This window comes from Calypte anna, chromosome 5 (assembly GCF_003957555.1).
Source record: "Calypte anna isolate BGI_N300 chromosome 5, bCalAnn1_v1.p, whole genome shotgun sequence".
NCBI lineage: Eukaryota > Metazoa > Chordata > Aves > Apodiformes > Trochilidae > Calypte > Calypte anna.
Window position 1 is genome coordinate 2192059 of NC_044250.1, and position 71938 is coordinate 2263996.

The window sequence follows — 71938 nt, forward strand, 5'->3', positions numbered from 1 at the left end:
CTGCCTCCTGCGTGGTGGTTGCTGTCTCTCTCTTGAATTGAACTTGTCCATGGGGAGCTTGGAAGCCTTGTAGTCCTTGCAGGAAGATGGGGCTGACATACCCAGTTGGTAGAGATTTTGTTTTATCCTTCTCTAGTTTAACCATCAGTCATCAAGGGTAAGGTGGGCTGTCTCTGTGCTATTTCAGGATGCAGGAAATTGTGAAAAAGAAGCAGATACATGGGAAAAAAACAGAGCCAGAGCAAGCAATTTCCTCCTACTGCATGTTGGGAGTGCAAGGAATGAGGAGGCTGACCAGCAAGGAGCTTCTATTTTGTATAAAGGAGGAGGAGGAGTTGCTAAAATAATAAAACAGTCCCAACAGAGAACTGCACAGTAAGTAACTCACTGTTGCATTAACTGGGTCATCTGGATAAAAGATGAAAAATGCTTTTGGTTTCTTTCACATAAGTGGAATGAATTAAAAAAAATGTTTGGAGCAAAGTTTCAGAGAATAAAGTGTTCTGAAAGGAGAAACTAATTCTGAAGAGGCAACGAAGATGATACAGATGTAAACATGAGCAACAGGGACCTAAATACAGACTCTTCCCTCAGGCAACACTGATAGGCAGATTCTCAGACAGGAGAGCTGAAAATTCTGTAATTCTTGCCTCCTGCAGAGATTACAGAGCAGCTTCTACTCACACATCAATCACTCTTCTCATGTAAGTCTTCTATATTGATGGTTATTTTGCACATACCTTCTGCTGCTCTTGGTTTTACCTCAGGCCCCCAGATGTTTGTTTAGCTGGAGATGAGGATGGCCATGCTTTAACAGTGGCTGTTAGCAGAATTTCAACATTGCAGCTACAATGCAGAAAAATCTATTCAGAAATTAAGGAGGAGGAAAAACCATCTGAATATAGATGGACTTCATGTTTTGGAGTCTTGCTTCAGAATCCTCTTTCCTTTACATGAAGATCTGTACATGGGATGCAATGTTTGTTATCTTGTGTTAGGAATCTTATATTTACTTAGGTGCTCCTGGGATTCAGATCCCAGCCCTGTTCTCAGTCTAGCTGTGTTACTCATGGCACATTACTGCTGATCAGGAATAATAACTTTACCCTTCCTGGCTGCACAGGGTTGGTTTGATGCTCAATACAATTTCAAACTGCCACTTAAACCACTTCTGTGACTAAGGATGAGAGAAAAGCACATTAATTCTCATATTCTCTTTTCTGACAGTCATTTTATGTTGTAGTCTACTGCAAATTAAGGCTTATTCTCTGTTTCATGTACTATAGGATGGATTGGTGCTTTTCTGGGAAATACTGGGGCTGTAGCTGGGCCACACATAGAGGCAGACTGTGCCAGACACTGCTAGAAAGCTTCCCTGCATGCAGGATAAATTATCTAAACTATTATAGAAGGCAAAATACAAAAGGTTCTGCTCTCAGACACAATGTACAGCTTGCTTTTGTATTTGAAACTCTGTCCTACAGTATAGAAAGCTGGAAGTGGTTTTCCTTTTTTTTCCTGCTTAGAAAAAAGACTTCCAAACCATTCTTCTCCCTGAAAGCAAGAAGAATATAATTATTGTTAGGAAAATTCCCTTCCCTAACTATATAGCAACTGGTCTTTATTGGATACACATGTTTTAACTTTGTTATTAAATATGTTTGGTCACATCAGACACTGCAATGTAATGAGGCAGTGGAATTTTACTGGAGACTTTGGCATAGTTCATGTGTAAGCACCACAAACCAAAGGGCAGCCTGGCCCTGGAAAGAAGGATTTGGCTGCTTGGAAGCTTTGAGCTTTCTGTGAAGGATAAAAATCTGAACAACCAAGATAACACCAGCATCTTGTGGTACCTGAATAGTGGAAGGGTAGAAGGACCTTGTGTCAAATCCCACTGGGAGTGCCTCTGTTTACCTGGAACACCTCATACACACCTGCTTGGATTTCTCCACCCCTTGGATTTCTCCATCATTCCTGGGTTTCTCTCCATGGTGTCCTGGCTGGGGAAGCTGTGGACCTGAGTGACCCTGAAGAACTCTGCTGAATGGATTTCCTTTGCTCTGCAGCAGAATTCTCAGAGGGTTTTGCTCTTTCCTAATGTTTAACTCTTGAAGTCGAGCAGTCACCTGCAAAAGGTTTTCTGGTCCAAAAAGAATTTCAGGGTCACCTTTTCTCCTCCAGATGGATCCATCACATTTGCAAAGCCCCACCAAGCTCACTGAGCCTCTCCTCGATCATTATTTTCTCTTCCACTGAATAATCACTCTTTTCTTTTTCTTTTGGAGCCTTGGGGCTCATTTTTTCCTTCAGGTAACATTTATTTTTTTTTACCATTTTGAGTTTTCCTCAGGTAACTTTTTTTTCTTTTAGTTTTATTCGCTCGCCACGGGGACGTTTCGAACAGCCCATCAGCCTTTAAAACATCCGCAGGCTGTTGCTGGGAGGTGTGGGACAACACCTTCCCCCTCCAAGGTCCCGGTCCCGGTGTTGGGCCCAGACCCGGGGCGGTCCCGGGAGCCGAACCGCAGTCCTCCGACCCGCTAGGGGGCGCTTGCGCGCCTACGTGACGTCTTCCCGGCGGGGCGTGGCGGATGCAGCGGGGGCCGCGCTGAGGTAAAGGCGGCGGCGGCTGCGAGCAGGAACGCTGCGAGGGGTCCGGCCGCCCCCCACCGCCACCCCTCAGGTGAGTGAGGCAGCGGAGGTTCGTCCCAACGGGTTTTATTTTCTTTCCCCCTCGGCAGACTGCTGCCGGGCTTTGGAGAAGGGCTCTGCACCTGTCTCGGCCCGTCCCCTTCTTCCAGGGGAGGGTTGTGGGGGGGAGTCCCCTGGGCAGGCCAGGCCGTGAGGCGGGGAAGGAGGCAGCCGGGCTGGGTTCTGTCAGGGGAAGGGGTGTCCCTGCCTTCTGACTCGGGGTGAAGCGGACTGGGAGGTGTTTCTCGCTGTGGGGCTTGGAATTCACCATGGGGAGCGCCGTCGGGAGCGGGGGGCAAGCAGGGGGTCAGTGTCGTTCACCTCCAGGCAGAGGTCGGCTCTGCCCTGCAGGACCAGACAAGGAGGAGCTGCAGCTCTTCTTGGATGGGAAGAGCTAATTCTGTGCAGTGCACATGCACCTGTGCTTCTCTGGCGGCTGGGCTGATCTTTTATTTCTCTAGTAGTGCATTGTTACAGAATAATGATTCGTTATTTTTCAAGAGGGAAAAAAAGTCAGTGTTATTGAGAAATTGGGTTTGTAACAGACACAAGTGATAATTCTGTGTATGTACTGTTATGTTAACTTTACAGAGTGCTTGTGGTTGGATTAACCCGGCTTCAGTGTTTGTGCTTTTTTTTTATTTGTATCTCACATGTTTGTGCAGTTTTAAAGTTTTTAAGTCTTAGATGGCACACACCATTTGAAAACAAGCTTAGCTTATTAATTAGAAGAATCAGCATCTTGGCAAGCCATCAAAGAGTTGCAGACAAAAATGCAGATAACAATAAGGAAATAATTATATTAAAATGCTTATATTTCAGTGTGTGTTTTTAAAGTACAAAATTTTTCTAAGAAGTCGATTTAAAATATGAAAACACCTGAGTTTGTACACACTTCTGCTATTGTCTGGTTTTCTGTTGTTGTGGAAGAGATGAGAAAGGGAACTACCCTTACCTTGTTTGGTAGTAGGAGGAGCAGAGTTCTGACTGTTTTCTTCCATTGTCTGTATTTCCACAAGGCAAATGGGAAAGGTCCTACCTTACTGGTTCTGTAGGGAGAGTTCGAATGGAAACTATTCTTTATATCAGAAAGACTTTGGAATAGGTGGGGGAGGAAAGCTAGACAAACAGGAGTAGTTTTGTGGGAGTCGGTGGACTATTTCTTTGGCTGGGTGATCATCCAAATTGGTATTTGTAACAGTGTGGTTCAGTATTTCATCAAGTAGATTGGTCACCTTCAAGCTGTGAGACTTCTGTGACCTCTCCTCACTCCAAGCTGCTGCTGAAATTTGTCCTGTGTGCTGGCATGTGCTCCTGAGTGCCCCTTGTGCTGGGCCCTGTGATAATCTGACTCAGGGGAGTTAAGTAGGCTGGAAAATACTGTGATGAATAATACATGGTTAGATTTATTTTTTTTTTTTAGCTGGATTTGGCTGCAGCTAGTGCTGGGACAACAGAATGGATGAGTATGAAGGCAAAGCTGCCAAAGGCTCTTTTCTTTTTGATGACATCCCATAACAATAAGAGCCAAAACTTCAGTTGTACTTTGAGCATCAGGAGAAACTTGTTGCATACAATTAAGTGGTGCTCTGCTGTGTCTTGTGGAATTTGTGACAGGTTTGACTTTCCTGCCTGTTCTTCAGTGAAGAAGAGGTTAATGGAAATGAGTGCATAGTGGATGGCAAAGAATGGTTATCAAAACAATAGAATAGAGTTGTAGAATAAATAATTTAGGTTGGAAAAGACCTTTAGGATCGTAGAGTCCAACTGAGTAAGCAAGATGAAAAGCAGGATGAGGTACTTGCAGAGGTAAAGATTGTGAAACCTTCAGGGTGAGGGTAAGGGGTTTGAACTTAAAGAGGAAAGTCAAATTATCTGTCACTGTGAAGACTTCAGAGAGGGTGTCATGGGTCATGTGAACTTCCTGCTTGTCTTATATTTAATGCCTGATAGTGCTGTGGCCAGGGCATGGGCTGCCAAAGGAAGGAAAATGGTGTTATAAACTGAGCTGAATTGGGTTTAGATGTACTGGAAGGAGAAAGAAGGAATAGAGTTGAATGATCCAGCATTCAAGTTGCAGCTTCAGTAGCTTCAGGGCTTTAACTTGCTGTCTGCACCCCCAGGAGAAGAGCAAAAAACGTTATTGTTTGATTTCCTGCTGGGTAAGAGAAGTCTGTTCAGTTTTGTTTCTCAGCTTGATTTGGAAAACTCATCAATATTTAGTGCCCCTGATATAAATAAAAATACATCAGAAAGCAGCAGTTAAGGTATTCAGACAGGAGTGCTGGCAGTGAAATGAGCAAAAGCTTCAGAGCTGGAAATGAGCTAAGGTATTCAGAAAGTAAATACAAATGAACACATTCCATCTAGTGAGTCATTTTGTCCTTTTTGTACCTGGGTAATCTGTGTAGGTATCTGGAAATGAGCTTTTTGCTGAGAACAGACTTGATGTTGCAGCTCTGGAGGAGTTATCTGAGGGATTTTTACTTAGAAGCTCTCAAATTCTTATACCCAGGTTTGTCCCTGTGGTTTGTTTGTTGATTTTAGTGTTTGAAAAGAATCTTAGCATAAGCCAGTTTGGCCTTGCAGATAATGTAGGCCACAGATTGTATTCTGAGATTTGTGGTTTTAGCTTTGAAATGATAAACAGCTTTCAAAACAGCCTCTGCTATCATTCTGCATCTTTTTATGCTAAGTTACATGCTAAAGTTTATTGTAAACTGGTTTCTAAACTCAGGACTGATCTGTATCTGTGTATTTCAAAAGTCTGCAATAGAGATTTGAAAGGACAGATTATTTGCCTCTGGATGTTGCTAATGGAGAGTGAAAATTGCTGAACAGGTACAGCAGCTCTCACTTGATGCTGCTATGTGGGATGGCATCCAGAAGTTGAGCAAGATGTGTTGATCTGCTCTTAGGATTGTATCTCCAAGACGCAGTTTGGAGTTTACTGCATGGGCTATTACACAGGCTTTTCCCATTTTGTTTTTTTTTTGCTCAGCCACGTTTGTCACTATCATTCAGTAGAGGTTTTAACCTTGTACCTACACAATATTTAGGATTTTGCTTGTTAAAACTTTGCTGTGGCCTGTACTTGTGTTTATTAGGAAGCTTCAGCTTTCTGTGTTCAGAAACTACTGATGTTTGGTACCATTTAATAGTTTGTGGTGCTTGACTGTGAGCAAGAGGAGCAAGGAACAATTCAATGTTGCTTCAGTTGCAGGCATTTTATATGCTGATCAGTGACCTCAAAGGTTGCAGTGCTGCTTATATTTTTCAGATATGCAGCAGTTGCACAGCAGTTAAAGGAGTTGGATGTTCTTTCATGTTTTTAGTCTTTATATATATGATTTTTTAAAAATCTGCTCTGATGTAATCCCTGTTACATTGCAGTGGCAAGCAGTGTTGAAGGTCAGGTTAAATGTTAGCAAATTATATGTGGTTTGTATCTTATAAATGGGAGAAGCAACTATGCTGGATAATACTTTGTGGCATTTACTCTTGGAAGACTTCTTTGGATTATTTTTTGTAGTATTGAAGCTTTGCTGACTAGCAGTTTTTAGAAAATGCATAATATGTGTATTTTATACACAGTTTACTTATTTTGCAATAGCTAGAAATGTACTGTCAGAATAGAACAAATGAATTTCAAGCATTTTGCAGTGAAATATATATAGAGAAGTATGAGATTGTTACAGTTATCTGAAAGTCACTGATACTTACTGTGGTATTAATTATGTTTTTGTAGCCATCGTGAAACTATGTGGAAATGGGGTAGTGGGGAGGATTCTCCTTCCAAAACAGTAGTAAGTACTGAATTACTATAAAATTATATTTTCTTAAGAATTTCTGATACAGAAAATCTTTATTTGATGATATACTAATCGTATGTACTTGCTCTTTTGTAAATAAGTTGCTTAACTAGTTCTACCATGACTCAGTTTTAGGACTGTAAAAGTCAGGTTGGCCTCTTGCTTCTTGCCTGGTTGGTATTTAATCTCTTGTGGGGAACACAGCTCCTCTGTTCCTCTTCACCATGCTCATCTTGCTTTAAAAAAACATCTGTAAGAATTACCTAAGCTTTATCCCCAGTGTATTTTTTTACCTATATTATGTCCAATATCAATATTTTGTTTCCACTAGGTTTAGTAACACTGCTGGTTGTTACGATTCAAACCCAATAAATGACAAAAACCAGTTTTAGATACTCAGATGGTTTTGCTAGATTTCAAAGTAATATTCCTAAACCTGTTTCTAAGGTTTGTAGTTTCATATGTCCATCAAAGTTGCTAAAACCACATATAGTATATATAAGGCTTAGCATTGCACTCTAATAAAGATTTGCTGAATGTTTTTTAAAAAAACCCAGACAAACACCAGCTGAAGACTTCTTGCAGAAGCAGTATTGTCTGCACCATTTTGTTTGTTCTAAGTATACTTAATGTCTGAAGGCTGCAGGCTCCCAAGATGCAGGAAGCATGTCAGTGACAGATTTGACTGAACAGCTGAGAAGTACTGAACAGCTGGTAGCACAGCTAAAGGAGCTTGTCAGAGAGAAGGATGCTGAGCTTCAGAACAAAGATCTTCAGTTAAAGGTACTGTGTGTGCATTCTTGTCAAAAAAAATGGTTAAAACAGGACCAAAGGTTGGATTTATTTTAATCATAAGCAGGTTTCTTGTATAGAGGCTTATGGTAATTTACAGCAATTCTAGGAACACAGTAAAGATTGACCACAGTTAGCTGTTATGCTTGCTGGATCTTGCTGTTTTTTTCCACTGTGTCTTCTGTTCCAAAATTGTAACTGGGCTTGGGGATTACACAGATGACACATGTTCTTTGCATGAACAGATGCACTTAATAATTGCAAGGGACAGACTGACTTCCTGAGACCTAGGGGTGCCTGGTCATTTTAGGCTAAATATGGGAAAAAATGCTCTCCAAATCATTACTGAACTTTTAGTGAGAAGCCAGTTTACCTCAACCCAAATTTCTGTAGATACTTTTTATTTTTCCTTCCACTATAAATGGCTTTTTGTTGTCTCATGATCTTACTATTAATGCTACTACATATTATCCTCTGCATTAGGACGGAATGTGCTAGTAAGGATTTAACAATCTGAAGTGTTTTGTGGGTTTATTTTTCTTTACTTTGTTACTTAAACAGATACACAGTTGGTCTCTTCCCACAAGAGACTATTTTTTGCACATGAAAAAAAATGTCTTCTCTGAACATCAACAACCAAGTGTTAAAGTGTTGAAATTTCTAAAATTGATTGTAAATAAGTTGTCTCTCTAAACAAAATGAAACACATTTTTATAGTATTATGAAAGCATGTCTTTACTTTTAAAAAAACAACCACAATTCTTCTTGTTAAAGAAAAAATCAAGCCCTGAATCTATATGGCTTTTAAAAAATAGGAAAATTTCTCACATTGTGATGCTCTGAGTTCTTTTATGGTAATAATAACCAGGTGCAGAAAGTGTAAATCTTGAAAGGGTTGTTGTTTCATATATGCAGACCTGTTGCTTGTGACTTTCTAAACTCTCTTCAGGGAAAAGATTTTTTGGTAATCATTTTATATTTCTTTTTTAATGGGAGAATGGAAGGACACAGTTGTTCATGTAGCTAATTTAGTCCTTCCTGACTTTGATGCTTGTAGGAGGAGAAGGAATCTGCTGATGCCAAACTTTCCAAGTTGAAGCTGCAAAACAAAGCCAAGGTTGCATCCTTAACCTCACAACTAGAAGAACTTAAGAAACAGTTATCAGTGTCAGGGGGCTTAGAGGCAAAAGCAGAGCAAAAAAAGGTAAGTGTCCTCACATGTCAGAGCAGACATCATGCTGTAAGGCTGCAGACAGCTTTGTGTGCTGGACTCAAAAGTGGAACTGAAGTTCAAATTTACCAGATTATATGGGTTACAATTGCCAGAGGAAACTAGTGCCCTTATTGCCCATTCCAGTCCAATTTGCAGCAGTAAATATAATTAATAATTTAAATATGAGGATTTTCTGCAAGCTCCATACAAATTCTGTGCCTGATTTGTCTAGCTTCTACATGGAAAATGTAATACATAAGAGAACTGAAGGACAAACAATAAGTGAAGTCCACTTTGTCTCACCAGTATCATCTGAATAGGTAGAGGTAAGGAAGTCAGGTATTACCTATTTACAAAATGCAAACCTCCCTCTTCTTGCAGGCATCAAAAGAGGGAGACCAGGAACATGCTGCAGCAAATCGTGGGAAAATACTAGTGCTGAGAAGGAGAATTGAAGAACTAGAATCCCAGATCACACAAAAAAATGAAGAGTTACAAAAGAAGGTGGTGTTTCAGATAATGCTAAGTGTGTGGTTTTGCATATCTGTGGTGTAGGATTATGTTTAAATATAATTATTTGAATTTATATTTAATTATGTTTATTAAACAGGTATGCTGAGAGTTTTCTGTTCAGTAGACAGAAGTTTATGTACAACAACTTGAGCAAACATGCTGTGAGAATTCTGTCACTGTCTTCAGTGAGCAGAGAATCCTCAAGCATGCTTCTGTAGTTGTTTGAAAATAAGTGGTATAGAAGACACAAATATGAACTTCGTGTGCTAATGTTGTATTTTAATCTTGTATTTTCAAAACTGCTGTTTTGTTTCAGTTTTTCTTGTTGCAAAAATATAGAAGGAAGAAATCTAAGCAAGGGATGGTTTCTTGTTATGGTTTGTAGTTGTTCTGTGCAGCAATGTGATTTTTGGACCTGACTGATGACTGTAGAAAGTGGCAGGAATGTGACTGCTTCAGACTTTCAGTAATTCAGGATTTCTGCTGAAACTGAACGAGGTTATAAATCTGGGAATTTTTCCACTATCCTAAAACAGACAATAAGGAGATAATGAAACCCTTCTTCTGTAGGTGGTGGAAGCACAGCTTACAAGCAGTGCTGTCTTCTTACTTTCAGAATGTTGAACTGGAGGCTCAGCGCAGTCGTGGAGCTGAAATGGATGCCATGCTGGCAGAGAAAGAGAAGAAGCTGGCTGACAGAGATGCCTACATCATTGATTTACAGATGGCATATGGATCAAGTGGTGTTGCCAATGAAATGCTTTTGCCCAATGAAGAATTGAAGGTATTTTAGCAGCTCAGATATAAAATCTCCATAGAGATTTCAAGGAATCATCGAATTCTGATGTGTTGTACGGTGGATCCTTCTCTGAAGCACAAATCCTCTGCACTTATTCATGTGAATAAAAATTCTTTATTTATTATTTTCATTGATGTTAGTAGGTCAATATTTATTTACTTCTTTTGTCAGTATCACTAATATGTGTTAGGATCAACTTCAGAATCTGCTGACAGTGTTTATTAAAATCAAACCCAATCCTGAATTTTGAGTTTGTTGCTTTTACTGAGGGAGAGCCTAGGAGGTGGCTTCTTGATGGTTGCTGTAACTCTTCCTTCTGGGTCCATTCCTTTAATTGTCTTTTGGTTTGCATTCTCAAGAATCAGCTGGCTGTTAAGGAGTCATCACTACAGAGCATGGAGATTCTAGTTCAGAACCTCACCAAGAAGGTTGGGGACAGTGAAGAAAAATGTAGCTTGTTCAAGGAACAAATTGAGAGTCTTAAAAATATTCAGAGCAAAGAAAGAGAGCGTTTCCAAGGAAAAGAAGCTACCTATATGGAAAATGTAAGTAAACACACTGTAAAAACATTTACATTCTCTGGTGGAAGTAGTGTTATCTTGGCTGGAGTGTTTCTGTCTCAAAAGTTAAAAAATGCCATCTTTAATTTTGGGGAAATTGTGAGTAAAGATGAATGGTACCATGCTTCTCATTTAAAGTTTGTTGCTTCTCATTTGAAGTTTGTTGCTGTGATATTGAGACAAATGCTCTGTAAGGTGGAGGTTTATCTGTATGCATCACTGACATCAGTTATCACTGGCAGATGATTAGTAACTGAGAAGTGGAAGCAAAATTGAGACTTCAGGTAGAATACATTATCTTCCTGTAGCTTCAAGCATACAACTTAGTGTACTGTTCCTTTGTGGACTGTTTTCATATTTATTTTTTATGTGATTTTAGGTACGTGTGTTTCAAAATATTATCCAGGAGAAGGAAAAGGAACTGGTAGCACAGAGAGAAAAGCATGAGCAGGAGCTCTTTAAATTAGCTGCTAAATCTGATGCAAGTGCTGACCTAGAGCAGGTATGTTGCTTTGGAAATTCAATAGCTTGCTTTGATTTAGTTTAGACATGGGAATTTGGCATCATGGAACTACAGCAACATAGTTCAGATGTCTGGTTGGAAAAATAAATGTAAGTCTTTTTCTTTCACTTCTGAAAATTTTCTCTCCTTCACTGATTGTTTGATTTATTTCTTTTTTTCTTTTTGGTGCTAGCTACTAAAGGCCTTGAAACAGAAGCTCCATGAAAAGGAAGAAGTCATGCTGGGAAGGACACAGGTGATAGATATCTTGCAGAAAGAACTGGATGACAAGGATCAGCAACTGAAAGTAAGAGATATCTCACCATATCAAAGAGAAGCTGAGAAAGCTGTTTGATTATGTTCAGAAGATGATTTTGCATAACAGATTTAGGCAGTTCTTTGGGAGGCTTTGACATGTGCAATAATGCAGTCATGGTTGTGCAAACAAAGATTAATTCCAGTTATGAAATTAACTTGGAGAAGTTAAATCCATAAATTATAAAACTATGAACTCTCACCCATAGTTTGTCTTGATTCATTTTGGGATCTTGCCATGTAGGGAAGACTTTGCTGTCAAAAGATTTTCACTCTTGGATATTGCAGTGAGTCCCAAAACTGAGGTCTTTTTTCTTCCAAGGAACTGTTTTCCTAATTGCCTTTTCTTTTCCTGTAGTTCTACTGCTTGCAAAAGCAACACCTAAGCAAACTTCTTTGTTTTTGAGCATCCAACATGAACTCTGATACAGCCTTTGAGTGGTCCTGCTTCAGTTTGACACTGTAGGAGAAGGATCTTGCAGCCTCTCAGATGGGCTTTTGGGACTCTTGGCTGAAACAGACACATTGTTGACTGTCTGGGTTGTGCTAGTTCCAGCATTTCACCTGTACTATTTCCAACAAATTTTCCACTTACCAAGAGGGCTGCCAGAATCAAAATCTTTTAGAAATAGTTTCAGCCATGTACCCAGATAGATGTTCTGCTCAGGTAGTCAGGATATACAGTAGTTTGAGCCTGTTTCATTTGTCCTCCCCATGTGTTATGCCTTCACTAAGAGAAAACCTATTTAGCAGCAAAATACTGAAATCTAGAGAAATTTACCAACTTTAATGGATGAAGGTGACAACATCTGGGTGACATTGTACCAAGCATTCTTAATCTGTTGAAGATCTGCTTCCATTTTTTTTTTAGTGAGACATACAACCAAATGTTCTTTTTTTTTTTTTAATCCCATTTTCACCTATGGGAGAGGTTGCATGCAGTTTGCACTCAGCTAATGATCCATTTTGCTCAGGTCACCACTTCTGTCTTGGAAAGTCAGAGCTGAGTAGTTTTTGTACCAAGCCACGTTACCAAGAGTAGCATTGATTTCTGCTGGTAATATATGTAGGCACACAGATATAATATTTGACAGTAGAAGTAAGGAGGCTTTGTGTTAAAATATAAAGGTGTGTTTTTTTTGTTTGGTTTGGTTTTTGTTTTGTTTTTACAGGAGATTAATGAAAACCTGAAACGTGTTGTGTCTGAAAAAGAAAACCTCCAGTCTAAACTGGATGCTGAGAAACATGTAATGAGAGCCCAGTTAAAAGACATGATGGAGAAACATGAGCTTGAAATGACAAAAGTGAAGGAGAAATATAATGCTGAACTGCATGAAATTCAAGAGAAACATGAAACTGAGCTGCAAGAGAAAGATCAGGCCCTAGTTCAGCTTAAGAAACAAGTGGAAGAATTAAGTGGTAGAGGGCAAAGTAATGCAAAAGAAGTTGGAGATCTGGAGTCTATAACCAAAGAGAAGATGGAAGATTTAGAAGGTATCCTAGTGAAAATGCTGATCTGTGTCAAGGGTTCCTTTACTCCAGACTTCTACCTTTTATATGCCAATTTCATACCTCTTCCAAGTTAGAACTACATTAAATTTGGTAGAAGTTGTTACCACTCTAATTAAAAAGTATCTATACTCAAATATTTTAATAATAAGGGTTATAGGAATGCCAAGATAACTGCATGAACTCAATACATTTCTTATTTTTGTGGGTTTTTTTCAATGCAGTTGCCTTGTGTGAGTGTAGAATTTCAAACTGCATAAGTATTAAACACAGGTCTTGTATTAATCTTTTTTTTTTTTTGAGTTTAAAATATTTTTGTGTCATGTTTCTTAGTACAAGTGAAATTGAAAACAGAAGAGGCCAGCAAATCTGAAGCAAAGTTTCTGAAAATGAAGGCTTGGTCTAAATCAAGAATCAAACAACTAGAGGATGAGCTAAAAAATGTATGTGTAATGTTATATTCAATATCCCATACCTGTATTAAACTACTGTGCTTGGAGATTTTACTCAAGAAAAACAATATTTGGGATAAATGGAATATTAAAATAATTTACTCAGAGTATCTTTATGTTTAAATAATATATACAAATTGTATGGACATAAAATGTTGATAAAGGATGAAGTTGAAAAAAGAATACTACAAAATGGTGTTACCAGCATTCAGGAGTAAATTTGTAAAAATGATTAGTAAAAAAATCAGAAAAAAGAAAAGGTGGCTTGAGTTTGTTGTGTTTCTGGTGCTTTGGTGCATTTGAAAAACCCATAACCATTTTTTCTTTTAGTTTTCATCAAAGAATAATGATGTCTCTGCCTTAAACAATCGTGTCTCAGAATTAGAAACTGAAAATGAAGAACTACAGTCAAAACTGCAATCATTACATGAAATCAGAACTCAAAATGGTAAAACAAAAATATTTGTCTTTTGCAATTGCTCCAAAGTAAAGAGACAAATTAACTTTCTCAGTTTTCAAATTGCATATATATATATTTTTAAAGTATTCTGATGTAACTTCATGTAACTTGAAATAACAGCTCACAGGTCTTAAGTCAGAGTTACAGCTCAGCTTTTCCTTCCTTAAATCTACCTGTGCATAATTCTTGTTGCATTTAGGCTTAGACAGAGTATGTGTAAATTTTTCCTGGGAGTGGAAGAAGCATCTTCTTAGGCAGGAAGATGAGACCATTGGAAAACTTATTGGAGTTTATACAAAAAAATTCACAGAGCAGTGAGTTTCAAGTAAATTAAGAATTATCTTTTGTTTTGTAAGGGTTTGAGAGAGAATTTATGCTTGAAGCCTGAGATAGTTTGAAGTAGGGAGCTCACTGATTTTTCTGTTTCATTTTGTGTTATTTTCTGTGACATATTTGTGTAAATGAAGAACTTCAGTATTTTCAGTTCATTAGTCTATTGGCAGGTTAGATTTAAATCTCTTACCAATATATAATAAAAAGTCAGATTCATGAGTGCATGGACATCACAGCCCAACAGAGGTTTTCTAGCTGAAATTAATTATCTGAATTTTAATTTCCAATCTTTGTTTTATTACTGATCTTCCTTCTACTTTTGTGTCCTAATGACTCAAATTTACTATGTTTTTATAGAAGAATTGCTGACTAAGCTGGAAGTCTATGAAGAGCAGCAAAGGAAGTTGCAAGCTGATCTTGACCAAGTTACAAAGAGGGCAGCTTCACAGGTTAACTGTCAATTGATTTGTATGAGTTCTTGATTAACTCAGGGCTAATTAGACTTGGAGAAGTGTGTTAGCTGCATTTTGGATTAGTGATACATGGAATTAATTTAGTGATACATGGAATTGTCAGAGTCAGTAGCTGTTCAGTTGGGTAACAAGTTGGCAGGTTTTGAATTCCTTAAAAAGATCAGTTTCTACTTACTTTTCCACATAGCTTAAATTTTATTTTCCCAAGCAGCTTACTGCTTATTTAGTTGCATTTAACATGAGCCATCAAATTGTGGCTGTTATTTTGGATGCAATACAAATAGCTTTCAGAAGGAAATAATAGCTGTAACCTTGACAAATGTACATGTCTGGAAAAGAAAGTGACAAGGCACAGAAAGCACTGCTAAAGGGCTTTAAATGGATTAACTGTACTCATCATTCACAGTAACTTTGTGCAGCCCTAGCAGCAGAGCCAGTTTGAAACAGTTAATTCCATTTTTAGCAAAATTTAATTGTTTTTTCCAAAATTTGTTAAGAAGTTTTTTTCTTTTGTTGAAAAGGCAGAAACATTTTTATTCTGTTGACACAAAAAAAGATATTTCTTACCCCACATGGAGACAGAAATATAGTTTTACTTTGATATTTGCTAAGATGAAAATGTATTTTGGTTAAAAAAGCCATATTTCATTTAAAATATTTCAGATTAAAAATGTAATTGGGAGCAGCACTTCCATTTTATGAAGTGGGGAGGCTTTTAAGTAACAGACTGGAAATTTTCACTTCATTACATAGTGGTGAATTACAGTGGATTGTTTTCTCTGTGGATTGTTTTCTCTGTGGATTGTTTTCTCTGTGGATTGTTTTCTCTGTGGATTGTTTGACAACTTAAAACAAATGTTACTTCTCTTTGCAGTGGGATTCAATAAATGTATTTTAATGTACAATTTCTCTTGTTAGGCCAGTGAATCAGGTAGTGTGGATGAGTTGCAGAGTCAGCTCTTGGAATGGCAAGAAAATGTACAAGAGTCAGAGGAGTCCCATGATCAAGTCAGAGAAGAGAAATCTGCTATGGCCTTGAGAATGGCTCAGATTGAGGAGGAGAGAGAAGGTAAATTGTCTTATTTAAGATAAAATTATCAGAGTTGTACATGATACATGTGTTTGATTGCACACCACCATGACTCATTTCTGTAGTCAAAAGCTTTGTTGAGCCAGTGAAATTGCTTAAATTTGCAATTTCTAATTTTTCATATTTCTGTGAACCTGTTCCTCATACATTTGGTTTTTTGTTATCAATTTGATGAGTAGTTGTGCTCGTTCTGTTTGCCATCTGAGTTGCTGCTCTGTGATACTGCTTGAATTTCCTTTGAAAAGCTTATTATCTGCCTGTTAATTATCAATGAACAAGAAGTTCACCACTTGAAGTTGCCTGTAGTGAACACAGTGAAGGTGTGGGGAACTGTAGCATTGGTTAGAATTTGATGAATGAATGTGGTGCTTAGTAAAATGTACCTGAGAGAGAGTTTCTCTTTAAATAAAATTAATGAGAAACTTCTAAGGATATTCAGTAATTTGTTAGTGTCAGTTACATAGGTCAGCTGGGTAACATTAACTGCAAATCAATGGAGTTAGTTAAAAAGACTAAATTACCTACAAAAAACCAACATTTCAAGTAATCTCAGGTTTTATAGTTTTCTAAAATTCTTTCTAAGAATTTCTAAATTCTTAATGAAACAATGAAGCAGCCTTTGACTAAAACTTATAAAAGTCTGGTTAAATTTCAGGTAGTTTTTACTGCCTTTTTTTTTCTGTGCCATCTAGTGCTAGATTATAATTTTTGTCCTGGTAGTTCCCTATTTGGGGATTAATGGCAAATTTTAATGTGTGTGATCTACCATCATAAATAACTCAGTTAGTTAATTTGAGCCTTCTGTTTTTAATCTGTGGTTGAGTCATTCTTCATTTGCCAGTTTGGAAGTTCAGTATGAAAACACAAGAATATTTTAAGGATCACATCTCTTCTTTTTGAGCGAGTTACACATGTAATGCTTTGAAATTGAAGGAGAACAATATTCCCTTCAATAAAACTACCTGTTTTCTCCTCTGTGGTAACTACAGATCCACATGGAATATTAATAACAATGACAAAACTTCATCTGCATCAGTCTGTGTTTAATTTTGCATTTTTCCCCTTGGGATAAGCATGACCTTTCTGTTTCTTTTTTTCCTGCCGTTACACCTGGTGAGCACTCAGCGTCCCTTCCCCCTCCACTCCTACCCTACACTGTGATTAGGTCAGCCAGGGAGAACATGGTTTCCCATCAGTTTTGTGCATGCAGGTTCCTGCAGCAATGGCAACTTGTAATGTACTGTTGCTGGTTTCTTGGTGTTGCTTCTTCTGAGGAAATCACCAGCAGTACCTTAGAAGATTTGCCATTGATGGTATGTGGTTCTAGCAATACATGTAACAAATGCTGGTTTAAACTTGATTTTTTTTCTACCTTGCAATACCTCTTTCTCTGTTTTTATTAACCAAATCATCTTCATTTTTCTTTGTAGTAACAGCTGACTCCATATTCATGTTATAATTTTACCTAGTTTTACCTAAACACATTTGCTATAATTTTTACCTATTATAATTCTAACCCAGCTGACTCCATATTTATAATTTGTAATTTGGAATTATTACAGGAAGAACTTAAATCTAGCAAATGTTACAGATTTGTGTTTTAATGAAATGTGTGGTATAAACAATCCTTGGACAGCTCAGGTGAAAGCTGAGTGTTCCCAGCAGGGTTGAAGCTCATTACAGTTTCTGGTCCTTACCTCACAGATGCATCAACATAAGTTCTCTGAATTTTGCATGCTGTGAGGACAACTGGGGATTGATGTGATTAAATTGAAAACTAAATTTGTGATTATCTAATTAATCTAATTTTCACTTGAAGTATGGAGCCACCTTTACTTTCATGTCTTTTCACTGGCTGTTCTGTCTGCTTTGCATGAAATGTCTGTTTCCTACTCTGCTACCCCAAACATGTTTTGTTGTATCACAAAACAGATGGGAATGTACTTTAAAGGAAAAATAATTTCTAACAGTGAACAGGATCCATCCCTAAACTTCCATATTCCTAGTTTATTCAGTGTGTTTATTTACAAGTGATTCTGTATTTGTCTAAACTAGAATGGTATTATTAATTTATAAGATGGTTTGATGCCAGTTGTCAGTGTAACATGTGCCTGTGACTTCCTTGAATTATCTGGCTTTGTAGCTCATACTGAAATTAAAGTCAAAAGGGACACATGTCATTTCCATAAAAATGAATGTGATTGTTCATGTTATAAAAACTACAGCTGTCTCAGCTGATGCTTTTCTCATACAAATGAGGTGTATTTTAACCTGGTAAATGGAAATTACTAAAGATGTAATTTGGCATTTTAACTGGCTGGCATAGATTTTTTTTTTCCCCCTCTTTTTCATTATTGGCTTAACCTCACCCTTTCCAGTCTCCTCTATAAAGTCTTCATTTAGAGCTGATGAGGAAGTAAAGTTAGACATCAGTTTGCTTCTTCTTAGTGAGATACACAGACTTTATTCTTTTGTTCTACATAGTAATGTTGCAGAGAAAACACAAAGTGAATGCAGTGGATTGCTTCTTAAATCTTGTTCCTGTCAGTCATTGATAAGGACTTCAGTCTGTCCCTGGTCTCTTTACATGTAGCAGTGTCTGATATAAATGTAATTGCTCTCCTGTGGCACAAAACTGATTGAGGATGACTGGTTCTTTCCTGGCTGCTCTGATCCAGCCATGGTCTCAGGGCAACAGGAGCTGGAGGAGGAACTGACCACAGTTCAAGAACTGGGCAGGCTGCAGCAGGCAAGAAGAAAAAGCAATCAGACCAGCAGGAAGCTACAGGTGGGTTAAAAGAGAAGAGTTTATTTTTACCTGTATGTTAATAAACTATTATTTAGGTGATGCTTAAGAACTTGGTTTTGTAACTGAAAACCTTGGTAAATTTACTGATTGTTTCTGTAGCCAGAAAATGAGACATACCAGTGGCATCATAGCTCTGTTCCTTGAGTAATGAGTCTGCTTTATTTTACATTGAAAAATAATGAAATTGAAAAACACAGCTTACTTCCCTCTGGAGTAATTCACATGCTTGAAGCTTGTGCATGCTTTGTATGTCAAGGCCATTTTTGGTTTAGATACTTTTTACAAATCTCTTGGTCAGTGGAGCTTTTTTTTTGTAATTAGAAAGTAGTGCCAGTTCATTCAGGTGTGCTTCTAGGTAGCTGGTGCTGTAACTTGTACAAAGAACTGATGGTCTTTTGTAAAAAGAATTAAGATGGCATTGGAAGAGTAATTTTATGTTTAGTTTACTCTGCTGAACTGTAGAAATCAGGTGACTGATTAAGGTAGCCAGACAGTTATCTGTTGGCCTTTTACATGCCTGAGGGTGTCTTCAGAGTCCTGGCAGGTATCATACAAAACCTGTGAGACACTTGGCTTTTCTGGAAATAACAAGTGGAAGCTGGGCAGGTGATTCTGGTGTCCACAGAGATCCCACATATTTACATTTAGTTACCTGAATCACTTGCTGAATGATAGGACTTTGAATTGAAACTAAGCTTTTAATAACAGAATATATACCCTTGCTGCTTTTTGTCTTTAATTTAAACTTCATTCTCATGTTTGTGCTTAGGAAGAATACAACTTTGATAGAAAACAATGCTTTCAGGAATTGAATGTCACCTTGGACAGTACTGATTCAGCAGAAGGAGAAAATATGGGAGGTTGGTGGCCAGAGTACACTTCACCCAATGCAGGTGTGATAGCGACTAGACAGTTTATTAAAGCATGCACAGCATCTGTATTTTGTGTCTATTTTTGTTTTCAAATTCAACTAACAGCCCATTTGTGGTGTTCTAATCTTTGTTGAATTTTTTTGGCTTGCCTTTTGTGCCTTTTTATTTTAAAGCATGTGCGTGCTGGATGAACTGCCTAGTTTTGGTTCAGAAGTAGAATATAAATGTGACTGAGCACTGGAACTGGCTGAAACTTTGTGCCCATGAAGTTTCCTATGTGGCAAGATTGTGTATTTTTGAAGTTCTGAGTCTTGTTCCCCTGGATGTGTTTTCAGGCTGTGTAACTGTTCTGTTGCAAACCAGAATTTCATTCCATTGCTATATGCTTTTAATTTAAACATCACATTTTTATTTTTAAATACAAATGTTTTCATATCTATGGTAAAGGCTGCAAATACCCTCACTGTTAAAACAGAAACTTAGATGGAAAGTCATTTACTTTGTTTATTAATAATTGCTCTAAAATCTGATCCTTCAAGTACACGATTAACTAGTGATTGAATTACTATGAACCACACTATTGATTGAGACACAGCATTGCTCAGAATATTTTTGCCAGGTTCTCAAGAGTTCTTTATTTTGTTTTTTCAACAGTCAAGGGTACTTTTGCCATCTTTATTTTTGGAAATGCCAGGCCTCAGGCATTTCCACTTGAAATGGTTGAGATCTGGTTGGGCCCAACACTGGTGAGAAGCATGGCTGAAAAGCTGAAAGCATTTCTAAACTTGAGGAATTTTAGCAGCCCTTCTTGAGATAATTTTCCTTCTTTGACTTGAGTAGGTTTACGAAGTGTGGTTGAAGAACTGGAATTGGAAAGAAATCAACTGCAGGAACAAATTCTTTGTCTAGAAGAGCGTTGTCAGGATTTGGAAGATAGAGTACAGCTTCAAAGTAGAATGGAGGCTCTTCAGGTGAGCTTTTGTAGTTGTATAAAATCTGATATAAGAGAATAATTTTATTTTCTGTTATATTCTTAAAATCATTACCTGCAGTAAGACAAAGATGTCAATTTGCAGCTAGCAAGGATGTCTAAAGTCTACTTTATGCTTTAAAATTACATTGGCCTGGGGTATATCTGTACTGTTATATTCTCTGAAGTTGAAGCCTCTAGCTTCTGTTCAGCACATGGAGAAACTTGTTTGGAAGTAGATTTGTTATATGTTTTAGAAACATAGTAAAAGGCAGTGTGATTTTCATTATTCTTTGTAGGGGACCTTGGTCAGAAGGTCCAGATTGTCAGGTTACTCCCTTTGATAATGTGTTAGCCTTACTTTCATCAAATCATGCAACTCATCTCTTACTCAAACTCCTTCAGACTTGGTGCATTACTTATAGTTCTTTAATTGTTAAATTGCACATATATAAAATAATTAATACTTTCAAGCTTAAAGACAACCTTATATTAATTATTATTTGAGATTCTTGTAACAAAGCCTTTCAATACAGGTAACGTTTGGTGTAGAGGAAGAAGGGCAGCTGTTGAGGGCAGTGCAGGTGTGTTCTGCCTCCTCCCAAGTGCTAGCTTATTTTCATTAGAGGTGACAAGTTTGCCATGTTTGTCCTATTTGCTGTTGATTCTGGGTATGTGTTTTGCTTTTGGTTTTGGGTTGCTGTTTGCTGTTGTCAGATGTTTTTTTTAGTGGTTTTATTTTTGAATTGGTGCAGTGGATCTGGCTAGAGTAGGAGGTTTGTACTGTGTTTGAAAGACAAAAAAATATCTGTGTGAATGAAGCTTGCTTCCTTTTTCTTTTCTCCACAATCCCCCAAATGCAGGTTTTTGCATTCCTTAAACCTGAAAAAAAGGACAAATAAAAAGATTCTGTTTGGTACAGTCTACAAACCATGAAGAAACTATTTTTTAAAGCAGTAGCTTTCCCTGTTAAGATAAGTAAGCTGCCTTAACACAGTATATATGTGTGTGTGTGCGTGTGTGTGTGTGTGTGTGTGTGTGTGTGTTTTGAGTACACAGCAATCACCCTGGAGTTCATGCTATCATGACAATGCTGAAGGAGGTGTTTCTGAAAGGTGGGTTGCACCTGTTTGAACTAATACCTCATCCAGACTTCTGGTATTTGTGTTCTGTTTTTCACTGGTATCTCCTCAGATGTTACAACAACAATCTCTGTTACCACATGGGATGTAAATCTGAAGAGTCAGGTCTTCATGACTCCAGTTACCTTTTGTTATTCTTGGTGTTTGTGTGTGATAATCCTTTTTTGTTACTGTCTTGTTGCAGAATGAAAACGAGCGTTTGCAAACTCAGCTGGCCCAGCTACGCACCCAGCAAATGCGAGATGCAGAAAAGAACCAAATTCTGATCTCTGGCTTGAATGAGCAACTTAAGGGGTAAATTAAAGGCTCTTTACAACTCTCTATAAAATTAATTTCTTTTCTATAAGCTTAAACTAGTGAGAAGTATGACCTCTTAGAAGACTAGATCTCTTAGAAGACTAGATCTCTTATGTATGATCTTAAGTATGATCTCTTAGAAGACTTTTGTTTCCTTTGTCTGTTGTTTTTGTTCTTGGAGGTTTAAATGAAAAATGTAAATATAATTGTTACCTTAGGAATGTAGTTTGGGACTGTGAAGTCTAGAAAGCTTAAACCAAACTTTTTTTTTTTTTCAAAATATCTACATGTTTATTTTCTTATGTATGTCTGTTTTACTTAAGTGTGTATTTCCTTCTTAGACTAAGTGACAGAAATAACTTCCTTGAAACTTCACTTGGAGAAAGAGAACAAAAACTGTTGAGCATGACAGAAAAACTTGAACAACTTGAAACTTTGAGGAAACTGCTTCAGGAGAAGGATCTGCTGAACAAGGAGCTTGGTGAAAAGCTTGTACATACTGACCAAAGAGTAAGTTATTTTTAAATGGTATTTAATTTGATAGAATGGATGAGCATTACCTCTAGCTTCTTGTGTCCCTGCAGAAATATTCTTGATTTCCCTATCTGAAGGTTTTTGCTCTTGTTCTTTACAGTTTTGTTCACCTCATACAATTTTTTGTAATTAAATTACTTAGACCCAACACAGAGATTTGCATGAAAGTATATTTATATTATTAAGTTATCCTGGTTTAATAATTTCAAAGTAGAAACTCCCTTGTGTTACCTCAATATTATAATTCTAACATCACCATTTCATCTAATTCTATGTATTTCTGTCACATTGACTCTTATTTTTTACTACTAAGCTGAATGAAGCCTTAAAGAAATGCAGCATTTATGAAGTGGAGAACACCGAGCAGAAAACACTCATCAGTGACTTAACAGAAAAAGTTGCAGTGCTGAAAGAAAAGGTAAAAATGAAAGTTAAAATAAAGAGAAGACATTTTGACATTTAAATATCATCAAAACAGCAGCATTAGTTGCTGAAAGTATCATACACTAAACTTTCTGTATGCTCAAACAGTTGGAAAAATAACCTGGCTATCTTGTGACTGTTCAGTTGGATACAGATTGATTATCTTAGGCACTTGTTTTTCATGTAGTGTGTAACTACCATTCAGTCTCTCAAGTATGTTTAAATGATTCTTGTAACCTTATTTTCTTGATATTTAGACTTTGAAGCAAGATGGCGTGGTAGAGTCCATACAAATGGATCTGGACCAGACAAATGAAGAACTTGACAAATTGAATACCAGCCATTTAGAGGAGAGATCTCAACTTATTCAAGATCTCCAGAAGTGTGAAAGAGAAATTGATAATCTTAAAGATGCACTGGCAGAAAAAGACAGGGAGATGTCTGCCCTGTCTTTGAATATGACAGAATATTCTGAGCAGGTTATCATCCTGAAGCATCAAGTGCAATGCAAAGAGGAAGAAATACGAGGGATGGAAGAGGCTTTATCAAAGGCTGAAAGAGAAACACATTTATTGAAAGAAGTACAAACAGCTGATGTAAGAGATGCAAGCTTGAAGATAGCTGTTCTTTCTGAGGAGAGTAATGCAATGAGGTTAGAACTAGAAAGGATTCAAGTTGAGAATGAAGCTAAAACCAAAGAAAATGAGGAATTAATCAGACAAAGCAGTGAGAGCAGCATTACAATTAAAGATCTCCGTTCTGAAATCCAAGCCAACAGTGTTGCCTACCATAATAAACTTGTGGAGTGTGAATCACAGATTACATTGCTGAAAGAGCAAATTAGTAAATCATCTGAAAAGCTACAAGAAGTGGAGGATAAACATAGAAAAGAAACTGAATATTTGAAATCTCAGCTTGAGGAAAACAACACTCTAAAGGAAAAACGGAATGATTTGCTTAAAGAGAAAGAGAGTGAAGTGCAGACACTTGAAAATGAGTTAAAATCAATTAAAGATTCATACAACAAACTGGTTTTGGAAAATGCAAAAAAAGATGAGGAATTGACTGAATTATCTAGGAAGCTTATAGAACATACTGACCACCAGGAAACAATTAAAAAAGAACTGCATGAGAAACAAGAGTTCATTACTTCATTAGAGCAGAAGGTTCGAGTTTTGGAGCAGCAAAATGAAGAGATTGAGCTTAGATTAACTGAAGAGCTGAAAGCCAAAGAGACACGTTGCAAAGACCTTAATAACCAATTAAATGAAATACATAAACAAATGAGCAAGATGGAAATAGAGACAGAGGAAAAAGTTTCAACTAATAAGAGATTGCAGGCAGAGCTAGAAGGGAAAGAAGAAAAATTGGCAGAGCAAATGAAAGCAAATGAATATCTGAAAAAAAGTATAGAATTGGTAGAAAAGGAGAAGCAGCAGCTAACAAATGAAAATGAGAATTTGTTGAAACTCCTGGATGCAAAAGAAAGTGAATTGTTAAAGAAAATCCAGGCTGTGGCAGAAATAGAGAATAAGTTATCAGTTAGCACTGCTGAGTATGAAAAAACCCTTTCAGTACTAAATTGTGATAAAAACAGTCTGGCAAAAGAAATTGAACAACTTTCTGTACTTGCCAAGCAACAAGAAAAATCTGTTGCAGAACAGCTGCAAGAGAAAACAAAGGAGTGTAATGTGCTAGCTGATCAGTTGTCTGAAAGCAAGGAGCAGACACAACAGTTGCAGGAACAAATGCAATCACTTCTCATTCAGCTGAAGGATACTAGAGACAAAGAAATAAAGAAGGAAGAAATGTTAAATGATAAGTTATCTGAATGCAGTAGGCTAATGCAGGAGCTCAGCCATAGTAATGAAAAGAATTTACTGTTGCAGGAACAAATTCAGAGCATAAATTTGGATTTTGAAGCTGCAAACAGGTCTCTAGAAGAGAAAATTTTTCAAAATGATTCCTTGCATAAGGAAATGGAAGAGAGCAGATCTTGTATTGTGGAGCTGCAGGATGAAATTAAAAAACTGAAAGATGAACAAACAAAGCTATCTGAGTTAGTAGAAGAAAGAGACCTGACTGTAAAAACTCAGGGTTCACAACTTGAAAAGTTTCATAGGGAACTTTCTGAAAAAATGGAAGAAAGCACAACGTTAAATAATCAGCTACAGCTATTGAGCAAAGAAGTAGATGTGCTTAAGCTTGAAAAGCAGGACTTTTCAAGCCTATTGAGTGAGAAATCACATGAATGTGAAGTTCTTCAGTCACAGTTGGTACAGCAACAGTCTGAAGTTACTTCAGCAAGGCAGCAAGCACATACAGCAGCTGTAGAGAATGAAAAGTTGAAAGTAGAGATTGAAACAGTTAATGTTACAGTAATGAAAAAGTCAGAGGAAGTAGCTGCTTTAACTTCACACTTGTCCCAACAAGGTCATAATATTTTAGCTCTGAAGGACCAAATTGATGGCCTGTTGCTTGAAAAAGAAAGCTTTAAAACTGTTCTTAAAGAAAAAGAAACACTCCTGGCTGAAAAGGAGGCTTTGATTCAGCAAATGAAAGATAGCAAAGTGGCAGGAGAAGGGCAATATATGCAAATCATTTCAGATCTGCAAAACCAAATACAAGCCCTAGGTTTTGAAACCAACCAGCTTAGACATGCAATGCAGGAAAAAGAAAATGAATTTAAGAGACAAGCACAAGAATTAAAGTTATTAAAAGATAAATCTGAAGAATCTGATGTACTTAGGGTTCAACTGTCTGAGAATATGGAGGTTATTTCTGACCTTCAGTGTCAGCTTAGAAATGCTACAGAAAAATCATCCCAGTTGAATGATTCAATTATACAGAAGGATGAATCTTTAAAACAAAAATTAGATGAATCCATCAGTTTAAAAGTACAGCTTTCAGAGGTACAGGAATCTTCTGTTTTGCAGCAGAAACAATTGGAGCTTTTAGCCTCTGAAGCAGAACAATTAAAAGTACTTGTTTCAGAAAAAGATTTAACCATCAACAATATTTCAGCATCTAGTGAGAATTTAAGGATGCAACTTCAAGAGAAAGGGGAGGAGTGTGAGGTCTTAAAGAAACAAGTGGTAGAGCTGGAGGAAATGAGAGTGAATTTACAAAAAGAAATAGAAAATCAGAAGAATGTAATAATGGAGATGGACCAATCGTTGTCAGAAAAGGAGTCTTCTCTTATGGAAAATAAAATCCTCATCAAAAATCTGAAGGAGAAAGCAGGGAAAGATGAAGAGAAGACAAATCTGATTTCTCAGCTCCAAAGTCAGATACAGGAACTAACACAGGAACTACAGAAATCTAAAGAACAAGTCAGTGAGAAAGAAAATGCCTTTTTATCTCTTCAGGAGAAAATGGAAGCACAGCATGAACTAAGAACTGAGTTGAATGAAGCTCTTGGGAAAAAAGAAGAAGTTATTGCTGGACTCCTTAATTCTTTAAAGGAAAAAGATAGCAGTATAGAGCTGGCAGACAGCAACATTGGTGTTCTTTCTAGTGAGATTGAGGTACTCAGAGAAAAATTAGAACAAAGCAGTACAGCCATGAACAAACTTACTAAGGAATTTCAGGAAAAGAAGGAGAAGCTTGATATTAATCAGAAGGACATTGATTCTTTGACAATTGAACTTGACTCTCTTAAAAATGAACACCAAAAAGCTCTGGACCAAATAAGGGCACAGGAAGAAGAACTCCAGCAGAAAGAGTTGGCTGTGGAGTCTCTGCGTGTGAAGTGCACTGAACAGGCAGAGAGCATAGCATCTCTGAACTCAGAGTTGAACAACATAAATTCCAAATCATCTCAAGACTGCCATGAAAATGCACTTTTAATAGGCAGCCTGCAGACCCAGGTGGAGTGTTTACAGAAAGAAAAATGTCTTTTGCAGGAGGATGCTCATAAACTGATGGCTGAAAACACACAACTCACCGAACTACAATGTAATTTGCAAAAGAAATTGGAAGAGCTCCAAGAAATCAATGAAAAACTAGAAACCAGTGAGAATTATTCAAGAATGCAGATAGATGCTGTTAAAATGCAGATGAAGACTGAAAAAGAGAAGTTACAGATGCAGGTTAGTGTGAAAGGTGAAGAACTTTCTAAATTGGAACTTAAATTTGAAACTCTAGAACAAAGTCTACTTGAGTCAGAAAACAAATGGGTGACAGAACTTGACAGGGCAACTGTACAAAATAATTTACTTACTGAGCAATTGGGGAGTTTAGAAAGTGAAATGAAATCAAAGGATAGCAAAATCCAAGCTTTGCAGCAAGAGTTGGATCTTATAAAAGAGGGATTAACTCAAACCTTATCTCCATTACTTAATAGTAGGCTTTTATGTAAAGAAAAAAAGGCTCAGACTTCAGATTCTGAACTGCAGCTAACTCATAGTAAAATTGAGCTGGAAAAATTCTCTGCTCTGATAACCACTCTTTTGAGCAAAGAAACAGAAGGGGAAGAGTTGCAACTGGTGCTTTTAGAAAAACAGAAAGAAATAGACACCATGAGAAATCAATTAAAAAGTCTGCAGTCTCTTGAGAAGGAGAAGGAGCTGTTGCAGAATGATTTTGAAAAAATGGAGGGCAAATACAAATCTGAAATTGAATGCCTGTCAAAAGAAATGGTCATAGTCAAGGAAACATTATGTGAACAACAGTCTCTCTTGCAGGAAAAGGAAGAGTCTTTTGCAGAAATAAATAAGCAGGTTGAATTCCTTCAAGATAAGGTAAATAAATCAGAAGAATTAGCAAGAGCCAGCGAAGAAGAACTGCATGTGGAAGGTAAAAAAGTAGCAAGTCTTCTTGAAGAAATGGGAAAAAAAGATGAACTCATTGGAAACTTAACTTCCCAAGTAAATCAGCAGAATGATTTAATTTCTGGTCTGAGCCAGCAGCTGAAAGAAAAGGACTCTTCTGTTACTCAGATCATGGAGTCATTGTCTAATGAAATGCTGAATTTTTCTGAAGAGAGAAATACATTAAACACCAAACTGCAGGATCTTGAAGCTGTTCATAATAGTTCTGTGGGAGAGCTGAACCGAGTACTGCAGGAACTTGAGGAGTGTAAGAAAGAACTGGAGCAGAGTCAGGTTACATTAAGCAGTAGGGAAGCAGAGTTTAAAGATTTAATGAATGAAAAAGAGGAGATGCAGTGTAGTCTTGAGAAAATGGGCAAAGAAAAAGAGAATCTGAAAAAGAAACTTCAGGCAGCACTGATAATAAGAAGAGATCTCATGCAGAAAGTTGGAAAACTGGAAAAGAGTGGACAGGAAGAAATAGAAAAAGAGCAAAAAAAAGCAGAGGAATTGTCAAAGACAGTTAATGAGTTATCAGACAAGCTGAAACTAGTTGAAGTACAAAATAAAGATTTTGAGTCTCACCTTGGAACTTTGAAGCAACAACTTTTAGAAAAAGATGCAAGGATAAGTGATTTGACTGCAATTGTGTCTTCCAAGACCTCCTGTGTAGAGGAACTTCAGGGCACTGTTGCAGAACTAAATGATATTATTGTTGTAAAGCAAAATATATGTGAGCAAAATCTAAAGTCTTTGGAGGAAAAGGACTGCATGCTTGCTCAGATGCAATCTGTGCTTGATGAGAAAGCAAGGGCACATGAAGTGGAATGTTCTCAGCTACTTTTAGCTCTTGAAAAGGTAAAATCTGAAGTTAAAGAAGAATTGTTAAAAGAAGAATTGTTAAAAAATTCCTGTTCAGAAGAGCCCAATTTTAGTGCTGTGGACAGGAAGAAACATCTAGACCCCAACAGTGACATTAATGTCATGAGCCAATTAAAAAAGGAAAAAGAAGCCTTAGAGAGGGATCTTTTGCTCAGGAAAGAAGATATTAAAAAAATTCAGAAAGAAAGAGAAGAGCATGCTAAACTTGCAGCAGATTTTGATGAACAAAAAAACCATCTTGAGAATCTCAAAGAAGAACATAAAGCACTCCTGGAAGTTCTTCAAACAAAATGTAAAGAGCTTGACTTGAATCTGTTAGAAAAGCACCCTCTGGGGGAGAAGTTGGCTTCGCCTAAGGCAGTGCTGGGAGAAGAAGCAGTTGACCTGGGGAATTTGGAATCAGACAAACAAGAAAGCAAAATTCAGCTTGTGTCCTTAAAAGAGTCAGGAAACACAATCCCTTCAGGGGCAAGTAAAGACAGTGAGCTAGAAGAACTAAGAAGTAATTATGCAAAACTTTGGGAGGAAACAGAAATGTTAAAGAAAGAGTTGAGAAAATTATCAGTTGAATTTGGTGATGAAAGAGAAGAAATGGTGAACTTAAACTCTTTGGGACAGCAGGAGCAGCACCAGGAGCAACATAAGCACAGCTGGTTGGAGGACATAAAGCAGCTACAGAAAAAGCTGGAGGTGCACGAGGCTGAAGCTAGAGACATTAAGACAGAGCTTGCACGTGTGAATAATGAGAAAGAAGCACTTATTAAAAGAAGTGAAGAGGATCACAAGATGAGCCAGGAGAAACTAGAGAGACTGAGAATTGAAGTGAAGAAGGAGATTGGAGAGAAGAACGAGGAAATTGAAGTGCTGCGTTGTTCACTTGCAGATTTCAAAGAGAAACTTGATGTGGAAAAGGAATTATTAAACAAAGCTATAAAGGAGAGCCAAGAAGAAGCTCATCACTACAAAACAGCTTTTGAAGAAATGAAGGGTGAAAGAGAGAAGCTTGTCAGTTGTTTAGAAAAGTCCAATTTGGAACTAATGAATACGAGAGAGGAGGTAAAACGTTTCAGTGAGGAAAATGAAAAACTGCTGGCAGAGCTCTGTATGCTGCATGAGAAGCCTGAGCTGAACAGACCTCTGGGGTCTTGCAAAGAGCTTAAGGAAGAAAATGATACTAAAAAGGAATTGGGAGAGTTTTGTTTGGAAAGTGATTCCCTTCAAGGAAAGGTACAAGTTTTTACTGATTACTCACAGAAAACCAAACTGAGAGATGAAACAGAATGTCAAGTTCAGAAACATACACAAATGACTGAAGAGCCAGTGGCAAAAGCAACAAATGTAAATGATTCCAAACCACAAGAGCAAAGAACTGCAGCAGAAGAGAAGTCCAGAGAGCGCCTGCAGAGAAAATTACAGGCGGCTTTAATATCACGTAAAGAAGCCCTGAAAGAAAACAAATGTCTTAAAGACCAGATTGATAAACTGATGTTGGAAAGAGAAGAACTAATGAACAAGACAGGTGTGCTTGAACACTTGTTAGAGGTTGGCAGAGAAGAACAAAGGTCAAATACTGTTTCTGCTTTGGCTGAGGAGGAGAGCCTCGTGTCTGAAAACGCGAGACTCTTGGCTGAAAATGAAAACCTCACCGCAGCGTGTGAAAGTCTGAAATCCACCATGGAGACCATAGTTCAGGAAAAAGAGGCCTTTTCTTTCCAACTAAATACCTTAAAAGATTCTCAGACAGTTGAATTAACAGGATGGAAGGCTAAACATAGTGAATTAAAACAGGAGTATGAATCGCTTCTTCAAGCTTATGAGAATATCAGTAGTAAAATAGCAGAAATGAGGCAAGTTATTGATCTGACTAGAAAAGAGAAGCAAGAGGCTATTCAAAGACTCAGGGAAGGAGAATCTGAGAAGGAGGCTCTTGAGAAGCATTTACAAAGACTCCTTGATGAAAATGAGCTTATTAAGAATCAACTGAAACAACTCGGTGAATCCAAGAAAATGGAAGTTGAGGAGTTACAAAGCAGAGCAGAAAGGCAGATCCGTGAGCAAGAGGCAAGGATGCAAGAACATCAGGATCGTCTTCATGAGCTCACTGATCAGAATCATCAACTAATGGAGGAAAATGAGCAGCTGAAACAAACTTCTGAGAATTTAAAGCAGGCTTTAGAGAAAATTCATCATGAAAATGATACCCTTCATAGTGACATGACTGTAACTAAGGCAGCTCTGGGAGAGCTCCAAGTTCAAATGGAAGTGTACCAGAATGATACACAGTCTAAAATCAGTGATGCTTTACATGCAAATGAATCATTGCTGAAGGATGTTAGTGTGTTAAAGGATAAGCTCTCTGAAAAAGAACAAGATGTGCTTGTCCTAGAACAGGAAAGAAACTTAATTTCAGAAAAAGTGAAAGAAACTGAAAGATCTTTGGATCATAAAAATCATTGCTTAACAAGGCTGGACATGGAATGTAAAAGCCTTACCCAAGAAATTGTTAGTCTAAATGAGAAAGTTAAGATTTTAGAGGATGATAAATGTCTGTTACAGGAAGAATTAGAAAATGTGCAAGAAAGCTCTTATAAAGTAAAGAATGAGAGAGAATTTCTTGAGACAGAATTGCTTAATCATGTTAAAAAAATTGATCATCTTACTGATAGAATGAAGTCAGCACAGGTACAGAATAACTTGCTATTACAGCAGCTGGAAGAATTAAAGGCAGAAAAATGTATTGTGGTTAGAGAAAAAGAAGAACAGCAGTTACACCTTGTAAAAATGTTTGAAGAGAAGGTGAAAAGTGCTCAGAGAGATAATAATGGAAGTAAAAACAGAACAAAAGAGTTGCAAGAACTCTTAAAGGAGAAACAGCAGGAGATCAACCATTTGCAAAAGGATTCTATAAAGTTCCAGGAGCTGATCCTCGATTTGGAAAGATCTGTGAAACTGTCACAGTCAAGAAGTGAAAAGTTTGAAAAGGACTTAAATAATACGTCAGAAAAGCTTGCAAAATCAAATGAAGAAATCCATCATCTCAAGGCAAAGCTTTCTTCACTGATGGACTTGTTGGATCAGTCAAGGAATGAGGTGGACAGGCTTAGAGGTGAGAATCTCAATTGGAGAAAAGACCTTCAGAAGAAAGAAGACGAATTACAAATTCAGAAGAAAAAATACGAGAGAGAACTGGAATTTAATCTTCAACAATTAAAATTGGTTCACAAAGGAGAAGTTTTGAACCTGGAAGAAAGACACGGTGCCCTTGAGAGAGAAAAAGATAGGGCAGTTAGTGAGATTCATGGTTTGCAAGAAGAAATTGGTGTTAAGGACTCTCAAAACAAGCAACTTCAAGCAGAGTTGAATGCAGCTTTGGCACGATTAGCTGCTTTTACAAAGTCTATGTCCTCTCTTCAGGATGACAGGGACAGGGTAGTCACTGAAATGAAAACCTGGGAAATGCAGTTCAAGGAGGCCATCCAAAATAAAGAGAAACAGATAGAAGACAGTAATAAAAGAATAATGTGTTTACAAGAGGAACTGAAAGAGAAAATAACTCAGATTGAAGAACTGAATATCAAGTATTCTGTGGCAGAGGAGACAAAGGATGAACTGTATTTGAGGCAAAAATCTGTTGATACACGATGCTATGAAGAGCTCTGCAGAATAAAGGAGGAAAATACAATTATTTTTAACAGGCAGCAAGAACTGGAGAGTGTTCTTCAGTCGAAAGAAGAAACTTTGCAAACACTTCTTAAAGAAAACGATTCTCTTAATCATCTCATAGAGAGTAGTAAGAGTGCAGGAAGAGAGATAAAAGCTCTGGAAAGTAGTTTTACAAGACAGGAACAAGAACTGCAGCAGCTTATAGCTGAGAAGGAAAAAATCAATGCTGAACTGAAAAAGCAGGTTACTATTTCTGAGCAAATGAAGATCATGCTAAATAATAAAGACAAAGAAATTTCCTTGCTAATTTCTTCAAAAGGTGATGAAATTTCTGACTATCTGACTCAGGTACAGACTCAACACAGAGACCAAATCAAAGAATATGAACTTCAGTTAAGGTCTTTGCAGATGGAGAGGCAGCAGTCTGAGGAGTCCTGTCAGAGGATGGAAAATGAACTGAGAAACCTCCAGGTGAAAGCAGACAAAGCCAGTCGAGATAAGGCTGCAATTACCAGTGAAATAGAGGCCTTTAAAAAATCAATGTCATCTCTTCAGAATGATAGGGATGATCTTTTTTCTAAGTACAAAGAGCTGGAACATCTTCACCAGGATGTCACACGTCAGAGGGACAGTCTTTTAGTGGGCAGTGCAAGTGAGAATAATGCATTAAAACAAGAACTGAGGAGGCTTCTCAATCAGATAGATGATCTTCATTCTGAAAATGCAATGCTGAGTGCACAGCTGATAAAGTACAGGGAAGATCTTAACCAGGTTTTATCTTTGAAAGATCATCAGCTGAAAGACTTACTGAAGCAGAAATTGGATTGTATTAAAAGCCTTGAACAAGAAAAATATGATCTTCAAAAACAAATAAAAGAAATGCAGCTCTCCACTGAACTGCAAAAAGATTCTGCTCTCACTTTGGAATATGAAAATAAAAAATTGGTGTCTAAAGTAAATGATCTGGAATCCTTAATTGCATCATTAAACAAAGAGAAACTTGGGTTTGAATCTGGAGGGAAACTGCTGAGTGGTGATGGCATTCAGAAAAAAGAATCTGTATCCAATGGACAGTATGGGGAAGATCTTCAGAAGCATATTCAAGAGCTCCAGAAGTCAAAAGGCAGAAACATGAAGGGTACAGATGAGGAATGCAGTAAGACTCTTTTGACACTGAAACATGGAGATGAACCTGGTTCTTTTGCAACTATGATTTTAGAAGTTCAGTCTCAAAATACTGAGCTGAGGTCCCAAAATGAGGCCTTTGGGAAAGCAATGACTGCTCTGCAGAATGATAGGGATAGGATAATAGAGGACTTAAAGGAACTTCAGAGCAAATACACATCTGAACTTGAGACAGAAAAGAAGAAAGGAGATGAACTTCAAGCTGCTTTGGATGGCTTTAAAATACATCTTATCAGTACTCTCAAAGAAAATTCTCTTCTGAAGCAGGCTAGTTTTGATGCTGCAGATAAGGTTACACTTGATCAGATTGCTGCTGAAATTGAAACTCTCTGTGGGACTTTAGTCAGTCGTGAGATGGAGATTAGGAGGCTCTCCTCTGAGTGTGGGAGTTATGTTCACCAGCTTGAAGCATTTTCCAAAGCTATGGCCAGTCTTCAGGATGACCGAGACAAATTGCTGCAGGATCTCAGCAATCAGAAGGTAACTTCTGAAACAAACCAGGGCACAGCTTCATTTCTCATTGGTTGCAACAGCATCAGTCAGATTCTTTTAAAAGTAATTTGGATGTGCCTCAGATCAATAGGGAAAGATTGGTAATTTGGTAAATTAACTTGCATCACTTTGTTATTGAATTATTTTTTTTTATGCAGAGAAAGCTTAGAGACACCCTGGATTTTGAAGTTTATTTTTGCAAATTATGTGAGTGCAAAGGAAACACTGTGTGACTAGAGAAGGCATGCTTACAATTTTGGGAGTTTAGGTCATTATCCTGTTAAAGAGGAACAAATGGAGAAAAAACCCACTATTCTGTTATGAAGATTCTGGCAGTGATAAAACTTCAGCCATACAATTTTCATTCCAGTTCACTAATCATGTTTATTAAACTTAGGCTAAAGAAGGAGCCAGCCTTGCAGCTGTTGAAATAGCAAAACTGAAGACCAAGGTTGATGATTTGGAGAAGGCATTGCATCAGACAAAAGCCTTCCAAGCAGAAACTGAGAGAGAGATCACATCATACCAGAAGGAGCTTGCTGGATTAAGGTATAAGTGTTAAAAGTAACAAAAATGAAGCAGGGTAAGAATATTTCTGTGATGTTTGAAATCAATTTCCATAGAGTTGTCTTTGTTCCTTGTACCTTTATGTAATGGTGACTTTGTTCCTGTGAAATTGCAGTCTGAATTGAATGTTTTCTCTTCCTTTAGTGATTGGATACATGGAACTACAGTTTAAGAATCTTATTTTATTGCTTGGTATCATATTCTCTTCTTAGGCTGAACACTTTTCTCCTGGATCTTTTCTTATAGAAATGAATCTGAGGTTTTGCATATTGGTATTAATTTTGCCTTAATTTGGAAAATTAAATTCATTTCACATTCGAGTATAATTTTTTTGTAGATTCAAGAGTCCACTTGAGCACTATTCACACCTTGCATTATCTGTGACAAATGAATAATAAGACACTTTGGGTCTAATTCTGTGAGTGCTTCATGAGCTCTGCTAGAAGGCATTTTTAAGTGGCAGTGAAGATAATTTTGCTTGAATTTGAGGCCAGTGGGCAGTATCCTTGTGCCTTTACTGCAAGTAGCACTGCTTACAGTGCTATTTCTAGATCTCTAATTAAACTGTGTCAGATACCTGCTTTATACAGGAAGTTTTTTGGAGAGGGGCTGTACCTCAAAAGGCCAGCCCCACATTAACCTTTGTAAGTATGAGCAGGTTATGAAGTAGCCAGACCTCATTATAACCTGAAAACTTAACCACTGAGTGGCATGACTAATTTTTTTTGTCCCAAACTTAAAATAACCCCACCATGCATTGCATTCAAAAGGATTTAAATTACTTTTATGCCCTTTGTGGTACTGCCTGTGTGTGACAGTGGTTTCTGGCATATCATAGAATCCTAGGGGTTGGAAGGGACCTCGAAAGATCATCTAGTCCATGTGACATGTTTGTTATTTCAGTCTTTTGGGTTGAAAATATTCCTTTTCAAACTGGTGTACTTGCAGTAGGGTAGACCAGCTCTCTTGAGCAGTGCAACTATAACCTAGAACTGCTCTGTTGCACAGTCTTATTCTTCAGGTGGTTGTAGTATTTATTGCATTAACAGCTATTAATATCTTTACAGCCAATGAATGAACTTCTCTAATCTCCAAGCCACTGAAGCAAATGTGATGTCAGTGCTTTCCAGGCTTGATTGTCTGATTTTACTTGTTAGGTGTCTTGAAACTGGAGTGTGTGTTGGGAATGTTCAGATTGTGGTCATTGCAGTCATTGTTCCAAAAAGATGAGTGCAGCTTTATCCTTTTAATTGACTTCTATGCTATGTTTTATAATTTAACATATACTCTAATATTTTATGTTCAGAATGGAAAAAAACCTCCTCCTCTCTGAGTCCCAGGCACTGCAAAATCAGTATCAGATCACAGTTGCTGAGAAAGACCAACAGATTGCAGAGCTACAGAAGCTGCAGCAAGACATGATTGTTAAGAAACCTGTTTCTGCTGGCAGCAATTACCCAGTCAAGGTAAACAGATGAAATGTAGCAGGAGGCACAGATCTGCTCTCACCAGTTTATTGGATTAAATTTGCAGCCTGGGTCCCAAATGAGAACTCTGCAGCATGTGGTAGGGAAGTATGGAAAGCTGATGAGTATCAGGTGTATGTCAGTGTTGCCTGAGATCAGCAAGTTACAACTATTCCAAGCAAATGAGTTGCAATTATTATTTCAGGAATAGCTAGAGAAATTCTAGGACTTGCATATATCTTAGAAAATAAGTCTAAATCAAATAAGTTTTTTGTGTGTTGAAGAAGTGGTAGAAGTGGCACAGAAAACATAACTGTTGAGTGTAAGGAATTTGTAGTACAGCTCAGCCTCAAAGAAATATTACATTGCAATACAAAAAGAAGTTTCAAAGAGAGGAGGTGGCAACACCATATAGAAAACTTCAAAGAAGAAAAATCAAAAAAGATGGGGTTGTTTACATTAAGAACTTAACGAGAGAGAAAAAACACAACCTTATAGTACTGTGGGATTTAAGTCATGGGAATCTGCACTCTCACTTCTTGTAAACTCAGAACAGGAGACATTTGGGCACAAATACTAAACTAATAAGGAATGTGCCTTTTCAGGTAAGATGAATATTTTGTCAGATAGAGCTACAGCCTGTTCTCAGACTGGTTTTAAGAGGATCAAAGAAAAACTTTGTGGCTTACATTGACAGCAGCTTTCAGAATTTGTATACTTCAGGCTAACAAATTTTAGAGACCTAATAAAGTTCATTCTTCAGAGCCTAAATCATTCTCTAATTACTGTAGATAAGAATAGGCCTTAACTGGGGGGAAGAGGGAGAGATGTGCCTAATGGCAGTGTTCTTGCCCTTCCCCTGAAGCAGCTGGAGTTGGCTTCTGCCAGGAACAAAATACTAGATTTACAAAGGCAACAGATGAGACCTAGTCTGGCAATTGCTGTCTACTTTTGTAGACTATCATTAGAAGATCAAGGAAAGTGTTATTTTAGAATAATAGTCCTACTTGCCTTTTCTGTGCCAAAGGCAGTAAACTGTATTCCTGTTCTTTTGTTAAAAATGCTCTAGTTGGCCAAGTTTGTGTCTCAGATGCTGTTCATTTTCTGTCATGAAAATTACAAAGAAAAGCTATTGGACAGTAATGTCTGCTGGGTTATGAAATATTTTATGTGATAGAAGTCTTAGGATTTAATAGGAAACTGGGTTCCAAAAGCTTTAGGGGTAGCACACTTCCCTCTCTTGTTGGAGATTAACATCAAAATGTTGACCTGCCCAAGAGATAAAGGCCAAAATTGTGAATCAGTGGTAAAGTTGTTGTGAATCAGTGATAAAAGTTGGGGTTTGTTGTTGGTGGTTTTTTCCAAAAACAGTTTTTCAACTTTAAATTCATATTCACAAGAGAGCTGTTGTTTACAAGTCATGAATACCATCTACTGCTAGTTTTAAAATAATTTTTGAAAAGTGTTTTATATTCAGTTGGCTTTTTTCCTTTTGTGTGTGTGTGTGTGTGTGTGTGTACTTCAGACTGTTTACAAATTTAATGGTAACTCTTTATTGGTCTTTTTTAGTTGAAGTATTTATTTAGTTGAAAACATTAAGTAGCTTTTTTTTAAATATATGTATATATATAAAGTCTCTTGCAAATGTTGCATTAACTTGTGAGAAGGAAATAATCTTGTGAAAAGGAAATTATTGCATAGCCCAGACTTATTTATATATCCTGTACCATTTACACTGATTATGGTAACATTTTTTAAGGTTTTAGAAACTGTCTCCCTTGCTGGAAGTGCAGATACACCAGAGGAGATCAGAAATGCCTTGGCTGAGAAGAATCAGCTTCAAACTGAACTGCAGCGCTGTCTCCAGGAGATACAGCAAAAGGAGCTGCATTTTCAGCAGGTTAATTCCAAGGTAACTTAAAACAAGAGCTGTGATCCTAAGAACTCGTGACTCTGAGCTGGTGTCAGCACAGGAATATTGCTGAATTGTTGGTGTCTTACATGGCTGAAAGTTAGTTTGCTTAAAAACTGAAATTCTTCAAAACAACCCTGTTAGCTCAGACTAGAAATTGCAAACTAAATGTTAGTACTATCTTTCTGTGAAGCTTTCCTGACTTAATACTTGACTAAGAGAGGTTGATTTTAATTTGTATTCTGAGGAGCTTGATGGGACACTGCTGAAATTCTGCTGAAAGTAAAATAATTTTTATTACAGACAACGGTAAGAATGTGTGTGTCCACATGCACACGAGTTTGTTTGGAAGCAAGTCAGGTTTGTTTTAACTTCCTTCTGTCATTGTGTCTATTTTCACTCCTTCACTCAAACATTTTACGCACATAATAACATTTTTAACCAAACTTTGAAACAAGTGTAGAGATCTCAATCTCCTGAAGGTGGGTGTTTGGGTAAAGGGTGAATACCCCAGTTATGGTCTGCTTTTCTTTTAAAATAAAAGATGAAAACTCAACTGCTGAGCATTCCTGGACATTGGGGTTTAAAATCCTGAATTTCTTGTTTGGGCATATTGATGACAAGGAAAATGACTACTCAGGTTTCATTATCTCCTCAGCTCATGAAAAAAACTGTGAGCTTGCCAAAAAACGTGTGCCATATTGAAACTTGTATTCAGATGTTTTCAACAGCAGGTCTCTTGCTAATATTTATTAAAATGTTAATTTCTTTCACTTGGTACAGTCAGCAGAAGAGAATGCTGTCCTGTCTGCCCAGCTGAAGACTCTTTCACAGACTCTAAGGGACAACCAGCTTCGTTACACTGACTTGCAAAATCGTTACTTAAGACTGGAGAGGGAATATCAGACAATGCAAGTGACATCTTTCCAAGGCTCTGTTCAGGTAAAAAAAATATGTGGAAATAGTTTGAGATTTCTTTCTCCTTCTTTGCTTAGGTTTTTCTGCCTTTCAAGCTAAAACTGAAATAAATACTTCTTGTACTGATTCAGTACCTTTGCTAGCCCATGATGGTGCTGACTATAACTGTCTTTATTGTGATAAAGCTGTTTTTACTTGGCATCTCATTTAGGGAAGCTGTTTATGCCTGCTTCTTTTTGTTTTGAAGTATCATATCTTTTTGAATCAGTTTACAGCTGGCAAAGAGAATTCCATGGTCACTAGTCACTGAATCAGCAAAATTCAGTGATAATTTCACAGCAGTCATGAACCATCTTGCAAGGTGTTTGAGTAATATTTTCAGAAGTGAGATTTATGTCACCAGTTCAGTGCCTCATGCACATCTGTAGGCTTATTTCTTTGTGACCTCTTCCTTTTCAAAGTTTTCCTTTGCTGTCTTGGTTACTCAGTGACAATCAATTAATATAATAACCTAAAATATCATATGGATACATGTAGGAAACAACCCTTACTCTTCCTTATGCAGAATTTAACAAGGAGAGTTATAAATAAATGGATAGCTGCCTTACTGATCAAACTAGGATGAATGTTCTGGTACTAGCTGGATCAGTGGATGCATTTCTTTCCCTTCAGACATTTTTAAGACCTTGTGGAGTATGTGTATCCTTCAAGTCCTTCAGCACACACAGGCAGTATTTTTCACCAACTTTGTTAGCAAGCAGGCTTGGAAAATTGCTGCTCCAGAAATTAAATGAATAATCATGTGTTCCACTGCTTTGTGGTGCTTGTGGTTCCTTTAATTGAAATAAATTCTTTATTTAAAATAAAGATTTTTAGCAATAAACAAATAAATTCTGTAAAGGAAATAAAGGTTTTTAGCAACTAGAAACATGATGAGTTTTTTTTTTCCTTTTTAATATTTTCTAGGATGAAACTAGAGCAGAAGTTCCCCCTGGAGCACCACAGGAAAGATCTGCAGTTATTGTTGAAATAGACAATATGGAGCTAAATGAGCTCAGAAAAAGGTCAGGACTGAGAGCATGTATTAGCAATATTGTTTTCCTGACAGTTGTGCAGTAAGTGTGGAAGTAATGCTTTTCTATCCCTCCAAGGAATTTGGATGGAAGAAGGAATTTATAGTGGATTTATAGTGGACTAAATGAATCATGGTTATATTCTTGATTATTATTAGCTCATAATATTTATGGTTTGGTTTTTTAAAGATATGTATTTATTGATGACTTTATTTCAATATGTGTTCTGAACCCTCCTGTTACAATTTTTTATCACAAAGAAGAACATTTAATAGAAAAACCTCAAGAATTTAATTCTTGAAGGACATAAAGTATTGATTTCAGATGTAATTTTGTTACAGGCTTGCAGAGACAGAGCAACAGTATGATTCAGTGCAGCAGGCTCTCTCACAGCTTACAGAAACACTGGCAGAAGAGAAGAGGAGGAGAGAAGCTGCAGAAGAGGCTCTTGGACTCTCTGAGGAGCAAAGTAACAGGTAAAGTACTCCTGCCTGTATAACATGAGTGTTTCTTTTGAAATAAGTGTCTGTAAACCATACTTCTTTTTCTTCTCTTATGTCTTTGAAGTATGTGACAGGTAGGTTGCTGCTTTAAACCCTTATGTGGGTAGAAAATAACTTTCATGTTCAGAAGAACAAGGCCATCTTTTGCTTTTGTTTCCTCTTAAGAAAATACATAGAGAGATTTTCATTTACAGTCTGCCTGGAGTAAATGCAAAGTGTAGTACAGAACTACAGATTTCTGAGCAAATAATAGGGCAAACAAATAATAGAACCTGTTTGAGTCCACAACACCTGAAGCAATGACAATGCTTTATGGATTTCTGTGGATCAAGAAAGTGTGATGGACTTCATGATTTTTTCTTTATTTAATTTCTTGCTTCAGATGTTGGACTCAGTAGTCAATAGTATTCTTTTTATTCCAAGTTAGAAAAAAAAATCTCATATAACAGCTTTAGTACAGCCACAGTTTAGGTTTAAAATATCATGCATGTGCCTACATCAAATGTCCATCACTACCATCATCTACAAAACCACTGTTGTATCATCTAGTGATGAAGGGGGTTATTCTGAGTAAATGAAACACCTTGAGAGTAGATTGCAAATAGGGACTGAAAAAACCTGGCAACAGGTTGTACTGCTTTTTGTGGGGACATTTCCTCAGTTATTTAAGTATACAAAACAATGTTTCTCATGTGAATTTGGTGCCTTAAATGGGCAGGTAATTCAGTGCTCTGTTATCTCCCTTGAACTTTTCTCTAGATTTGAAGTAAGCAGTTACAGAGCTGTACCAAGTGAATACACTGTTCAGATGGAAGCTGAGGAGGAAAGGGAAGCCTTAATCATCAATCCTAGTGAACATGTGATTGTGCGAAAGGTAAGGACACCAAAGCTTTTAAACCCTCTGAAGCTACTTAAAAGTGGTGTGCATGTTGTACAAAGCTACTTGCAGACTGGATTGAAGGTGGCACAGCTCATTATCTCCTTTGTGTTGTCTTTTTTTTTTTCCTTCCCTTTCCTATACCTTTGTTTCAACTGTCATATATCTTGGAGTGTGGATTTGCCTCCTGAGTGACTGGGAGTCAGTGGTCCTGGGTTGTCTTCTTTGTATGTGAACACAGGCATGAAGCAGCCTTGGCTCTGTGAAGCTGACTGAATTCCTCTTCTATTGTGTGAAACCCTGGGGATGGATGGGCCATAGATAGGCATCCATTCAGTGTCATTCCAGCTACTCCTGAAACTATATTTTACTAAAAAAATGTTCTTAATTTCTTTCTGTTTGGGTTGTGAGTGGTGAGTCAAATAGAGACAGTTGTGTAAACCATTCCTTAGAACACATTACAGATGTTCAAATTAAAATGTGAATAATCATATTTATATTAGAAATACAGCCATTACATGAAATGTGCATGCATATATCTGTGCATTTTCATCTCTAGTGTGCACATACAATTGCATAATACATAAATACCTTCTCTCCATTCTTCTCCCCTTTTATCAATGCTGTTCTCTTTCAAATCATTTCTGCTTACAGCTTGTGCTGCATCAGAGCCAAGAGGTTTATAGTGCCTCAGAAACCTAAGATACAGGTGGAGCTGCTTCTCATCTTTATTCATGATTACTTCTTTTGTTTCTTAACCAGATGAAAGGAGGAGCCCTTTCCTTCAGAAGATGGCTCCGAGGACGAAGTCTTTACTGCTCTAAGCTGCTGACCTCCAGAGCAAAGTCCCGCTATTTATTCCTCACCTACCTGGTTACACTACATCTTGTTGTTTTACTGTGCCTCACTGGGGTTCTCTGAGTACACTGCATTTGCTGGGTAAATTATTTTCCTCTAGGTAATGATGTGCCAATCCAAGATAATAGACTTTTCACATGCTGCTGTTGAGCTATGCACTGGACACAGTTGTACATAGTATTCTTGTTACACGACATGAATCTGAAGCTTCTTGAAAGAAATGTGTGTATATCACAGTTGCTCCAAAGTTGACTTGAATTGCTCTTTAACAGTGGAATATTATATTTGCTAAGGAGAAAATATTCACCTCTGTTGAATTCACCTCTGTTGGCCCTCTAAGGAAGCTGCTGCATACAAGTTATTTAATATTGTTCGTGAGTACACAATGATTGAATGCTACTGAATGGGTTGTAAATGATATCTTTTCTATATAAATTTTATTTTAAGAGTTAAACTATAAATTTTAAAGGAAGATTCAGCTATTACTGTTTATTGACTTCTTGATTATAACAAGAAGTTATATAGAGTGCAATAAAGGAAGAACTACTGGATTTTTTTTCTGAAAAAAAAAAAGATATAAGAAGGTTGGGTTTTGGCCATAGAGTGGCCATTGTAATGGCTCTGTCAAGGTGCAGAGATACATATATTGTAATGAGGTAAGCTGTTGATTAAAGATTCAGAATTGAGATGACATGAAGTAGTGTCTTCAACTTACTGTATTTGCTGTTGTTTAAAGGTGCAAATTCCATTGGTTTTTGGTGGTGTGGTTGGTTTGAGATGAGTTGTTTGTTTGTTGGGTGTTTTTTTAAATTCACTTGAACTTCCTGGTTTGTACATTTACTGCATATCTTTGGGCCAAAATGTTGCTCAGCTGCTCAACACATGAAATTCAAGCTTATATAGACACAACACATCATGTATTGTAGGTACTTGGGCTGAGTAAAAGGTACATTTTCAACTAAGAGGCTATGAGAAACAGGATTTGCATTCATTTTCTGTAGACACATAATAGTGTGTTAAGGGTTGCAAATTAATGCATCCATATGTTGTTACAGTGTCCTCTGCAACTGCACAGCTGTTTTTCAGATTCAAAAAATAGCTTATTTGTGAAGACTATGGCTGCTGGAAGGTTGTTTTTACACCCTGCATTGGTGTTTATTCTCTCTGTGTTTCTGCTCACATCTCTGTAAGATGGAGGTACAGTCAAAACAATCTGAGTCTAAAGGAGCAGGCATGAAGTCACAAAAAGGAGAAGTCTTTTCATTTTCTGTTTGCTAGAATAAAATCATAGCAATTCTGTGGGAAAAGAAAAATCTTGAGTGTGGAAATGGAAGGATTCCAACAGTTCTACTGATGGAAGGCTGACTTTGAACAGGTAGTAGTGAATTATCTGCTTAAGGTCCAAGGATTCTGGTTTGTGAGTCCTGCTGCATAGCTGTGTGACAGGTAAGGAGGAGGGATTGGTTGGTATTTACATTTGCAGAGTTAACATTTACCAAATGGTGTCTGATGTTCTGGATCACTTGTGTTTGTCATGTGGAATGGGAAATATTACTGACTGTAGTTACCACTGTAGGTAAATCCTGTAGACTTCCTTCTTTTGAGGATTCCTCTACATTTCTTAGTCTAGCAAAGACCTGGATTTCTGTAAAAATCCAATCTGTTCCTCTGTAACTGGTGTCTTTTTTGTATGGCTGATACCCCAAAAGCTGCATTTCCATCCATCATTGGACATCCTTGACAATCAGGTCAGTTGGTACCAAAGTGCTGTCTGGTTTGGGTAGTTGCCTTGGAGTGTTTTGTTTGGGTTGGGTTCTTTTGGTTTTTTGCTTGTTTGTTTTTGAGATTTCACACATGGCAGTGATAAAGCATCAGATTTATTCAGGCAAAATTCTTGTTGGCTTTTGTAGGAGTTTGGCTTCTTAATTGGAGGACTGAGCTTTCAGGTGAATTCCTTGATCCTTTGGAAAAGGTGTTCTTCCAGATTTACTGAATTAATTAATACTTGCTGGATTAATACAAAGGAAATAGAGTTGGCAGAGCATTGCTTGCATGAGAAACTAGATGAATACCAGTGATAAGTTCCTTTTGTGTTCCATTAAGTGACAGTATGGCCCAATAAAGATTCAAAAAGGGTCTCTACCTCCTCAGTTCACCAACTCAAACAAGACTGTGGCTTCTCTTGACCTTTGAGGGGATCTTTTTGCTTAATTAGTTCCCTAACAGTTCCTTTATAAGCAGAAGATGGAGATTTTTGTTCACTTTATCCATATGTGAGTCAGATATTAATTTTCTGGGCTGTAAAAACCCTTCCCTGAAGTTCTGTGTATTGTTTTGCTGAGATAAATAAGCCTGACTTGACAGGCATAAAATACCAAGCCTTTTAAGGAAGGCATTTTAAACACCTCCAGAAACTGTTGAATATCAATGGTTGAAACCCCATCCATTCTTTAACCTCTCAAATTGTTCATTTGCTTTTACTAGTAATTAGAGGTGCCATGTGATTTTGCAGTTCAGCAGCTGTATTATTGAATCCATGGAATTAAAATGTATCCCTGAGAAAAAAGAATGCTGGTTGATGAGTAATATTTTACCTTCTGTCTTAGATTATTTGGGGCAATCGTGGTAGAAGATGTTTGTGCAGAGTAGGTGGCAAATGATAAATTCCAGTTTTATTTCCTCACACGTTTTTGGGGGTGTGATCTGAAACAGGTCAAGAACAGATGCAAAATCTCATGTGAAGTTTTAACTTAAAAATTATTTTGTCTCTCACTGAACTAATTTTAGAATAATGTGCTCTGCAGGGTGTTATGATTGGAATGGTGCAAAAAGACAGCTGCACAGGGGATGAAGCCCAAAGTAAAAGAGGGATCCTGACACTGAAGTGTATCCCATTGAGCATGGAATCATCACTAACTGGGATGACATGGAAAAGGTGGGTGTTTATTTTTCATGTAATTTTGTTGAGGCATCCCTTTATCCAAGGTGATGCTTTTTTATGTACTGTTTTCAGTCTTGAAGTTCATACTGAGGCAGAACGTTGGACAGTGATAGGAAGTAGCTAAAGTTAAAAACCCACAACAAAACCAACAGCTCTTATTTGGAAATAAATTGCCCACCTACTCCTCTAGATGGAAGCACAGCATTTGCATTTCATTATTCACTGCTTTCTGGGGGGACACCTTTCTCTATTCTGCAGAGTAGAAAGTCCGCCTTGTACATCACATAATATTCTTGCTGATAATTGTCCTGGTATCTGCCTTCAGCAAGAAATTGTATTTTCAGGTAGGAAAAATAAAATCAGAGGTCACTATTTTGTGCCCTTCCCTTGGTGTCTGCATCTGAAAATTGTCCTGTGTGTTACACATACTGTGTTCTCCCTCTGGTTAATGCTGGATGCTAGAGCAGACAATCTAAAGTCTAGTAAGGGAACAGAGTTACAGAAGATAAAAAAAGATAAAAAAAAGGCCTGTGCTTCATTGTTGTGTAAAGTCATGGCTTGATTGGTTGGGTTTAGGGTGTAATGTGGAAGCTTCAGGCAATGCTGTAATTCAGACAATGGCCAGAAATTATATGGATTCTTGTAGCCTGAACTTTTCTTGGGCACTGAAATAGATCAAAGAATTATTTGTGAAAGTGGGTACCTAGCCCAAACTCACTTTCTTCTGACAGACAGCTTGCAACCTGCAGGAGCTCCAGCACTTGAATTGGTGCTGGGACATGTTGCTGAGCTCAGGAGCAGAGTGTGACAGAAAGCAGAGGCTGCCTTCAAGCAAATGAGCAGTGAGCAGCCAGTAGAAAAAAGCAGCATGAGAGAAAAGCAGTGGTAGGGGAAGAGACAAGAAACAGCATTGCAAACTTTTTTGATTATAGCAGATAAGTAAGAAAAGCTTTTTGTTTGTTTTCTTTTCTTGTTTTTATATATACAGGCTTCTCTGATTCAGTCATCTCAGTTCCCTGCAGCTCTGCAACACACAGACATGCGCACACACTCTTCTGGCTGAGAGAAGTTCTGAGATGCAATTCCTAAAACATTATGCTAAGGGAATAAATACATTTTGTGTGTGCATGTGTATTTCCTCCCCTCTGCCTAAGATTTTTTTAAACCAAATCCATGATTTTGATCCAAACCACAAATTTTGTTCCAGGGCTTGGCAATTGTGGCACTAAAAGCATCACGACGTAGAAGAAAGAAGAGAATTCCAGAGTTATGTGCCAAAAATGGGACAAAAGCCTCACAGTGCAGCACCCAACTGGTCACACAAAGGTGGGGGGGTCACCAAAAGATGAAGCTGAGGGTGCATGTGTGCGAGAGAAAGCGAGAGCCAGGCTGCTGTGGGACACACAGATGTTGGTGTGAATGGGGAGGAGGACATGGAAGGGATGAAATGAAGCATTCTTCTTCTCCTGTGCTTCAGTTCACAATATTCAAATTGGGACTGCTCTGTTTTCTGCTGGATAATAATACAGAGCATTGTACATCACTGTTAATCTGTTCACGGCGACTGAGCTGACAACGTATGGGAGGGAGAGCATTAGGATGGAGCATTTTCTGGCTCTGGTGACTAAATGTTTAATCTAAGTGCTGGAGTAATTCTTCCTCAGTAATTTCTCATTGCTATTGTGCTCGCTGCCTACATTTAATTCTCATGACCTATAAAATCCAACACTGAACTATTTTTGTTTCCTGTAGACTATCATGATCCGTTAACGTTATGGCTGGTATGAGGCTGAATCTAATAATGGGCTGTTCTCTGTCTGCTCCTGTCTGGTCTGGAGGAAAAACCTGCAAATTGCCTGAGGTTTAGCCAGGGTCCTGCTTTATGAGTTCAGGTTTGTTCCTCACTGCTGTCATTGCCAATACTTCGTTAATTATTTAAGCACAGAGTTTTCCTTCTCTTCCCTGTCTGAAGTACCCACACCCACACTCTTTTTCACTATTACATTCTATTTCTATCAACTTCTCCTTGTACTTGTATTCTAAACCATCAACTGGAAGGTGGCCTAGCATCCCAAGCTCCAGTTCTTGAAAACATCTGAAAGTTTTTTTTAGGGGACTGAGATGGAATTGAAATTTTATTTTAGGGATTATATTTTTCTTGATGAATAATTCTAGCTCTGGACAGCTGTTGACGATGACCTTTTTTCCACTGAAGTTCATTTTGGAGCATAATGATACTTGGTTCTAGAATATTAATCAAATAATCTTACCTATAAAACTATCCTGATATTTTGTGCCCTGGGGTAAACTTGTTGGGACAGGCAAAGCTGGGATAGGAAAAAAAAGGTCCATGTTATGAAATTAGCCAGTGATGTAACCAGAAGTAATGTGATTTAAATACAGATATAGGTATAAAGTCACCTGGGAAATTTAGATGTGGCTCTGCACTTCCCTTTGTGCTCACTTCTGGCATATATTTAATAGGAAGATTATGCATCAATTTAGCAACAGTGTAAATAAACTAATTAAGTAGTGAGCTCAACAGCACGCATTACTGGGAGATAATACAACTGGGAGATAATAAGCACCATCAGACCTCAGAAAAACCTAGTTCATAAAAACCAGGAGATGTGGTTCATACAGTAGACATGTCTAGGACTTTTTCTCTGTCATTATACTGTAATGATAAATCCTGTTTTCAAGATTGTTTTAGGGCTTGTTGTTTATCAGCGGTTGCATTAAATTAATTACTTTGATTAGCTATGAAATATTGGTAATTTGTGTATTCTTTAATTGAAAGCATAATTTTCATTAAAAGTAGACTTCTTTGGTAAAGGTATTAGCTTGTGAAATCCAAAGTTTAAGTTTAACCCACTCATGTCAGAGGCTGTGAGGGGTACAGTGATGCTTGATGGCACCATCCCTGAAGGTAATTAGAAGATGTGACATGGGGCTCAGGGACATGGTTTGGTGATGGATTTTACAGGATAGGTTTATGGTAAAGATGAGTATGAAGAAGCTGGCCCCTGTTGTCCATCTGAGGTGCTTTTGGATGCTTCCATCATGCTGCCCATGGTAAGTAGTGCTGTTGCTCTACATCTCACCTCCAGCAGTGGTTTGGCTTTCTGCCAGATGTTAAAAGCCACACCCTAAGGGTGTCACAGGAATTAGCAAATTTCTTCTAATTTTTGATGCCAAAACAAGACTGACATTTCAATCAGGGTGTTTTCCAAGATGAAAAGCAATAGTTTATGCAGTTTATTTTCACAGATTTCCCTCCCCTCTGCATTTCAAAGTGTTGTCCTGCCCTCCAGGAGGTGACCCATGCTGCTGCTGTGTCTCTGTTAACCAATGCTAAGTCTGAAGTATGCAGAGAAGGGATTCTGTCAAACTCATAATTCAAGGTTTAGCTACCAGAGAAGGCTTTTTAAATGCAGTTAAGTGGTGCCCAGGGTTTTTATTTAGTGAGGATACAGTAGATTCCTGTGGAGCTGAGTACCAGTTCTTTCAGTAGAGCTTGTATGGATGTCTTCCCTTAGTTCCCTAAAAGTGTTTGGCAGAAGAGCTTTGCCTCCCTGTGAACACCATGCCCCATCAGCAGAGCTTCAACAAGTTACTTCTGAACTTACACATACCAGGTTCATTTCTTGGATGTATTAATTGCTTTTTTCATCTCTCTCCCTAAGCAGTTAACTGATGTTTCATTTACTTTTGCTACATAGTCGCTGTGCTAAGCTAAGGTGATGATTATAGAGCAAATAATAACCTTTGGAATATGTTGTTAAAATATTCTGGGTTTAATGCATCAATAAAATTGCAACCAGGCTTCTGTGGCTTACATTAATTTCATAGTGACTAGTTTATCTAATAAAGATAAAATAATTACTAATTTATATTTTAATTTTATGATAAAAAGGGTTTCATTCCCTCTGAGTTTTCTAGCTAAGCAGTTTTAAAATGAAAACAGAATTGTTTCACAGCTTCCATTAAAAAAAAAATAAATCTTCCTGAATGACAAATTTTAATCATGTTCTGCATGAAGACTGGAGTCAGCTGTAATGTTTTTAGAGTTCCAAATACCAGGCAAATGTGTTCTGTCTGATTGTGGATGCCATAGACTTTGAATTGATGTGATGTCAGACTCAGCATTTTGTGATTGAAATGAAACCTGTCAAGTTCTTGCTAGTAAACACAAGACCCTCTTTACAAAGATGGGGAGAAGGCTGGAGGTGGATTTTACCATCTTCTGAAAATGCATTGAGTAAAACTCTTAGGCTGTTTGTGTGACTTGGCAAACCTTCACTTCTCTGCCTTTTCATAGATTATAAAGTTCACATGAAAAGGGACCAGTTTTGGGGGTTTGTCTTTATACAGCACCTTTTGCAATCAGGTTTTTGGCCTCAGTTGGGCAGGTGAGCACTGAAGATGCTTCAGAGTTCTGGTGTTCTTCTGGGCTCTCCTTTCTGGGCTCTTTCACCTTGTTGAAGTGCCTCAATTCTTCTACTGACTCAATTTCTTTAACAAGTAATAGCATTAAATAACCCTGCATGTGTGAAGTGTTGTGCTTGAATACTCTTTGCATGCTCTTAAGTGATTGTAAGTGTATTTTTCAGACTGGTGTTTCCTTTGGATTGATGTTCTAGATCTATCTAGGAGTCCTTGTAATGCACACGAGCTTCATCTTGGAACCCTGCTGCTTTCAGGGCGTGTTACCTGACTGTTCAAGAAGTTGTCTTCTATGCACTTCACATTCCTATTTTCTTCTGAACTTCACAGTTGCTTCTTTGTTATTTGGTAATAGCTGTATAATATAAGCTTTCATTAACACTCTCAAAATTGCTTTCTTGGAAACATGTTAAATAATGTGTCACTTCAAAGCAACCCCTTATCCCTTTAACAAAGAAAACCTTGTCACCATCATTTAAATGATATTTCTTCTAAAGGGAAGACAATCTATCCAACATAAGACGTGGCAGATAGTCCCCCTCACATATTTCTCCAAGGAGAAATATCTTCTTTTCATAGGGGAAAATATTAATTCATATGAAGGTTACAGACTTCCATCCATAAAAACTAGCACAGCTGCAGGTGCTTCCAGGGATGTAATTTATTAAACCCCCCTGAATATTTGACACCTCACTTTTAAATGTGGCTGCTGTCTTGCAAGTAATTCCCGAGACTTCAGTCTCCTGTACCACTGCCTTTCAAGTCTGTATTTCACATCATGTTACTGGTTTCCTTGTAAATGAGAAGGGATCCGAGGTGAAACATTTGTTATCAGTTATGTCAGAGATCTTGATATGCACTCAAGAAATACAATCAGCAAGAGTTTTCTTTTGGAGGCTTTTTCCCTCCATTTTTGCCTCAAATTTAGATGTTGAGTCTTTGGTGAGATAGTATTTTCTTGGAACCTATTTTCTTTCCTAACCAAGGAAACTGGTGAACTTGGTATTAAGGCTTTGCTTCCATTTAAAAATTTGGTTTCTTGGAGAGTTCAGAGTCAGAGGCACTTTCTTTTAAAAAACTAAAACACAAACCCAGAAAAATAAAACCCCAAGAAAACTAGTTTTTAAAAGCAGTAACATTTTTGAGGCACAAAATGTGCAAGCACTTGGAGCTCCAAGTTTCAAAGAGGAAAATCGTGGAACTTCTAATTAGCCTTTGATCAAAATATTGCTGGTTATTTTAATTGGGGGTGATGGGCTTCAAAAAGCAAATTACATGTATGCAGAATAGGGAGGGAGAGAGAAAAATGTATAATGGGAAAAGCAAATCACATGTGTGGAAAGCTTCTTGAAATCACTGGGGAAACCATATCTGGAAGGCTTTTAATGAAAGAGGAAGAAGACCTGGTGATCTTTTACTGCCAAAGCTAATAATATAAAATACTGATGAGCATTTTATGTAAGAAGCAAAACCTGCAGATCTCATTATCTGGGCTTTCTGACTGTGTGTTCGTGTCCAACAAAATAAGTGGAAAACACATTGGACACATTTAAAGTGTTATACTGGGCAGTATTCACATTTCTGATTCCATTCCCAGTGAACTTTTCTTGTCAATAGAAATACAAAGCACCACTGAGGTCACCCAGGCCACCTTCCAGCCCAGGCAAGTTTGTGTTCACTCTGACAGCTGAGAGACATATGTCTGACCAAGGGTAGTGCAAAATTAAGAGATTAATTAATTGATTAGCAGTTGCTGTAACTCATCTGTTTTGCTTGCTTCAGTTTTAGGTAAAGATCCTGATTATTGCTGCAAACACAGAGCTAGAAAACCTGGGGAGAGCTGTGGAGTCACTAACTGTGCCACGGGGTGGCTGAGTCTTCATGCCATGACGGGTGGGGAGCAGTTTGCAAACTCCTGTATAGTGAAACCACCCCAATTACAGCTCACTCCCTAACTGGGGGTTTTGACATCAGTCCCAGGAGAAAGAGGGTAAGAATTGTAATGTAGCAACAGCAAAGCTTTGACATAAATTAAATTTGCAAAGGTGGAAGCCAAGCCCAATAACATGACAAGCTAATATGGAGGAGAATGAGATTAACAAGCTGAAATATCCCTTTCCTGTTCCAGGCTAACCTTGGGCAAGAAGGAGCATGTTGGTGTAATGTCTTGTTGAATTTTCATATGGAAATGTGTCCTGGCACCCTACAAACACCCTACAAATAGAGTTATTGATCTGACCTTCAATTAAAGTGAGAAGCCCTCTGTAAAAATGAGATCTGGGTTTGAATGGCAAATGGCTTTAATATTCTGAGGAGAGTGGATCATTTACAGGTTTCAGTTTGATCCTATAAATCACCAGGGTTATGGCTTTTTTTATTATCATTTTAATGCAGGCTTGCATTCCCTGGAGCAAAGTACCAAAAGTGTGGTGTAACATTAAAAAAAACATGGAGAAGATGCCAGTAGGTGCAGACAACAAATGATGTATTTGTACAGAAAGGAGTGATCTGAAATCCATTCAGGTATCTGGTGTCTTTTGCCAGCAGGCTAGAATAAGCACTTAATTTGTATTTTTGATTGCTTGTGACAATAATAAAAATGTAATGAGGAGACCTATATAACTTCCTGTCTTACCTGGTTTTCAGTCTTTATATCATCTTTATAGCACCAGAATCTCAATTCTAATAATTTCAGTAACACAGCAGCATCTGTGGCTCTCCATCTGTATTTTAGGTGGTACCTTTACTCCAGTTGGAATCAGTCCACTTGCCTTACACATAAACTTTTTTAATAGCAGTTTTTTTCCATCAAGGCTGTTAACAAATTACCTTCCTTAGATGTGAATTAACAGTTTTTGCTGAAGTTGGTGCTGATACTGAGCAGTTTTTGTGAGCAGCTGGGTGTGAATTTTGCAGGTTTACTTTCTTAATATCCAATCTGTTTCAGAGACAATTAAATTCTTAAAGGAAAAAGTGAAGATGGACCCCAGTCTGCCTAAATGTGCCTGACTGGTGCCACTCAACTTCCAGATGACAATCCTGTCTGCCCCTTTCTGCTGTTGCTTAGTCTTACCTGTTTACTGGTAAACTGCCTACTCTTCTGCTCAAAGGTGGAGAAGATGGATAAACCAGGGAGAGTTTTGCAGTACTTTTAAGGTGAAAAAATCATTAAATGTTGAATTCTGGGCTCAGATTTTAATTTTTTTTTTTAATAAGAGTTTTCTTATACAACGAAGTATCAAAAATCATCTTCTGATGTCCTATATAAACTTAGGTGTAATGTATGGAGTTCATCTTAAGAAATCACCAGTAGTCTGGGTCTTTTCCTCCTCCCATTCCACTTGCTGAATATTTTATTGCCCTTGGTAAGTATGAAAAGATGAGATTCTCTGAATATGTGTGATTCTCTGAATATGTGCAATTCCCTGTCCAGCTACCTGCTGATAGGGTTTGAGAGGAAGGTTTCCTTGTGGTAGCTCTTTCACTTTGGTAGTCTCGTAAAGAGCATTTTGCATTGCAGGTTGCACACTAAATCAGTTGCTTGGCTCTCACACAGAGCTGCTGAATTAACATGATGTGACTCAGAGATGCAAAGGGATTTCTTTCATTAACGGTGCCGGGATGCTCAGGAGAACACAAGATGTGTTTCCTAGACAACAGCCCCTGTTACTCTGTAACTGGAAGAAAGTACAAAAGCTGAAAAGGCAGTTTATGAAGAGCAGGTTTAGAAAAAAAAATCTGAATAGCAAAGTTGAAGTTCTTTTACAAAATGTAAAACACATCAAACACTGAGACCTGCTTGTATAGTCTGTGAAGTAGCTGGGATGATCTCAAAAATTAAAAAGCTCCATAAAAACCCAATGCAAAAAAATGCAGTTTAAAACTCAAGTACCTCACCTGCTGAAGTCTGTACATGCTGCAACCTCAGAGTCACAATCCCTATCTGACTTTTTCTCCCCAGATAAAACAATCAGGAATGATGGAATAAGCACAGATGGCAGCTTGCACGTGATCTCGTTCAGCTGAAGTTTTACTTCAAATTCAGTGCAGGATAAATGAACAGCAGGTGAAATACCATCTCTCCTCTGGTTTGGATGCTCACAGTAGGAAGACTTATGCTTAATATTTAAGTAGTAAACTTGACAGCTGAATAAGGAGCTTGAGAAACCAGCCCTGTGCTTCATTTCTGAAAATTAAGTTAGAAGCTTGGGTGCAATCATTTGTTTGCTTCAGTAGCTAGAAAACTGTGACTTACATTTCTCTTATCTGACCATTTAGAAATTATAAAAAAGAAGATTATTTTTCTGTGCTTATAGCTATAGCTGCTTGGGCTAACCATTGTTCTAGAGTACTGCTTCAGGATCCTAAAGGTTCATATTTTTAGGCTGCAGTTTATCATAGACATTGAAGCTGATCTGTTGCCTTGTTGCCATCAGAGAGAAATGGGCTTTTTCTCCACCCTTTCCTTCTACTTCATCTGTGATCATTTTTTTTCATGACCAGATTCACTAAAATGACAACAATTAAAAAAAAAAACAAAACCAAAACAACCCTCTTTTGTTTTGACTAGTTAACTTTCAGATGGGGTAGTGAGTTGAATTGGCTTTTGGATGGTCCTGGCAACCATGGAGGTTGAGACAAAGCTGAGCAATGCAGAAAGTGGGGGTTGCCCCCCCCTCTCTGCCTTCCTGGTTCATGAAACTGCAGCATCAAGGGAGAGAATTTCTTGTGTGCTGAGAAACAGGAGCTTTTTGTCCATGTCTAAAATTCAGCACCAACTTGTTCTGTAGTGTTGGATCCAGACCATTGAATCCTGGCATTCCTCTGAGGATTTTATAACCTTTTACAATTAATTCTCATGGATTAACTAATATGACAGGAAAAAGGAAATGCTGCAACATCTTCAGGGTAGACAAGGAGGAAGGGAACATGAGGCCAGTCAGCCCCATCTCGGTCCCTAGGAAGATGATGGAGCAGTTCCTCATGAAAACTGTTTACCAGCATATGAAGGACAAGAATTTATTAGCCCTGCTTCAAGAAGAGGGTTGGACCAGGTAGGCTTCAAAGGTCTTTTCCAGTCTAATTTTTTTCTTCATCTGTGCTTTGTCTCTTTTACAAATGCAGGGTGATTGCTTCACTTTCTTCAGTCTCTCAGAAAAAACACTGACAAATTTCAAGACAAAACATCCAAATAACTTACAGTTCTGTGTTTTAACCATGAAACTCTTTCTGTCCACATCTCTCTGGTTTTCCCCACTGGTAGACAATCGTTAAGCCACTAGTGCTGCTGCAAAACTATTTAGCCAGTTGTGCTTTCTGTTCTGTTTATTAAAAAAAGAATTTTTGGAGAAGTAGTAGTAAACACCTCTGACTTTATTGCTCCTTTTTAATTAATGTTGTTTTCTCTCAAAAATATTTGCTAGGCAAATATCACTCTCTGGGCAAAGCTTTTGGTAAAGTTTGTTGGAATAAGAGGTTATGTAAATGTAGAGCTCTGGGACTGCAGTTTCTGGAGCTGCTTGCTTGCTGAGTTTCACTCTCCACTACCCACCAGTGGATGTCACGCTTACACAAACGTGGTGTAACTAATGAGCCAAATTTATACTTCATCCATTAAATACTGTTTTTGCACTAAATCTTCACAATTTCCTCAAAGTTTTGGGTTCAGCAGGACTGTAGCCTGAGGAAAGGCAACAAAATTCAGCCACAGATAGACCAGGTAGGCCACAGTTTCTAACAGCTGTGTATCAGGATAATAATTTCAGTTGTAGTTGTGTTATTGGTGCCCTGTTGGTGAGAAAAAGATCCCAGATCCAGAACCATTGGGCTGTGTGTGGAAGGTGCACACAGCTGAGCTCTGCTGTGACTCAGGTTTGCTGTGCATAACTCAGAAGATTGAGCTCTCTGTCTGTTTGATTTGGTTTGAGCTGTTCCCTGCAGCAAGGAAGGATCCTTGTGTGCCAGAGCAGAAGGCTCCTGTCTCCTTGAGCTGAGGGATGCCACATGTCCACATGTACTGTGAAACCATGCCAGGATGTTTGTTGGCTGCCCCTATCTCCCAGTGGTATGAAAAGGGGGGTAGCCTTGGGTGCAACCTGAAGAGAACCTTCTCAGTTAGGCAGGGGGGGGAAACCAAGAAATCTTTGTGTCCCATGCTGTCTGCTGTCATCAGTTTTTCTTCCTGGCCTCACTGATTTCTCCAGGAAGGACTTTGATGCATGGCAAGGGCAGAGCCTTTTGTGGGAGTATGGATTGTGTTCTTGGTATCTGCTTTGGCAATGCAGATAAGAGGTTCAAAACTGGGAGCACTATAATACTACAATTTCTGACACTTAGCAGGAGAAAGGATGCAGATTTGTGTAGCAGGGGGCAGCTGAACTGTGCTGAGCAGCTGATCTCCTACTGACATAATCCTTTGTCAGAAGATACCAGAAAAAAACCCCTGTATTATCAGCAGTTACAATAATGGCAGCCGAGGTAAAAAAGCCTTTTTGATCTTGATAACTAGGAGGGGAATTGTCTGGCAGTTCAGCCCTACAAAGAGGGGAATTTGGGAAGCTGCATTTGACTCTAAGAGGGAGAGAGGAGGAGCATCAGCAGCCTGAGTTCAGTATGAATTTAGATGAAGCATTTCAAGCCATGATGACAGTGACATTTCCCAGTGCTGGCAACTGCACTGTAACAAAAATGACTTTTTCTTTTCTGTTTGCTCCCTTTGCAAGATTTTTAAGGGACTTGAGCACACTTAGGGTGGTGATCCTGGAGGCAGAGGGTTTTGCATTTAGATCAAAGTCTGTTCAGACTGGGTGCAGGTGGTCAAACAACAATGGGTTAGTTGGGAAAGGAGGGATGGGTAGAGAATGAGCCATTTGGACTTTCTGTTTGTGTTAGGTGAATGTGTAACAGAATGATTCCACTCTAAGTGTAACTGGGTAGCAGTCTGAATTTGCATCAAAAGGGGATACAGGTAGCAAGTTGCAGATATTATGACATTACAAAGCATCTAATGTAATATTTTAAATACTATAATACAAAGCAAGATATACATTTGCAGTATAAAACACCTAATGAGCTCTAGCTATTAATCATGAAATTTTTTAGCAAAAATATTTTTTAAAAGCAGTATCCTGAATTTCAGGGACTGAAAGGAAAGCATCTCTTTCCAGTTGTTTATATCACAATCGAAGAAGAAAGAAAATTGAGGTCCAAATAGTTCTTTTAAACTGAGATTCATTTAAAAACAGCTTTCACCTCTCCAGATCAAAAAAGCAGCTTCTGTTTGATATAAATTCTGTTTGATAAATCAGCCTCTTGCTTGAAAAATCCATCTGCTTCAGTAAGTTCTGTGATAGTTATCAAGACCCACTACACCACCTCAGAGACCACAGTGTGTGAAATGGCTCCAGGCACAAATTTTCCTAAATTATTTGCTGGTTTTTGGCATTTAAATATATGTCACTTTTGTAAATTATGTTAATATTTTCCTTACTAATATCACAGCAATAATAACTTTGCTATTATTTAAGCTAGAAAATCTCCCTTTTTGTCACAGCATCATAGATTTTTTCACATTTTGGAGGTCTCCAGCCCAACCTGCAGCTCAGAGCAGGGTCAAGCCTGAATCCACCTGAGGACAGTTCAGGTCTTTGTCTAACCAGGTTTTAAAGACCTTAAAGGACAGAAATTCCTTCTGTAAGGGGAATCTTGAAGCTGAACTAACTGGAAGATGGGTACAATTATTTTGATGGCAAAAATGAACTCTCCAAACAGAAAGCTCTTGTGTCATATCAAAAAATTACCCCTCGTCCCTTTAGCTCCTCCACCACTCTGCCTCTGTTATGCCAACCCAGATGCTTGCACAACCTTGTGATATCTCTAGTAATTTTCTTTTATTTTTCCTCCTAATACAGCTCAGCAATAATAGGGAGCTTTTCATTATCATTAAGTAATACAGATGTTAATTAATTAATCATGCTTGCAGATCTATTAATTTGCTTGTCTACTAAAATTTATCCTTTCTGTTCCCTGAAGGTATTTTAAATATCAGCAAGGTCTCCTGTTAATCTTCTCTTTTCCAGAGCATGTTTAACCTTCTTTTACTTATCATTTAGGGTCATTAAGGCTTATTAGCTCAGTTATCCTCTCTTGAACCTTCTGTGTTGTCTGGTTTTTTTTTATTTCCTCTAACCAGAACTGTGTAGTTGCCCCAGATTCTCTTCTGACTAAGTGTAGAAAAACCCCCAGACAAACAAAGAACTGAAAAAAATTAGGAAAAAAAGAATCAGGTTTAACTCTACTGGAAGCCAGATTTTAGAGTTACTCTCAGGAATTCAGACTGAGTTTCTGGTCCAAACCAGGATGCAGTACTGTCTTCAATTGCTGATTTTTAATTCTTAAAAAAATAATATCTACAACTGTGTGCTGTCTAGACATTTACTGGTAAATTGTGGCCAGTTTATATGGGCACATGGTGTACACCCTTCAGAGAAAAAAAAATCAGAAATTTGGAAAGTATAGAAGAAAGATTCCAAGAATGATCTGGAGTCACAAAATCATGGTCAGTAATGAGAAACTAAATAAGTTCAGCTTACTCTAGGATAAGGTCACTTAGAGGAAACCTGTAGAATCTCCAGGGAGAAGATTGCAGAGATCAGTGAAATCAAACAAAGATGCAACAGAAACCAGAGTATGAAAACTTGAGACAGATAATTCAGAGTACAGTTAAGATTCACTGGGAGTAATTACTCATCAGAACAATTAACCTATGGACACAGTGAGTTTATTGAAGCATTTAAATTGAGACTAAGTATTTTTCCTAGATACATGGTGGTCCAGCCAGAAATGTCTGGATCAGGTTCTTTGGCATTGCACTCTAAATGAAGTCAGAATAATTCTTCACAGTCTCAGCCTTAAAATTTAAAACTCTAAGCATTTATATGCTCAAAACTTTATTTCCTATTTTTTCCTCCTCCTGTTTGTGGACAAGGATATAGCATACTCCTCAATAAATACAAAACTTCACCTCTTCTGGGATTCTTGTCCATACACATTCCCAAGGGTTTTCCTGGGAATATGCCTTCTCATTTGAGAGCCTTCACTGCCTTGGTGTCCTGTTCTTTACCTCTTTCCCCATAACATCACCCTCATTGAGGCTGGGTTGTTGTGTTTGCTCCCCTACTCATGTTTACCTTCCAGCTCATTATTCTATCAGAAGTGTTTCCTGCAGGCCATGTAATTATGCCCACAAATTCTCCCTGTAAAATATTTTCTGTTATTGCTGCTTCTTCGATGAGGCAGTGTGAGATCTGTTAGGCAAGCTCTCTGTGGGTAAACACATGCTGACTGTCTGCAATTTAGGTATAATTTGCTAAATGTTCCATGCCAACTATTTTCTGTAATTCTTATTATTCAAATCACGCTTGTAGAGCCTTCTTATGGGTTTTTGTTTGTTTGTTTTTCTTTATGTCTGTAATAAATGTAACACAGACTTAATTTTACTACTGCTTCCTATCCTGTCAATCCCAAGGAATCTGTGATTGCTGTCAAAACCATACAGAAGTGTTTGGCTGATTTCTGCCCAGTCACTGATTGGAACTGTTGTTTATTTGCCTCTCTTTTTGTGTACAGTCTCTCCTCCCCCTTACATGAAAACCAAGCAAAGGATAATGAGGCTTTATACCTCCTGTAACTACTTTCTTCCAGTTCTGCCTCTGCTTTTATCACCCATTTTTCCAGCTAGGTTTTGTTCTTCTCCATAAACATGCTCTGCTTTTCTACCCGTATCTCATTCTGTATCACAGACATTTGACCTTTATTGCCCAAATCCTCTTATTTCTCCTGGCTCCTGCTGACAGAGGGAATCTTTGGTGAGCAGTGGGTTTGATCTGTTCCTCATCAGTTCTGTTGCACTCAGGATTCACAGGGTCAAAATTAGCAGTATCCTTGCTCTAAAAAAGTATTTTAGTGCTGCCTGTAAAAACAAGCAAGCAAACAGTACCCACCCTCAGATGAAATGCTTTTGCATTGAGTTGGCAATTGCTTTTCCCTGTATCTCCTGTCTGTGCTGCAAATGTAGCACCTCTTTGAGGACAGGGTATCAGTCTTCTTGTGAATGTATTGATGACCCATTTTTATTTGTATCAAGCTATTCAAAGACAAAAGAAGGTGAGACTCTTGGAGGGAGCTTTCATGATTAATTGGTCTGTGCTACCTGTCCCAGAATGCAGATTGAAACTGGAACACTCTGGCTCCCAAAGCTAAATTCACAGAAAGCAGGCAGGGGTTTTTCTAATAATAATAAGAAACTCACAACTGCCACTTAATATGTGAATGATTTTTAATACAATGAGTTGTTTCCACCAGACCAAAGCAACAATGGATTTAGATACATTTAATGTCATTTAAACCCACTGCATCTTCTGCCCTGCACCACAGCCACAGAGAGGCACTTTGAAGAATGATGCATTCCCATGCATGATGTTCATGTTTCAGTTTAAAGCCTTGGGAGTAGCTAATTCCCTTTTTTTTTGTGTGTGTATGGTCTGCTAAACTGTTCACTTGGCACATTAATCATAAGAGAGAATCAAGCTGGCTACAGCACTTGTCCCATCATTGTGGTATTTGAGCAACTTGGTGTCATGTGTGAATTGCTTTTCTAGTATTTAGGTAGTGAGGTCAGTGAGATTCTCTTTTTTACATAAAGAGAGAAGAGCAGCATGGAGATAATCAAACACTTGTGTGTCTGTGTAATGGGTAACACTGAAATCAGCAGCCTCCTCACAGGAGTCAAGTTAAGTGTTCAGAGGAGTATTTGAAGAAATCTGAGTAGAACAACTCTAGGAACGTAAAAATGCTTTGAACAGATGGGAAAGGGATCTCCAGGGTCACATGCCAGCACTTCCAAAGCTCTGCAGCCAAATGGGAGGAGATTGCACTTAGAAAACTACTTAAGAGGAAAGGGACAATAGGAAATAGACCCCAGCTAGAGAGTCATTAACTGTCCTTTTGAAAGCTTTAAAACTATGGGTGGTTATTTGGTTAAAATGTACTTTGGAATGAACTTAATCTGCCCTAAAAAAAGTCTGCTTATTGATTCTCCTTTATGTGTTTGTTTTGGGGAAGCACGGGTAACACGGAGATCTATGACACTTTTTTACTTTATTTTTTGTTCCCTTTGGAAGATTTAAAGTATGTAACTTGTAGTTGTGTTCTGCAGGTGTCAGAAGCTTAGCAGAGGTATTTGCAGAAGATTGACTGTAGGAAATAAATAACTGAATTATGGTTTCTCTCAAAGCCTGAGACTTTATCCTACTTCTGTTGCTCATTTGCCAGGAGGAAACCTTAAGTGTCAATCACCTTTGCCTGTCAAAAATGCTGGGTCTCCAGGCTTCATCTTCTGCCATGGTTGTGATATATAAAAGGGAGCTGTGCCTAGCTGAGCAGGCTTTTATTTTCGGTCAGATTGCTGAACTTTGCTCAGTTCTTGCCTGGCAATGGGTGGCTGTTTGAACCCTGCCTCAGAGCAGTGTCCTTCCACTATTCCAGTTTCATGGTTTCACTGATACCCATATACAGCTGCTCTCACACAGGATGGGAATGTGAAGAAACTTAATTATTTAACATTGTAAAACATTCCAGGGATCCAGCCTGGCAGTATGAAACCTTTCCTTGTTTCTCCTCGAATGGATGCAAAATACATAAGAGACTGTAAGAGCTTTTCCTAATTATTGACAACTCAGGATAAATTCTGTTCATGGGCAAATGTATCATTTCCTTACAGTGCTGCTATCAGTGACAACATCTTTAGGAATAGGATGTCTGCTTCTGTAAGGAGCTTATGAGGAAGCAGAGGCAAGAGCAGCCAGGTGATGGCTTGTTGCTATTTAGCAGCTGTCACAGGTAGACTCAAGTATCTGTATTAGGTGTCACCCGATGGACAGGCAGCAAATTTGTTTTCTAGGCAGCACAGAAGTTTTATTATTCTCTGGGAACACTGGTAATTGTTCTGAACATGGAATGTGGCATCTTATATTTCATATTAATGCCCAAGTAGCTTTCTGAAGAGAAGGCTCCCACAGCTGCCTGCTCAGGAAAGGAAGGCATTTTAGTCATGGGGAGGCTTTAGAAGGGTTGTATGCATGATCTGATCTGATCTGATCTGAAATATATACTATACATAATATATATGGCACTTAAATAACTGTGGGTTGTTAGAAACTGCTCTCATGTACAGAAGGGAGACACCTGAAAGAATGAAAAGGCTGTCACCTAATTTTAAAATACAACATTAAGACAGAAGTGATAACTGCAGTGAAGACTGACATGAGCATGGATAATAGATAATGATGTACTTGTACGTGAGCTTTGGCTGTTGTCAGACCCTGAGGAAGTCCCATCTGTTCCAGCCATTCCAGAGACTTCTGTGCCAGTGCACTAAATTCCCTTTATCTTTAGTGCCCATGGTTGATATTCAGCAGTACTGGGGCACTCTGAATATCAAAGGTGCAGCAAATGCTTCACATATTTCCTTACAGAGCTCAACCAGCCCAAACTCTGTGTTCTGCCACAGTACTAGGACCCAGCTGATGTGAGCAGCATGGGTATTACAGTGAAGGATAGCACATAGCTCCTTATTTCTGGGTTACCAGAAAATGAGCTATTATGCCCTGCAATCTACTGCCAGACAATCTGGGACAACAAGGCACATAACATCATTTTGATATTTTGAGAAATGGGGACAAAAGAATTAGAACATTCTCGTTGGCTGCCTTAAGAATTTCTTCATCACAGCAAACACTAGGGAAAAATTTCCAACTTTTTCAATGGCAATTTTTTTTTTTAAGAAAAAAAGACACTTTATCAACATCTTTAAGAGTAAATGCAGCTATATAAAAATAAATTGGAAAAGGTATTCTGAGCCTTCTAGCAATAAAACCTAATTATTCCATTTCCCTCAGCAGTATAATTTACTGCAAAGACAATGATGATGAAATTTAGATAAGCTTTTAAATTGTATTTAGTGATAACAGGAATTTACTGTCTGTTCTAATGGTAATGCATATCCAAGCTTTCTAACATGAAATTAACTATAGACCTTGAATCCAAAAAGAGTGGAGAGATTTAAAAAGCTGTGTATTGGGTACTTAGTGTGTAAGACTAAACGAGTAAATATTTATACTCTTAAATATAAGTGTCCTTACACAATGAAAATACTCTTAAATTAGTATTAACTAAGGTAGTGATCCCTGGGGAGGGGGACTGGGAAAGAGGGAAATTTTACTTGCTTACCAAACCAGACTAATGCTACAGTATAAAAAACTGCAACTCTGCAAGTTCTGACACTGTGATAGTTACAAGAAGACATAATTTCTCTGGTGAATTTTCTTGCTCTTTTAATTTACAGAATTGCTCTGAAGTAGAATCTCTATTTTTCTTTTTCAATATGAGGATTATTATATGAATACCTGTGAGCATTCAAACTTTGAGCTATTATTTGAATGCATTTGGCACAGTATGTTTTGTGTAATGCCTGGTTCTGGTTGGAGGAAAGCAGAGAAATTCTGTGTGCAAATGTTTGCATCAGCATATTCTCCATTTATTTTTAAACAATATTCAGATGTTTTAAATTGTTTTTTCATGAAAAGTTGATTCCTCAGACCTTTCTGCAAAACACACTCAGTAGTGATGTAAGTGTGGCCAGTCTGGCTTAATCTGAAAGCAAGTAAGGATATTCAGGGTAGACTTTTCTATGCTTTGTGTCTAAATCTGATGAAATGTACTGTGAGCCATTTGACCATAAAAGCTGCTCAGGCTTGTGCTGGTAGCTCAGCCCTGTGGCTTCTGAAGGCATCTTGTTGCAGGGCTTAGTGCTAATGGCACGACTCTCATTATTAAATTATTCAGGGAATTCTTACTGAAGCACTACTTTTCAGCTCTGATCATGACATAGTTTGACATCCAGTTAGAAGTAAAGTTTCTTTGATGGATAACTGAGTGTTGAACTCAAGAGAGTAGATTTGTAAATCACACAAATATGGTTGATAAGTTTGCAAGTATAAGTTTGCAGTTATCTCATTTGCTTGTAAGGTCACAGTTCTTCACATCATTTTGGTTGGAAAAGACCTTCATCATCATAGAGTCCAACCATCACCCTGACATTGCCAAGTCCACCACTGAATCATGTCCTTAAGTGCCACATCTGCACATCTTTAAAATCCCTCCAGGGATGGTGACTCCACCACTTCCCTGGGCTGCCTGTGCCAGGGCCTGACAACCCCTTCTGAGAAGAAATTCTTAATGTTGTGCCTAGGAGAAAAGGAAAAACAAAATTAAGAAGATCAGGGCCTTCTAGAGAATTTGGCTGAGAATTTCTGCCCACTGTAGGACTCCCAAGGCAAGGTGAGAAAAAGCCTAAAAAAGGAAGCTTGGGCTCCATGTGGCTGGCTCCATGTGTGTGCCTGGTGATGGCTTTGTAGGGATGGGGGCTCACATCATCTTTATTTCAGTACCTGGTTTGGGGCTTCATTTTGTTTTTTCCAGCTATCAGGCTGCTCCTTGCAATGCATGAAATCCATCAGATTTCATGCTGAGGGAGGGGAAAAACCTGATGATGGCAATAACCTATTTTTGCTCCTCAGTTAGGGATAAGGCTGAAGTTTCAGCTTGGATGAGCTGATAAAAAGAAACATGTGAACTCAAAAGGTAAAACAGCACTAGAAATCACCTGTCATGTCATTAGTCATGCTTAGATTAATTCCTACCAGGTCTATCTGAATTTCCCATCCTCTCTTCAGGCAGGTGCTTGTTTTCCTTCCCTTAATAGCCACTGCCTTCAGCAGGAGGGGAGGCCTTGTAGGTATTTGTGCTACCCCCCAAAATTTCTTTGGGAGCAGATTTACCTCTTCATGGCAGAACTTGTACATCAGTAGAACTTGCTGGTGACCACAAATCTGTCTGCCTCCTGCATTTGTACTAATGAGTGCTGGGAAAATTGTCCCATTTTCCTTATCCCACCAGTAAATAATAAGGTGCCCAGATATGCAGACAGAATGACCCCAGAGCCCCAGCAATTTAGATGAAGAGTTTGCAGCACAGGGGAATTTATAAAATGCATACTTTTGGGGTACTTTAGGTTGCTCTGTATTATACTGACCCACTTATGTCTCCTTGGTCCCTGGAGAGCAAAGCAGGGATGTTGTACAGCTGCTCTGGCTGCTTTTTGCCCAGTCCTGTGCTCACCAAACACCAGGGAGGTCCAGATAGGGGGCTGATGGTCTTCTCTGTACTCTCTACATTTCCTTTGGCTGTATCAGGCTGAGCAGAGGGCTAAGGCACCCCAAAATGTAATTAAACTTTGGAGCTGCAAGAGAAAAAAAGGCAGAATATTTCACAATTTTGCAATCACTGGTGAAATTCAAAGTACTGAGAGGATAGCAAGGTGGTCAGAAGATGGAAATCCAACACTGATGTGGCTTTATGTGATTTTTTTCCAAGTAAAGACACTGATCTCAACCAGCATAATGTAAAATGATCCCATGCCCAGGTCAGGACCCTTTTCTTTCTTAGCTGGGGTTTCAGAGGTGACCAAGTCACTAGACCAGAGAAACCAGTCTGCTCCATCCACTGTCAGTTCTAATATAGCAAATATGTATAATTTTTTTTTTTTTTTGTGAGCAATAAAAACTGTATGAGATTGCAAAAGGTTTATGTATGTTTTATAGTAGGAGTAACCATTAGAGTAAAACTACATTGTTTCCCTCTTTCATGCTTCCTTTCTGCTTTCAGACCACATTCCCAGTGAAGTCAAGCAGGAACTTCTTCAGTTTCTGCAAACGTCTCAGTGAAACTCATTAGGAGCACAATTATGTATTTATGTGGTGGCATTAAGCTGATCACAAATGTTATAAATCACCCAATATTGCCAAACAGGAGGACTGAGTTTTCCATTCGTATCCCCTAATCAAGGAGGAAACCCAGTGTACAATTTTTTGAAGGCTTGAGTTTTCCAGGTCTGATTCCACTGGGTGTCTTCCACCACTGATTCATTCCATCTTATTTTCAGGATATTTTTAGCTAATGGACCTCTCAGATTAGAAAAATTACTGTGTTGTTGTGAAGTGCAGCCATAATGTGTTAATAGGTTCCAGTTCCCAGTACTTGAAGGTTGGTAGGACTCTGCTGCCTGGAAGTCTCCTTCTAACTGTGCTTTGCTTCCTGCAGTGCAGATGGACTCCTGCCCTCCTTGAAGTTAGTGTCAATCTATTGCCTTGGAAAGTAATAGGAAAAGGTAACAATTCTGAGTTAGGGAAGAATGAGATGTGGAGGAATGTGTGATCATATAAAACATACATTAGTTAAGAGCAAGCCACCTTCTGATCCAAGAAAATAAAAAAGGATTTTTTGGTAAAACACAGAAGCAAAAGGCTCAAGAATTGGCTGCATCATTGACTCAAAGGTTTTATGTTATGTAAATCAATCCCCTTACCAAGCTATAAATGTTATGTTGCTCCAAATTAACTGAGGATGAGGATGTCCTCAAAACTAGGTGAGGATCTCTTTGTCCTCAGCCTTCTGACTGTAGAAATGTTGTTCCTATCATTAACAAATCTGCTTCAGAAAATTAAAAACTACATTAAACTTGAGGCTTTTCCCTATCCCTGAAACAAAGACTGTAATCATTTACCTTGTCTTGAACATCCTAGTGGTTACAACTCCATTTAAATACTAATTAGCAGTTAATTCATATTAGTAATTCATATTAGCATTTTCCATCAAAGGTTTAAAATTAAAAATCTGAAACTAAAAATATCAATGCAAAAATGTTTTCAGGAAGGAATAGTGCTTTCCATCAAATGAAGAATACACTTTCCACCACTTTTAACTTAAAAGCCATCTTTTTCCATCCAGAAACACTGTCTTCATCAGAGTCTAGTTAGAAAAATGCTCACTGAAAAAAAGGTCTTAATGTGCTTGTTAGACTTTTACTTTCAACATCTGAAAATGCTGTAAAAACAAGATCCCAGCCCAGTTGGTTATTTTAGACATAAGATTTCTTCTCTGTTGAGCAAAGCATTTGAAGAGATGTTTGTCTTTCAGGAACTTGCTTGAGTGCAGTTGTTATTAAGCATATGCATAAATGTTTTGCTGAATAGGGAGAGATTGCTGCAGCAGGCTTTAAATGAACTAAGAATCAAGCTGATACAGGGATGCTCTAGGTAAACAGTGCTAAATTTTAGAGAATTTGAGATCTCCTCTACAATGAGCACCATGAATCCATCTTAATCATGGGAGCTAAAATGTTAATCTTCATTTTTCTTATCTGGAAATTAGAATGCAGGAGGAGGCAGCAATTTGCTCATGTAAGTGGGATGTGATTGTCAGACCCCAGCCAAACACAGATGAGCTGGATTTTTCAATACCAATGTCTCCTCCATTCTCATAAGGGGAATATTTTCTGTCTGATTTGAGATTCCCAGCTGATATTAATGAATGCTGTACATGGGCCTTGAGGAAAGAGCATGAGCCAAGGTAATCTGGTTCTGCAAAGTGGCCACTCCATATTGAAGCTTCTTATATTTGAGTTAATGGGCCAAATGCCCTCCCACTGACTCCAGTGATGAACCTGGCCCATTATTCCTAAGTGCTACTGACTGCACATGTTCTTACTTGACTGCTAGATGGCTGAAACAGGCTGGTGAGCACGATTATATGGGGGGTGTGCAGAGAGGACCATGACAGAGACCACTGTGGCTCATTATGACTGACTGAGGATGAAAATGAAAAAGCCTTGCTGTGTAATGGGCTGTTCCAATTGAGATCTTGCTTAAAATCCACATCAAAAAGGATAAAGTCTTCAAATCATCTTTCCAAAGTCATGTTTTGTTTTGTTTTCTAATTTATTTTAACTTCAGCTGAGATGTGGAATGAATAATTTTCCAGGACTGACAAGTAATGCTGAGAAGGCAGGGAAATACTAACATGTTCCAAAAATAGACATAGCTTTCACATTTCTGTTCAATTAGAAATTTCTGAATTCTGTGAAAACCACAGACTTTGCAGTGACTGATCATGAAAGCCTTCTGCTGTGACAAAACTGAGTAAAACCAAATTGATAAAATCACAGCATGCCCATTTTTCTTAGACTAATTCCAAATCATTGGATGTTACTTTGAATCTGTGCAGTACTGACTTGGTGATCTGATGTTTTGGTAATTTCAGGCTCATGCTGGCCAATTCATAGGTAAAAAATTCTTATTTTATTCCTCTTTAAGTTTTCACCTTCAAAACATTCTCTCGTTTTATGGCCATTTTCTGGTAGCACAGCCCAGAACTCCAGGGACTACCCCTAATTCATCCTTATCAAGCAATAATGAAGAGAGGTATAGAAAATGCAGTCATTTGGGATGGCCATAGGAGCAGAGCATAAGTGTCATGGAAAATAAATTTAGTAATAATTTCTTGTTTTGACTTCTTGCATTCCTAAATCTTAGTTTCTTCCTCTCTACAGTTCAGATTTTGTTTTTCTACTGTGTTGCCCCATGTGTGTTCCTGGAAACATGAATCAAGTTGTAACACACTCATGGAGTTTTGTCACCTCCATGTTACCTGCCACTCTTTGTATGACAGTTGTTAGGTACAAGTAGCTGTATTTGCAGGAAATGCATGAAACACCAGTGAAGCAGAGTCAATTTGTTTCAGTTGTTTCATGCAGAGCTTTATTTCAACACCAAATAACTTTTTCTTGTTCTTTATATTACCTTGGGAAAAAAATAATTACACCTTCAGTTGTCTCAAACTGTTCTCAAGAGCTGGGAGAGGTTGTCATGGTGTCTCAAGGAGATGGTCAGTGACATTTTTGAAGTTGGCACCTGTGGGAGCAGAATTTCAGAGAGTAGTGATCTTTGTGAAGAGCTGCAACTTTGCTCTTTTAGCTGCCTTTTACTTGCTTGAATAACTGTACTTTCTGTGAAACTACGTAAGGAAATGAGATGTAATGACTGTAAAAATAAGTGAAGGAGAAAGAGGACATAACATGACTTGAGTGGAACTTATCTGTGACGTGCTAATCTGTTATTTTTCACTGATGTAAAGGTTAAATCCATTAACTGGTGGTCTTCCAGTGAGGACAGAGAGCTGACAAGGCATGAAGGGCTTGGGCCAACAAACCCACAAAATGCTTGATCTTTGAATGCATGACTTTTATTGTCAGCAGCAAAAATGACTTGACTTTCACATGTTCCCTCTACATGTGAGGAAATGAACATAAATTAATAGCTACAGTAATTTCCTCTGGGTAAATCTGTCTAAATGGTCTTAAATATTAGGATACTGAAAGGCTAATGGCTTCAGTATCTGACATGCTGAACATCTACAGCTGTTTGTGAAGCCAAAGGAGGTCTGAGTGCTTGTTGTCTTTGAAAAACAGGTCACAACACCAACAATGTCTTTACACAGACAATCCCTTTGATTTCAGTAAAATTTACAGAAACTTGCAGCAGGATAACAGCCTGATGTACCAATACTATACTTGAGTTTCTAAAAATCAGAAGGCTTGGAAATGATTGCCTGGTTTTCCCCCTGGGAGATGTTAAGACTATGAGAGCAGTGGTTTTATCCCAAGCTGTTGAATGCATCAGTGCTTTGCATTTATTCTGGAGAGTGAAACAGGACATGACCAAAGTGATATTTTTTCTGTGTCCCAAGGTATTTGTAAATCTGTTACACAGGATGGCTATGTTTATATTTTGTATTTATGGGATTTTTTGTCTGTGGGGATAATGATTTCTAGACAATATTGGCATCTTCTTGGACAGTTTTATCAGAATATGCATTTAACTGAAATAATGGAAACCTTTTAAAAGACTTTAAGGTCTTCTTATACTGTATTTGTTTATTAGGACTCTGCTCAGGTGTTCTAATGATCCAGGCCTGACTCAAAACACAGCTCTTGTGTATTTTTTCATTTTCCCAAAGTTTAACTGTACCAATGATTCTCTAAAGACACAGTCGGAGAATAAGAGTCACCAAGTTAGGAAATTTTAAGAAACTGCTGCCCAGTAATGGTTGTGTGCATGCATTCAGTCTTTTCTAGCAACAAATAAAACAGATTAGCCATAAAAATCAAACTATCTTAGCCATGCATTAGAATATTTAAATTGGAGTTTACCTGACCCCTCAGCTGAGATGTGCAAATTCCTCCAGCATTGCAGTGAGAAGTAAAAGGGGTTGATTTGAACTACTGCCTCTTTTGCTCAGCAGACAGCCCTCTTGCTCAGTGACTTGCTACTATCTACTGTGGTCTGTGTTTTCTATTCAAAGGAAGGAGTGATTGTGCCTAGCTGGCTAAGCAATTAAAAAAAAAAAAAAAAAGGATAAAAATAGGCATGTTTTTCTCTCCTTTCTGTATGCCCTGGGTCTCTGTAATGTGGCAGTTTTTAAATTATTTTACAGTTTGCAAGAAGCTGAGAAGCAATAAAATCTAAGCTTACCTAACACCTGATAGCATTAACTAGAGTTCAGAAACTTCAGATTAATATAAGAGGGAATGTAATTTGGATTTAGTAAGAAGCAGGATTCATGAATTCTCCATCCACTGTGACTAACTTATGCCTTTGGGAAAGCTTTTTAATCTCTGTTTTTGCCTTAGCAGGTCCATACAGAAAATGAATTTCCCTGGGAATGCATTGAAGGTATTTATGAAGGGTGAAAATTCAGTGTAAATAAAAACCAAGTAGTCACTGATTGGTAAAAATGTTTAAGTGTTAGCCCCAGGGAAAATAATTTTTCTGCTTTTATTTATAAAAGATTATTTAGTTCTCCCTGATGGGCTGGTTAGTGAATGATGAATACCACAGAGTAGTGCTTTATTTATAAATTGGTGATTATATATTTGCATAGTAAAGATGGCTTTACCAGCAAGCATCTCTTTCCCTGTTTGAGTAACCACCTCATTTGGCTGAGATAAACTGGATGAATATAGAGCACACATTTAGCTTGACAGCAGAAAGCCTTCTTGGTTTTGATGAACTCTGATTTTTAACAGCAAACTTCAATGCCTTCCTATTTTTAAAGACATGGGGTCTAGTTTGAATGATTGAACTCAATAAAAATTTTCCTGTGTAACTTCTAAGCAAGAAATTATCTTACTAAATGGCTATTTAAGTGGTTAAATGGGGCATGTTCTTAATCCTGAGGAATAAGTTTTGAGACAGAGAACCATAACATTAAAATGTTAGTAAATATTCCTGTTGGCATGAAAAGGAGAACATCTGCTAAAGTCACGAGTGGTTTGTTGCCTGAGTTAGCAGTAGGACAGCCTAGAGCTGATAGCTCTGGCTTGATAAAAGAGCAGTGCATAGAAATGCTTGTCATGGGAACTTGCTTGAAATCACACTAAAAGTGTTAAAAACATAACAGTTCGCATTTATTTTTATGTTCTAATTTTTCTAATTCTAATTTAAAATTCTTTCTAATTTGAATTTCATTCCTTCTTTGGTATCTTCAGAAACTGCTGCTAGGATACCTTAACTAGTTAGCTTGTGTCCAAACTGAAATAGGTGTGCATGAAATGTCTTGATTTCCTGGAAACCTTCAAGGTCAGGATGGACAGGGCCCTGAGGAACCTGATGTAGATGATGTTCCTGCTCACTGCAGGTGAAGGTTGGACTAGAGGACCATTAAAGGTCCCTTCCAACCCAAACTATGATTCTGTGACATGATTTGTTCCTTACCTTACCTTATCTGTAGTGTCTTTGACAGTGGATGATGGATCTGTCGTCCAGAGATACGAAGAGCTGCAGAAGGGGCCACCAGGACATCCAGTCTGTAAGAAAAGGGTTGTTAAAGGAATACTAAACACAACAGTGTGTCTTCATTTCTTTAGTCTACATTAAGATCTGGCAGCTTCAACTGAAAAAAATATAAAATATCAACTATATGGATAAAGATGGCAATTACTGAAAGTTCGAAGAGGCTTCATACAAGAAAAGAAAAAGAGAATGAAATTCCTTTGTTTGAAAGCCAGACGTGTACAAAATAACAAATCCCATAAAGCAGCATAGTTGGTCAGAAGAGCTGGGGAATGTTCAGTGAAAGCCAGAGGTACTATATTTAAACACCAGTTTTACTTTTCTGTGTTCTATTGTATTATTCAAATGGATTTCAATTAGTTCAGACAGCAATTCCACTTAATTAAAGGCTTGCAGTGAATGAGTGCTCAATGTGAAGCAGAGGTGCACACATTCACTGTCTGCTCACACCCATCAATAACAGTGAGGAGATTCTTTATTTAAGAAGCAGCTGTGGTGAAGCAGAGGGAAGGCTGTGTGGCCATAGAGCTGCTCTGATGAGTCCTGGGGAGCAAGGAGGAGGAGGGTGACCACCTGAGTTTACCTTCAGGATTCCAGAGCAGATTAAATCAGATAAATCTGTAAAAATTTTGGGCTGATTTATGCACATCATGAAGCCAGCTGTATGCCAACCAACATGCTAACTGTAGAGGTAAAATGGAAGATGTGATCTGGAAGGTCAGAGTTCTGTGTAATGCTCATGACAGGCCAAGTCCAGCCCAGTTCTTAAACTACTGTGTAACTGTGTCACTATGCATGTAACCTGAGGAGGAAATGAATTAACTGTTGAAATCAGAACATCCATATTAGAAATCACAAATTTATCAGAAGAAAAAGACACTCCAACTTTCAGTAGAGAAATATTAAATAATTTATTCTCTAATGTGTGGTATGTAATAATAATTTTTTGCTTCTATACTGATTTATAGAAGAAT

General features: G+C 38.0%; 1 protein-coding gene across 5 annotated transcripts; it reads left to right on the forward strand.

Annotated features, from left to right (window-relative positions):
* The first annotated feature begins 2599 nt into the window (after positions 1-2599).
* On the forward strand, positions 2600-42468 carry LOC103532540 (golgin subfamily B member 1-like). Of its 5 annotated transcripts, none has more exons than XM_030451324.1 (29): positions 2600-2686; positions 6443-6500; positions 7146-7289; positions 8356-8502; positions 8893-9015; positions 9641-9808; positions 10183-10368; positions 10763-10885; positions 11079-11192; positions 12373-12694; positions 13043-13152; positions 13492-13609; positions 14312-14403; positions 15346-15497; positions 18152-18305; positions 19096-19219; positions 20039-20169; positions 21495-21604; positions 21949-22117; positions 22455-22559; positions 22822-33585; positions 33995-34146; positions 35471-35630; positions 37390-37542; positions 38326-38484; positions 39427-39524; positions 39875-40009; positions 40796-40910; positions 41676-42468. In XM_030451324.1, exons 2-29 carry the CDS (start codon positions 6456-6458, stop codon positions 41832-41834), a joined length of 14532 nt encoding a protein of 4843 aa, XP_030307184.1. In that variant the 5' UTR covers positions 2600-2686; positions 6443-6455; the 3' UTR covers positions 41835-42468. The 5 variants fall into 5 exon arrangements, with proteins under 5 accessions (XP_030307184.1, XP_030307185.1, XP_030307186.1 ...); XM_030451325.1 differs by having other exon boundaries at positions 19096-19186; XM_030451326.1 differs by having other exon boundaries at positions 15346-15496; positions 18196-18305.
* The last annotated feature ends 29470 nt before the right edge of the window (positions 42469-71938 follow it).

Excerpts from the sequence above, each read along its gene's own strand:
- LOC103532540 (XM_030451324.1), top strand. The coding sequence starts at position 6,456 with ATGTGGAAATGGGGTAGTGGGGAGGATTCTCCTTCCAAAACAGTA. Across the intron at positions 7,290-8,355 it reads ACAAAGATCTTCAGTTAAAG|GAGGAGAAGGAATCTGCTGA; the intron begins GTACTGTGTGTG and ends TGATGCTTGTAG. Across the intron at positions 13,610-14,311 it reads TGAAATCAGAACTCAAAATG|AAGAATTGCTGACTAAGCTG; the intron begins GTAAAACAAAAA and ends ATGTTTTTATAG.